Raw genomic sequence first — 72,089 nt, 5'->3', positions numbered from 1 at the left:
AGTCCTACAGGACAACTCATGAAAGGGGAAAACTGGCGCTTGTAGAAGAGTAATTTGATTTACAAATATTTTTACATAAAAAGCACCGACTCTGGTTTGCTGTAATGTGTGAGGTCATGTTCAGATAACTTCCAGGTATTAGTGAAAATGTAAAACAATTTGTTACTGATGCTCAGAACATGCCAGAACATTTGTGTTAGGTTAAAATTTTCCATGCTTGGTCTTGGTCCAAAAGTGAGACAGTGTTTGTAATGTTTGCTTGGAGGGGGAGAGTGTTTGGTTAGTTTTAAAAAAAAGTCAGGAAAATCCCAATTTTTGCATTTTGAGTTCTGCAAGGACAAAAATGTTTTTCTTGGCCTTTGTGAAATGAACTGAGGCAGTCAAAGTGAATCACAAAGCACACAATACCATATGGCAAAGTTTGCTGAAAACCCTTTATAACTGAAATTGGCAAGTTGGCACAGCTCCTTCAACCAATCCTCTCCCTTCTGGCTTACCCAGTGGAGTGATATGAGTAGATATGACTGGGACAGGTGGCAATCTTCTGCAAGCTCCTGGACAAATCTTACTGAATTAAGTTAAACCTTATTGAATTAAGTGTAAGTATTTTAGGAGCCCACTGTGTTAAAAATGCAAATGCTTATGTCCTATTGTGGGATTGTATGGGACTTTAGGAGGAAGACAGGATTAATGTAACACCTGGAAAGTACTGAGAACTTCAAGAGACTGTTGAACAATGTAACAGACATGATGGCTCTTTTAGGGCAATGTGTATGAAGTGGAATTCCTAGGAAGTCCTGGGCAGGAGGGGATTGCAACCCCACCTATGGACTCCACCTTTGAAGCTTCACCCTGAGGGTGGACCATTTGTCGGGGATCACCCTGTTCGGTGAGATCAGTTCAAAGACCCCAAACTGAGTTCCCCGGGAACCAAACAGACAAAGAAAGGACTTCTGAATACAAAGCCGGAGTTTAAACTGACTCAGGGCCTTCATTCCGATCCATCAAACAAACAGGACCACCGCCCCAAGGGAGGGCCCCACTCCTTCCTGGGAACGGGTTGCAAGGACTGACACCACGAGAGCCCTTGAGGAGACTTAGGGCAGGGAGGGAGTATCTCTGTTAAGGTTATTAGCATGGGGCTCTTTTATATTTTTTCTCGGATGGCTTTTACCTTACGAGTAAAATTTGTTTGCTTAGAAAGGAGCTTATAACGACTGTGGCCATTGTGTACCATCTGAGGAGTGAAGCAAAGCAGGTCTGCTTAAACAAACTGACTTTTGCTGGAAGATAACACAGTGAAGGCAGGGAACTGGTCAGCCTGGAAATACCCGGCTCAGGAGGGAGAGAGATGGGGGTGAGGCTGGGGAGCCAGAAGCCTGGGTATCCTTGCTGGACCACAGATGAGAAATATAGGTGCAGTTCCCTGAATTTTGACAATGACCAGCATTGAAATTTATGTTCCCTAGGCTATGAGCAATTTTAGCTTTAGATTTCATGGGGACTTATTTTGAGAGTGACTTGTAATCTGACTGGGGGAAGCGGCATCAGTCTGACTCCTCGCAAGGACGTAATGCAGATATGCAATAGCTTACCCTGGAAGTTGAAACCGGTCTCCATAAATCAAGGGCTCCGTATTTTTTTCTGGCTAGGGTACCAGAAGTCCGATTTTATAGGGACAGTCCCGATTTTGGGAGGCTTTTTCTTATATAGGCACCTATTACCCCCCCACCCCCCATCCTGATTTTTACACTTGCTATCTGGTCCCCCTATTTCTGGCATTGACTTTGAAAGAGTTAATGATGCTGGATCGTCTTTTGTAACCCCTCCGTGGCCAGAGGTTCTGGTATGCTTTTCCAAATATAATCTCTTTTTCAGCAATCCATCCCTGTTTCAAGGAAAACCTTATGCAATGCTAAAAGTTATTCACATATTTAAATGTTTTGCTAAATGGGGTCCGGAAGGAACACATTCAAAAGTTCTTCAATGGTTATTTCAGATTAAGAAAACAATACAACAGAATAAAAATCAATTCTATGTGAGCACAGCGTGTCTGAGAGGTTGCCCTGAACTGAATGCAAAATCAATATCTCTGCAAACACAGACTGAAAGGTGTGAAGGCAGTGTAAGCACGGAGCTCTCCTCACCAGCCCGTGCACCACAGAACAGCCTCCAGCCACAGGCTTCCAGTCCCTTTCTTCTAACATACTTCAGCATATCAACCTGTCCTTTTCTCCTCTGACCCAGGGTCTTCTGCAGGAGCCTAGCTACTCCCCTACAGCTCCTACATTCTGCAGGCTGTCTGCCTGGGAGTCAAGGAGAGCCTCTGTGCTCTCTTCTTTGTAGCCTAGAGGATGTGCTCAGTGACACAGTCCTGCTTTGCTCTCTGTAGTAAAGATGAGGCCTCGAACATAAACCCTTTCATCAGAGGCCCGATATGAGGCCTAAGGCCTGAATTAAAGTAATGGTCAAGACTTGCAAATATAAAGCAAAAGTTAGGTTGTGAGCAAAAGGCAAGTCCTGTTCACAGAAGCTGGCAAGAAGAGGGCTGATGTGCAAAAATACATATACCTAAAAGGTACTAGAACACTCTGATACTTGTACATTCCACACAGATAACAAGGAACAGCCTGACCCATCCTAAAGACAGACAAAAGGGCAATATGATGGATAGAGTTGTTTTGTTCAAACCAATATGTACAAGGTGAGAGGCAGCACTTTACTATGTAGAAGGGTTGCACCTCAGTATGTCAGGAGTGATATTTACTTGTTACCTGTGCATAAGAATTTACTCCTGAGGAGTTGTCTTGGTCTGGCCTAGGGGGGCAGTGGTAAATCCTGCCACTGACTGAGCCGGCCAATTTGTCAGGGAGCACATATGTACTAGCAGAACTATAGACATCTGATCCGGGGAGCTAGAGACTGTGTTTCGTTTGGCATAAACCTGGCCAGGTGCCTTCATACCTTATCAGAGTCTGTAGTCATTGAGCAGTTCGCTCGAGATCTGCTGTGCCAGCTATCTGTGCAGAGCAGGGACAGCACACAGGGAGAATACACATGCACGCAACCAACTATTATCAACATTGGATAGAGCAGAGCACCACAACTGGTGCGTCTGACACACTCTCTATACCTGTCCTGAAAGGGAGTAATAGGCCGATAGAATCCCACTTTGAAGGTTTTTGTGCTCGCCCTTCTCCTCACTTTCTGGCAAAAGGAAAGCTGTGCATACTTTTGTTCCTCTTGCTGTCTCAAGATGGAGGCCAGGTCCAGCTCTGGTTCAGAAGACTCTGCTGCAGATTAATATGGATCTGCGGCTTATTCTTATTTTGAATAGTTGAATACGTGTGGCATGCATTGACATTGTTGGTTGTAGGCAAAGGAGAGCTAGTCTGACACAACATCCTGTTCCAAATATAGGTCCTGAATTGGGAGCACGCCAAACTGGAGGGCCCAATGCAATCAGAATGTAGGTGCCCAATGCCCATGTTAGACATCTCACTGCCAATAAAGCTCCCAGCTATGGAAAGGACATTCTAACAGACAGTCTGGCATGAAACCTGGCCAATTGTATCTACTTATAGTTTGTTTAAGCAAACAATTGTGACTTTTTTGTTGATGCAAAAGGGAATGAAGAGAGAGGGGTTTAGCTGGTTTTAATCTCCTTTCACACTACATGTCAAATGTAAGTAATTTCCAAATAAAACTGTAGTAAAAGTTTCTTGTTTACCATAGATGGATGGAATGGTATTGGACGTTAATGCTTGGTCCCAACCATTGTATCGTCCAATTAATCTAGTAGGCTGTTACCCAGATGAGTATGTTGGCATGGAAATGATGGTTAGAAGCACATCATAGTTCATCTATTACTTATAGACTTCTCCGTGACACTCATGACTCTAGTATCTGAGTATACTGCATACATTAATGAATTTGTCCTTTGAACACCCATAGGAGGTAGGGATAAGGCATAAAGAAATTAAGTGACCTCCCCTGGTCACAGAAAATCAACAAAGAGAATCCATACTTCCTGAGTGCTAGTGACTACAAACCCAGCCTTCCTCTCAAGGGAGTAATGTGTTACAAGAACCTAAGGATGCAGAATGGAGTGCAATGTGAGTCAAACCAAGAGTCAGATCTTTTCTGGAAGAAGTACTATCTTGCTGGAGAAGTAAAGGTTTTGTGGTTAGGACAGTGAACCTTAGCTCATGCTGGGCCTTCTACATTCCCATATTTGGCAATAAAAGTGGAAACACTTTTTGCCCATACTACTTGTTGGAAAGAAAGGATTTAGTATAAAAAATGAGAGAGGAAGGAGAGGATTTGGCATCAAGTTCCCCTTTCAATGTGTTTTGTGTTTATGTACACGTTGGCAGCAATCAGCAAGATTCACGTCCCGTAAAAGGAAGTCATCTGAGAGAGGGGAATGCAGGCAGAATTTGTCACTTTAATTACCCTCTGTTTGCAGCCCCTTATTTTCATAATTTGGCCTAAATTGTGCCATTTTCAGTGATGTTTTCTGTGTTACTATCTAGATTGCAGCTGGATCTGGAGCTGGAGCAGGTGCACTGTGTATGCTGCACCTTCTCAGAGGTTTACACTCGCCATAAGTGACAAGTCCTGCGAGAAGGTGAAATTCCTCCAGGGCCAGATGTGGCAGCATGTGATGAGTTGGGAATACGTCTGTACAGTTTATGAATTGTGTGAGCCCTGGGTGTCTGTGTCAGTCTGCAAACTCCATTTTGAATGTCCAGCCTTTTGCCTTCTCTCTAGTCTGTTTGTCTCCACATTAGGTTGAGTTTCCAGAGTCTGGTGGCAAGAGAACAACAATATAGGGTACTTGACTAAGTACCCAATCACTGGAGAGCTAGTCACTGTAGACAGAAGACTAGTCCCTGCCCAGAAAAACTGGTTTAGCAGGAGGGCACGTCACCTGGCAGGAGTTTGTGCTCATGTGGGGCAGCTGGCAAGGGCATTGCCTGACATGGGCTAAACATTTTAAAATGGGCAGAAGCTTTACTACTCAGGAGCCCATTTTCTCCAGTCAATGAGAGTGATGATCACGTTGACCCCTTGAGAGAGAGAGGCCACTCACCATCTGACAGCCTGCATGAGGTAGGGGACACCCTGCCTGCCTGCCTTTCTGGACACTGATGGTCCTTCAGGGCTCCCTAGGGAAGGGTGAGATAGAAAGGGATGTACATGCCATGTTTATTGCTTTGTATAATGTGTATGCACTTATGCTTTATATGATTAACTATAATGGAGCATAGATGTTGTTAGACTCTGGGACAGGGATGTGTCTGTGTGTATGTGTTGGCTGCTTCCCAACTACTGTGAGCCCCTGGGTGAGTTCAGCTAAACCAGAAGCTTCATATTTTTGGGGTAGAGTTCTGGGAGAGGGATGTGTTTAAGTACCAGGGAGTCTGAAAGGTCCATGCTGCATCCAAAGGAGCTAGGCAGCTGGATGGCAGCTTCCAGCTCTCAGAAGGGGGTGCCAGGTAGAAGGTGTGTACCCTGAGGTACAAGGACTGAGACAATGGCAGGACTCAGAATACATGGGTGTTTTAGCCTCTGGAGCCTGAACTGAGCTGCAGAGGCTTGGATTCCCAGCACAGTAGCCCTAATGGGGGATGTTCAGTATGATCTGTGACCGAGCAAAACCCCAAATTGCTCCCCACCCAAATCAGCCAGTAACCTAAAGCCCCATCTGGCCTGATACATTTCTAAATGTTACACACAGATTAATTAAATCCTACCACCACCAAAGGAGATTAATAAAAAACTTTTAAAAAATCAAAAATTAAAACCTGACCCCAAGCAGTTGTGACCCCAAAATGGGAGAAGAGGTGGGTCTCCATGAAGTCTGCTAGAGATGTCACTGTTGCCAATGATTTTACATAGGAAGGTACTCAGATACTACAGTGGTGGGTGGCATTATAAAACCCACAGAAAAATGTGTTAGCAGCACTGGCAGTTAGTCTAACTGCCTTGATGGTCTGTAGTTTGCAGGCAATACATGTAAATTTTCCATCCCTCCAGAAATGAAGATGAAATATAAATTACAACAGTCATTAACATATAACTTGGTGTCACCAACATTAAAATATTTACCCGTTTCAAGCTTTCATGCATAGTGTAGATATTATCTCCTCCAAATGATTACCATTGAGGATAACGTATTCTGTGCTGGTGAAAGGAGTTGCTTTTTCCTGATGCATCTTTGTTTCATGTTTAATGTCCAGTGTAGCTAGGGGGAAGTTGAGGAGTTTCCCCATGAGCACACAGCCCAGTGTGAAAAACCTCAAATCACTCAGACCAGGTTTAGTTCTGTGCACATAGAGGGGAAGAAGAGTCTGGTGGCTAAAGCACAAGACTGGGAGTCTTATGTCTGGGGTCTATTCCTAGCTCTGATGCAGACTACCTGTCTCGTGGGCAAGTCACCACACTTCTGTGCCTCCGTTTCCCCATGGGGACAACAATACTACTACTTGCCTTGTGAGGCCTAAATCTTTAATTCTTAGATGGAATGTATTGTAGAAAGACCGCATGTGACCTCAATTCAAGAAAGGATTCCTCAACAGGAATCCTTTCTAACATAGTCAAGGATGCAACCCCATACTCTGAAAGTCCCTAAGCCTCTGATTTGCAGATGCTGGGACTGAATGACAGGAGATGGATCACTCGATAATTGCCCTGCTCTGTTCATTCCTCTGAAACATCTGGCATTGGCCACTGTCAGAAGACAGGATACCGGGCTATATGGACCATTGGTCTGACCCAGTATGGCCATTCTTATGTTCAGGCCTGCATTTAAGTCAATGGGACTTTAGCAGACACTTAAGTGCTTTTCTGAATCAGGGCCTATATTAATAATTTGTCAGTTTTATTTATCTAACAATTATTATGCAGTTATCCTGGTTCATAATGGTCTGTGTCACCATGGCAATTTTAGGGAAATTGCTCATTCTTGCAGCTCTCCACCCATGGACAAACTAATGTAGGCAGGCTCAGGTGCACCCAGCTTAATTGTGCTCAGTTCAGGCCTAGAGTATAAAATGGTCAGAACTACTGCACATGACTGTGGAATGGCACATGACTGGTGGAGCAGCACTGGTGGTACTGCAACAGTTAGAGAATTCCCCAAAGTAACTAGGGTTGGGAAGGCCAAAGAGTCAGGGTAAATGCTCCTGCAGTGTTGCAGAGCTGCCACGACACCGTGAATTCATAAACGAGAGGCTGGTATGAAAGATCATTTATCTGCCCTTTCTCAGCCCTTCCCAGTGGAACAACTCTTTTAACCATAAACACCCTAATAGAAGATGGATGGGAGTTTAAAATCTTTTCTTAAGGCTCCTATTGATTTACAGACATGGGAAAACAATTCCTAGTGAAAAACGTGATCAATGATTTCAGCCATCCTTCTGTTTGTGAAGAGACTTAGATCATGTGACCGGACAGTGCTCCTTCCCAGCTTCCAAGCATACACTGCTACGCCCAGTCTCCTTTAAGCCCGTTTATTGTCCAAACAACCAAATAAAACAAACAAAACAGTCCCGCAGCTCACCCGGGTCCTAGGATTTCACTGCCTCCCCTCCCAGGGGGTCTGTTGTAATCATATGTCTTGCAGCTTCCAAGTTTCAGCCAATTAGCATCACTCTTCTGTGGTTTCTCTCCCTAGGTACAACCTATCCCAATCACTCTTCCTTTCCTGTCCTCAGACAGCCCTTTATAGACTCAGGTATAGCTCTGCCCCCTTTAAGTGGCTCAATGGGGCTCACCTCCTTTGACATGGGTGTGCTGGGCCTGATACTATTTGCAGACGACACACAAATTTGGGGAGTGGTAAATAAGGAAGAGGACAGGTCACTGATACAGGACAATCTGAATTGCTTGGTAAACTGAGCATAAGCAAACAATATGTGCTTTAATACAGATACATGTAAATGCATACATCTAGAAACAAATAATGTAGGACATCGTTACGGGATGGAGATCTCTATCCTGGGAAGCAGTGACTCTGAAAGAGATTTGGAGGTTGTGGTGGACAATAACAATCTCACAGAGCAATGCTGTGGCTAAAGGGCTAATGTGATCTTTGGATACATAAACAGAGGAATCTCAATTAGGATTGGAGATGTCATTTTACCTCAGCATTGGGCACTGGTGTGACCACTGCTGGAACACTGTGTCCAGTTGTGGTGTTCACAATTCAAGAAAGAGGTTGATAAATTGGAGAGGGTCCAGAGAAGAGCCATGAGAATGATGAAAGGATTAGAAAAACCTGCCTTATAGTGATAGCTTTCTTCTTTGTTAAGCAAAATAGATTGAATTCCTTGAGTCTAAGGAGTGGCTTGATGACAGTCTATAAATATCTACATGGGGACAAATATTTGATAGTGGGCTCGTCAGTCTAGCAGAGAAAGGTGAAACATGATCCAGTGTCTGGAAGCTGAAGTTACACAAATTCAGACTGGAAATAAGGTGCAAATTTTTGACAGTGAGAGTAATTAGCCATGGGAACAACTTACCAAGGATGTTGTGGATTCTCCATCATTGGCAATTTTTAAATCAAGATGGGATGTTTTCTAAAAGATCTGCTCTACTAATTTCTTTGGGAAAGTTCTCTGGCCTGTATTATACATGAGGTCAGGCTAGATTATCACAGTGGTCCCTTCTGACCTGGGAATCTATGAATCCTTTGAAGAAAGAAGGTAGTGATGACAACACTACCACAGTGCCCATTACTATTAAGGGAAGAAGGAGCAGAAGATCTTGACAGGGAAGAACCGATGTGGAGAAAGAGAGTGACAGAGGGAGCTGAGCACTAACTTGCGAGGGCTTGCCCTCTCTACAAGGAAACCACATGCCACCCTTTATTGTTATATTATTTAGATCATGTAACTTCAGTTTGTTAAGGGGGGAGGAAATGTCACAGACACAAGGGGTGGTGCCGTGAGACTGAGAGTCCTAGCCTCAGTTCTCTAGAGTTGGTATGTAGCCAACAGCCCATGAAGAAGACAGCAGGTCAGGACTGCTTCAAAGTTGTGGCAAATTCCATTGGTACCTCACCAAATCACCTTTCCTGCTGTTCACCCTTTGCTTTGTTTCACAGCCAGAAGCTGTTGTTGACAAGCAGATAAGAAGGGGCAGTAGCTAAGGATTATTCAGTGAAACATTTTTTCTCCATTTATCAGTTACTCACTTCAAAACCTTCACTGCTCCCACCCCCAGACTCTGCTGCCATGCTAGCTCTAGAGCAGCCATTGCAAAAGACTCTCCTTGCTTTGTTCTTTCAGCTTCCTAGGAATTCATACCCTGCTGCAGTGCACTGCTCCACATGAGGTATGAGCCATGGCTCTCCCTACAACCACCATCTCAGTACATACTACTTCTACTGGAGTAGAGAGGTAGATGCAGAGGCGTGTTTTTCCCCAGGAATTGAAATTACAGGGGGTGTTCAAATTTACAGGGTCGGGGCGGGTCAGGGCTGATGAGGGGTGAGACCGTGAGGGTGAAGGTGGCTCTATGGCACCATAGTAAAAACTGAAAATGTTTCATGACCATTTAATTAGATTAACTCATGTTTTAAAATCATCACAAAAATTAAAGTTGGCTACTCAAGCCTTCTATGAAGCACTACATCTTCATCCTTCTTGGTTTCTTGTTATAATTTTGCACAACTCTGTTAATGAACTTCTTGAATGCAATGCGTTCATCTTTGGTGGCCTCTCGTGTGTCCAATACTTCCATTCCTTCAATTGATATGCTCATTAGATCATTCACATGATCAGGCAGAAGGCGACTTCCTTCAGAACACAAAATTCTATTCAGTGATGAAAAAGAACGCTCAGCTGTTGTGACTGGCAGTAACAAGAGATGAATTCCTACTTCTTTCATCCCAGGAAACATAGCACAAAGATTGGGTCAAGCTACTAGTGATGATAAAAAGAAGTTGAAGTCAAATCTTCATTCATTCGTCGTATGATATTCCACTGTGTGTTCAAATTCTCTATTCTGTCCTGAGCATATGGCAGCCCCATTGCTGGTAGTGCCTCACTCCACTCAACTGTCAGTGTTTTATAAGACAGGGATCTGTAAAAGCTACATAGAGGTTGAGTAGAATCTAGAAGTTGCTGTTGTAGATTTTAAGAATCAAGTCGGTGTACTTTTCAGGTGTTGTAACAAACACTTCTTATCCTCTTCACTTAAGGGATTCAATATAAATGCCTTCATTACTCAACTTCTGGACTGTAACTCACGAAAGCTTATGCTCAAATAAATTTGTTAGTCTCTAAGGTGCCACAAGTACTCCTTTTCTTTTTGCGAATACAGACTAACATGGTTGCTACTCCGAAACTTCTGGACTGAAATCTTGCTTCTTCCAGTACTTTTTCAATGGATAGCTCTCTGATTGATCCAAATGTAGCTTCTATTGCTGGACAAAGATCTACTACTGTTGTAGCAGATGCCTGGATGGCATTGTTTAATGACCCAAGTGGTTTCAACAGTAGACTTACAAGGGAGAGAATGTCAATAGTCTTCTCTGAACGTAGTAGCAAAAGTAATCCACCAGCCTCACTACTTAGATCCATCCCATGTTGGTAGATACTTCCAAAGCCAGTAATAATGGCTGGAGTAATTTTAAGACAACAGCCAAGGATCACTCATGAGAAAGCCAGAGAGTTTTCCCAGGTTGACTAATTTGAACTTCAGTCCCAGTGTATCTTCTATATTTTCCAAGATATTCAGTCTTTTGGACTCCTGCTAAAAAAAGAATATAATGAAGACATTAATGTATAGCTTTTAAAATGTCTTTTGAAGAGTCTGCAGCTCATACTAGCGCTAGTTGGAGTAGATGGCCTCTGCAGTGTGTATAGGAGAGTTAGGATTACACTTTTCTCTGAGCAAAGCTCGTACTCCACCATGTCTTCTAGAGAATTTTGCAGCTCCATCAAATCCACAAGCAGCCATCTCTTTGGGGTCCAATTGACAAGCATTTAACTCTTCTAAGATGTGGGTTGTCACAGATGCAGCCACGGTGTCTTCTATAACTTGAACATCCAGAAATGCATCTACTGGCCTACCACTGACATCAAGATAACGTACACAATGACTTAATACTTGATGCCCATTTGCATCGGTGCATTCATCAGTCATGTATGCACATTTTTTTTTGTGGTGAGAGAGTTCTTCATTTTTTCAGCTGTTGAGTCTTTCACTGTTGCACCACATGCTTCTAGCCAGTCAGCTGAGTTTCTTGCAGAAAGATAGTGAGCATTTGCTGGTCTTGTTCAGAATCAGTGTTCAACTTCAGGATGAACAAGTGACAATGCACTTAACATTGGCCTCCAGTTTGTAGTATGTGGTATCTCTTGCTTAAATAGAAAGTATGATACCACAGCCATGTTTGTTCGCATGAACTGTGTTGTGTCTCCAGCATTCTTAACAGCTTCATTAACACTCACCTTGTTGTCCTTGGTCAATGGAGACTCAGAGTTCAGAGGTGCTTTCCAATGAGTTCACCTCCCAGGGGCGGGCAAGAAGGCACCTTGCTCATTCCTCCAGCTGCTCACTGTTCGCTCTGGCCACTGCTGTTCGTTGTGCCACTGTTCACTCCATTGCTCTGTTGCCAATGGCGCTGCACTGTCACCTTCTGCTGCTACCTGCAACTGTGACCTCTGCTAGTTGGTCTTTTGAGGTTCCACCCAGCTCTCAGAGATTTCAGCTGAGCTCTCAGAGTGGGAACCTCGCTGCTAATGCAGGCTGGGCTGTCTCTTCCACAGAAACACTGTCCCACAGCAGGTCTAAGCACTTAGATCTGATTTCAGCTGTAGTAGTCACTTAACAAAACAAAAGACTATCTATGGAGCCTAATCAGCTCTGTCTTTAAGCAGTGGAGAGGGGCAGGTCAAATAGTACTCGTGACTCAGGCAGACCATCAAGCAAAACACCTGTCCCCACCCTCTCTCTTGATGCCCTCAGTCAGCACAGACTAAGTACAGTTCTACTGCCCTCTACTCATACAATAAGAACAACAACATTTCATTACCCGCCCTCCCCCCACATTCAAGTGATTTGTAACCCAACCCCAACCAAAATCTATCACTTGGGCAATGCAGCTCTGTTTGCTGGATACCTAGGTAGATTAGGTGTGAATGTAAATACAATCTGGTCCTGAAGCCTTTCCCCACAGCCCCTAGCTCATCACTACAGATGTCAGGGAAAGCTCATTTAGACTTTTTTTACAAATCATAATTTGAAATTATTAGGTTGGCCAACATCACCGAAATGAATGCACTGACATTGTCATAAAAAACAACATCTGTATAAGAAAGCTAGTCTATGTTTATATTTTCAAATCTATTATACTTTTTCAGATACACATAGTTTATCATACACTGTATTGCTTTATTAATGTTTAATTTCAATTCAAATTTCCAAACAGTCACTAAACAAGCAACACTGCATGTAACTATTCACAAAACTGGGTGGGGTGTTGGGGAAATTTGGGGGGGGTGGGGAAATCCCTGCCTGATAATCCCCCTCTTTCACCTTCTGCTCCCAAAGCCTAATACTAACACCATCCTTCTGGCAGAGGAACAGACGCAGTTAACCCAATCATGGCCAAGTCATGCAAGGTACTCCTTCCCTCTACCCCTGAGGCTGAACTCTCTGCTTCTGCAGAGTTGCCACCCACAGCCATGCCAAGGGAGTCCAAAAACAGGGCAGATCCCCTAGCAATGCAGAGTGCTAGCCAGTGGATCAGCAGCCTGTTCCCAGAAAAAAAGAATGAATGGCATATAACTTACATTCAGAGGGACAAAAAGAGTGTAGGATTAAACTAAGAGAGGAGAAAAACCAAAGAGATTTGGGGCTGGGCTCATGTTCAGGTGCTGGGCAGAAAGGCTGGCAAACGCTGAACAAGCCATGATAACGTTTGTATTGCAGTGTTGCCATCAGAGTCACAAAGCAAGCCCAGAAGAGGCAGGGTAGCCAGATCATTCACCAGCATGTGGACTCCTCTGAGCCAGCTCTGAGGAAGCAGCCCACCCTCTCTTCTTTCCTCAGTGCTGCCAGCTTTCATGATTTCATAGCAAGTCTTGCATTTTTGGTGTTTTTTCTTAAAGCCCCAGCTCCTGGAGGCATGTGATTATGTGAAAATTTCAGCTTTCATTTGAAAAAATAAGTAAAGCCTACCCCAGATGCTCAAAGGCATTGAGGCTCAATTTCAATGGAAGTTTAGAGCCTAGATACCTTTGAGGACTGGGGCCCTCACGGTTATAGAGAAAGGTTTAAAATGTGAACCCTACAGGCTCAAAAACTAGCCAGCAAATAATAAGAACCCCAACATTTATTGTTTTTTAAAAAATTCATGATCTCTAAGCAAATCTCATGATTTTAGGAGCCTGACTCTTTTTTTTTTTTTAAATCACTTGGCAATACTGCTTCCTGCATCCTGTGGATGAGCTCCTGATGCGGCACAAAACGGGGTGTTTGCAGGATGATGTGATGTCATGACAGGGCAGTGACACAGACGCCTGTCAAGCCAAGCCCACTGTGCTTTGGGATCAGGTTGTAAGCTTGGAACTAGCGAGCCACCTTCCTTCCTGGGGAAGTCCAGTGGGGTCAGTGAATGAGCTGACTGGGATGAATCTGCTCCAGTGTGTTTAGTGTTTGTCTCCAAGGAGCACGCTGCCCGGCATCCTGACTTCTGCAGCAGTGCTTCTTAAGGAACTGCAGCCACCAAATTGCAGTATAACCAACAGACACCACAATGAATCATCTCAACTGCTCTAGATGAATCACGATTAACCTAGTTTTACAACATAGGATTGTAAAACCCAGGGCCGGCTCTAGGCACCAGCAAACCAAGCACAAGCTTGGAGTGGCACTTTTCAAGGGGCGGCACTCTGGCCCCCCCCCCCGGTTTTTTTTTTTTTTTGCACTTGAGGTGGCAAAAAACCTAGAGCTGGCCCTGGTAAAACCAGCCTCCTTGCCCCAATCTCCTCCACTGCACACAGAGGGGATTAAGCCCTGAGTGGGAGCTCTTGGTAGCTCCACAGCTGCCCTATCCCAGGAGGTTTCTCCAGGTGCTGGAAGTAAGTTTTTGCCAGGGACTCCATATGAATCCTGCTAGGAGTGGCTGCCAGCAGGATACGCTCAATAAATAAATGCATCCCAGGCTGCCCTGGTCATTCCTCATCTTCAGTGCTATCCACAGTTCCTCAGTGCATGGGTAGCTATAGATGTAGACACTGGGAACCATCTAGCAGGTTCTGTCTTGGCTTCTGATATCATAGACCCCAGAGTGAATCTGCCCCACCTTATTGCTGATATACTACAGTGTGCATTGCTTTTCCTAGTACGACAGGTTGGGGGCAGCTTTCTAAGCCCAGCTATTTCCATGGTAGGTTTTGCATAGAAGATAAACACCCTGCTTCTGTCTGTCTCCTCCGCCGCCTCTGTTGAGTCTCTTGTCTGATATCCATGTTTAAAACAATACACCAATTTTTCCTCTCAGTTAAAGTGGTGTAAATATGGAGTCACTTGCTGTACGCTGAGAGGATGTTTTGACTCATTCTTGTACCTCCTATTGATGCTCCCACAAAGCTGGCAAATTAACAATTCTTAGCTCACAGTTGCAGCTAAAAGACCTCATTAATTCGTACAAACTCCATGAAAATTACTGTTATTATTACTGAATTGTGTGTAGCTGCCATCTTGTAGGGAAAAGGCCCACCTGCCAAGTCACAAGAAACACTGCGAGGAAGAAGTTGGATGGTAGAAGGAATCTGCTTAGTTGGAAACAGGAGAAGAGCAATTGTTACAACAGGGTGCCCATTCACACCCTAACCACTCACAGCTTGGCCACCAAATTGCTAGCCAACAAAACAACTGAAATCCACTGAATCATGCAGATTGGAACAATCAGATATCATAAAAACTTACTCCAACCGCACAGAAATGAAAACAGAAAATGGAGGGGAAATATTCTTCAATACTAATGCAACATCATCTTTAGATGGAATAATCCCATGACAATATTGTTCTGGTTTAGAGGAGATTAAAGATTTCAACATAAAATAATAGAATTGTCATGCCTGGGCCAAACGATGCTCTGATGCATTAGTGCCACTCCACCAAACTGCTACAGTGATTGATCCGGTCTAACTCAGAGGGGAATACCCTAGTGAATAAGTAGCTTGTGGAAGATTTTTGTGCATGTGTGAAAGGAGACCTGTTGTCAGACATCTCTGTATACTATATGGAATCCTGATAAAATATTGAAATTAAGGTATTTAAGAGGGAGTCCCATGAAGTTTACCATGTGTAAACTCTTTTGTCTTCGGTTACCGGCCTGACTTAACATCATTGCTTAATGAACTGCCCTCTATGTAAACAATCCCATCTGACTTACTTTAGCCTGGCTTTTAAAGCTGAAATTTTCAAAGGTGTCTAAGGGAGTTAGATGAAACTCAGTGGGGTTTGGGCAACTATTTCCCTTAGGTGCTTGTGGAAATCCCAACCTAAATTCATACATGCCTTGTGCACTACATCAAATCACATGTAGTGGCTCATTTCTGTATTCTGATTCTAACGTCTCTTCATGGGAGGCTGCTAAACCTGATGAAAGCCAGATTTCTGCATGCTAGGGTGGGTAGCAGTGCTTTGTCAGTGTTGGGTTTTGGGTCATACTATCCTTTAAGGTAGGAGCCAAGAATCATTGCTTTTGATAGCAAGATAACCAGCTATTATACAGTGGCCCGTATAAACTGTATCACCAAGTTCTGAGTGCTTCCAATTGAGGAGCAAATTCTCCTCTCAGAGACACCATGTAAAACTGGGGTAACTTCATTACGTTAAGTGGAGTTACTCTGGATTTACATAATATAAATGAGAGCATAATTTGGCCCAAAGCTGCATTTGGCAGTGCCCATTAGAGAGTTCTGTTCCTCTGTCTGGAGGGAATTACTGTCATGTCTAAGATTACTATTGTGATACAGCATGGCCAGAGGGCAGCAGGAGAGTGCTAGAAGGGAGCCTTATTCCCTGTAGAGGGAAGAAAGTTTGCTAAGATTAATTAAAGCATCTGAAGCCAATTAAAACACCTGAAGCCAATTAGAGCACCTGAAGCCAGTCACTTTATAAAAAAAACCCTGCTTTAATCAGAGAGGAGGAGGAGTTGAAGCAGAAGGGTTTGGTGTTAGAGCAAAGAGCAGTTTAGAGAAGTACTGTAGTGGGCTAAGAAGACCAAGACCCTAGGTAAAGGGACACCCGGTTTGTGCAGAGGGAGGGCAGGAAGCCTGCAAGCTGAAGGGCAGGAGAGGGAAGTAGCCCAGGGGAAGGAACTGCTAGTTCAAATGGTTTACTGCTATCCCTAGGGCCCTTGGGCTAGGATCTGGAGTTGAGGGTTGGCCTGGGTCCTTCCCTCTCTACTCTCCTCCTCTAGGACACTAGTGGGACAGTTAATACCCCAGTTCAGGGGCAAGAAATAGTGCTCTGAACACCACCACCCCCACCACCAAGAAGAGCAAGTGTGAGACCTATCATAGTAGTGCTGGCAATTTGCCACATTATGTAATGGATTTTCAGATAGTATCCGTAGTTGTGCCTTAGAAATATGTAGGATGCATAATTGTTATGCAGACCTCACCCTATTATGCTGGCCAGCAGTTTAAATGAAAAATTCCATTATCTTGTCCTAATTTCCTTTGTTCCCTGTTGGTGGGGATGGGGTGGGGGGGGAAATGATGACAGTTATTATACTTCAAACAAAAAAATGTAGCCACAAGCCCTCATGTGGTGTGATGTGGGGTGGGTGGAATGAAACAACAAGTGAGTCAGGAAAATGCTAGTGTTGTGTAGGCAGCCACATATACATAGTATGTGTTAGTAGCTAGAGGTTAGAGGTTAGTAGTTAGAGGCCTACATAAATGCCTTTATGGCCTGAGTTTGAGAGATGCTGAGCACTTGTGGGTCCCATTGCTTTTAACTGGATTTGTGGATGCTGAGCACTTCTGAAAACGAAGCCCCGAAGGTGAAATCCTGCCTCCATTGTCAATGGGAGTTTTGCCCAAGGAAATCTGTATATCAAGTGATTAATGTGACACTGTTAAACCAACCAGCACCAAATTTAAACTACTGTAATTTTCTTTATTACAAAGTTCACACATTTCTTCTAGATGTGTAATTTTTAATTAAAAATATCACTTTATCCATTACAGTAAACAATAAAAATCTGATCTCCATTTAGGAGTGTTCATACAGCAACAAACCAGTGCATCTGCATAGATCAGCATTTACAAACAACCCTATCATAACAAACCTATGCAAACGCCCAGATGTTCTGAGAAACTCTGCTGTAAAAGTCATTGGGGAAAGCCCAACAGTTTAGGACAGTCACACATTGACAGAACAGAGTGTGCAACTCAGCACAGACACACTACACTACAATAACAAAGCAGTATGAATGTGTGATGGAAGGAAAAACATTCTGGGAAGTAAACAGATTTCATATTCAAATGTATAAAGAATTAATGAAAATGAGGGTTTAAAAAAAATAAAATAACATTTAAAAGACTGTACCGGTATCCTGTTGAAATGCTGTAATGTTTGTGTTTGAGACTAGGATACTAGGATTGTTTCTCCATTGTATTTCTTTGTTAGAACCATAAGCCCACACTAACTAAGGATGGGAGTAGCAGGCTAGGATAGTTTGGACAGGAGTGGCAAGTGCTGCTTAAGAAGTTGCTCTTTCAGACAAAAATTCTATGGGCTTGGTTCTCCAGTGCACCCAAGCTCTGCTTTCAAGGAGCTTGTCCCAGCTCCTTGATTGTCAACTGCCTAGCATGGGTGTAAATTAAAGCTGAAAGGAGGCAGCTTTAACTTGCACCACTGATATAAGTCAGATATAGATGAACCTACATTACTATGGCTCTTCCATTCTACTCTCCTGCCGCAGAACATCTTTCCCTTTCCCTCCCCAACATGCTCTCTCTTGCTGCCCCGACACAGCGCCTTCCTCCTCTTATGCAAAGAAGAGGAAGGGTTCCCGTGCCGGAGGTCTGAGGCTGAGCAGTGCAGCTGGCACAGGAGATGTCAGAGCTGCCTCTGGTAGCTTTGCAGTATTGAAGAGTCCCTTGCAAAGGGCAACTTTGGAGGGGCACTCTCCAGCTGCTTTACATTCACTTCATGCCTTGTGAACCTGGTGGACCAGAGAATCCACCCCTGCCTCCTCCTGGTGGATTTTTTTATTCTAATATTCTGCTGTTCCTGCATGTGCTGAGCTCCTCTTGATGTCCCTGGGAGGCCATGCATGGAGGGAGGGCAGATGATGGCGTTGAAATCTGCCATGTAACTCCAAGAAGAGTTTTATACTCAAACCTCACAGTCATAAAGCTATCATGTTACCTTGTCTTCTGTCACTTAGTTTTCCTTACTTCTCACCGCTAATGTGATCTTTGATTGTTTTATGCGCAGACAAACATGGATTTGTTACAGCTAAGATTTGAGGTAAAACTCCAATTACTGAATGCATTTAGTGCTGAGAATGGAGCGAGGAATCTATGCCAGGAGCTGGCTACACAATAAACCATCCCTGCCACAACCTATCAAGCATATTTTTCAGACTGTGTAGCCTGCAGAATATATAGCATTTATTAGAGTTTGGGCTTTAACCACAAGCAAAAGTGTGAGCAGGATGAGAATCCATGCGCAGCACAAACCTCCTTTGTTCTGCAAGTCTTTGGCATGTTTTTTTCAGAAAGTGTCTTCATTTTCTGGCTGAATTAAGCAGTGACAGCTAAACAAGAGTGATCATTCTGGGTTTGCCACACCTATGTGGAAATAGTTTCCTTTCACAGGTGCTTCCTATGCTGTTCCCTACTGTTGCAGCATGTCTAGGGAAGAGCAAAACTTCAAACTCTGGGATTGTATATAAAGTGTTTTTAATTGTGATACCCCATGGCCCATTTCTCTAGGGTGTAGAAGAGCTCTTTCTGACAACACTGGGTCTCACTATGACAGATATGAGCTCTTACTGCTGGTAAAGAAAATATACCACAACTTCTGGGGCTTCTCTCACTTCGTCACAACAACCTGAGATCAGTGACACTGATATTTCTCTCACTACCACAGCTGTGGGGGGGTTACACACAATAGTTACAGGTGCTGCTCTGCATGCCAGCCATAGGATCCACCACAGTCAGTGCTGCTCCTCTCACTTCTGGGAATGAATGCATCATGCATGGGGCAAAAAGTAGAATCCTTCAGAATTCAGTATCCCATATCACATTGTCCGGCCACCCAGTCCTGCTGTGTATATCCATTTACCCCATGACATTTCCCCAATATTTTGGTAATATTTCCAGTTAGCAGTACCGATGAGCCTAACTTGCAAAAGTTGATTCTGATGTGAATTTTTCCTAAGGGAAGGTGGTCAGCTCCGTGGTTTTGCTTTAGACTCCTGTTAGTTCTGATAATGGTTAGATGGTAGGACATGAGTATACCGAGTGGCTAATTCCCAGTGGTTACTTCTCTGCACCATGTAGTTTGAGGGATAAACTGTTACTTTTGTTCTTAAATCAGCAAGATCCAATATCCTGATTCATAGGGTGGAAAAAAGATAAAAGCTGAAGAATGTAAATAGGCAAGGAAACAAATTTTGAGATCAAGGGCCTACAATACCTTGAGTCAAGGACTGTTGGAGGAGGGAGAATCATACAGCTGTGTTGTAGGGAGTGACTCATGAATATATAGTATGCATCTCCAACTGTTCCATAATTGTAGTGTTGTGGTTTATGGCGCATAGAGATTAGGAGAATCTGTTAACAGTAGAAGCTACAAATTATGGTTTAGTCAATCATGTATAGACTATGATTCAATTCAAACACAGTGGATGGTACCAGCTAGATAGCCAAACTTTAGTTGTAGTCAGACAAAATCCAGCCTTTCTCAGGCAGAATGATCTATTTTTCTTTGCATCACCCCTGGAAGTTACATGTCTTGGAAATGGGAACATTTCTAGACCCGGAAGATAAAAATTGGCCCATCATAAGTTCTTCTCATTCCCATTTTTACACTCTCTCCATTCTCCCTTAGCACACTGCAGGCTCTAGTTTCCTCTCAGAAAACAGCTTTACCCTGTGGAGATGAAACTTGTCCAACATTCAGGAATTATACACCATAGTTACTATCCTCAAATTGTGACATGTCAGTGTTTGCCAAAGGCTCTTGGATTGCTCAAATAATAAAAGATTTGTGGTGAGTCAGCCATCTCGGTCATAATCCAAACTCTTCTCTGGGGCCAGTATTGCTGGAATGTTTCTGATGCAAATCTGTCTCCAGTTTTAGCAACCACCACCCCTTTTTACACAGGTTTTCCACCCAAATATCTATTGAGGGCTCCTTTTCTGCCTGCTTTGGTCACCCTTTAGCCTGCTCCCGGCCATAATGAATATCGTATCCAAATGGTGGGTGACCAGCAGGAGACATGGATAGCAAAAGTGAGAATTAGAATGGACTGACTTTGGCTGGGGGTGAACTGTGGGCCTTCCCCACCAGCCATCTTAGTCACCAGGCATTGTGGTCCTGCGTCTCCTCTCATTACTCTGCTTTTACATCAGCATAGATCTGTTCAGTTACTCCTAATTCTCACCAGTATAAGTGAGAAGCTCCCAGGCCTTGAGTTCAACCTGGCAGACTAAGTTAGGACATAGCAAATATCTCTCCATCATACCACCCCCCCAGAAGAAGTTGATGAAGAACAATCCTCTCTGGTGAGAAGCCATCCCCAGTGCTAGGAGACAGCTGGAGGCAGATGGCAGGAGAGGATCAGTTATTTCCCTCTGACACCCAAGGAAGAATACTGCACTCTGAGACTAGTAGTAATGATAAATAATAGCACCTTCTACTGAGGCTCCCAAAGTGCTTTGCAGTCTAATTAAACTCCACAACTCTCCATCATCATAGGCACTTGTTGTTCTTACCCTTTCACAGTTGGGGAAACTGAGATGCAGTGTCAGTGACTTCCCAGGTTACACGGCAAGTGAGTGGCAGAGCTGGGACCAGTTCCCACATCCTTGGACTCCCAGTACTATGCTTCAGTCAAGAAATCATGCTTCTGGTCCCCAAGACAGGAGCACAAGAAGCAATGGATGGCTGTATCCAAGGGCTGCCCAAGAAGATACCTCTACTCCAAGTCTGGGATTTTCAAAGATACCTGCTAAAGTATCTTGACACAGTAAGTGGCAGCCTGCAGCAGCAAGTCACAACCTGGACTCACTCTATGACATTAAAAATAGCTGTTTAGATGTTGCGGCTTGAACCGGAGCTCAGGCTCCGAAGCCAAGGGAGGAATGTGGACTTTTCACAGCCCCAGCTGCAATGTCTACACAACTATATTTAGCACCGTAGCGTGAGCCTAAGTCTGTTGACCCCAGCTCTGAGCCTTGCTGCCGCAGTCCATGAAGATATATCCCAAGAGTTTGGTACTCGATTTCCCATGAATTTGGATGAGACTTGGGTACCTATCTCTGTGTTAAGCTCCTTTGAAAATCACAGCCCAAAATCCCATCCTCAAAGGGAAGGTAGCAGGAGATGGCCAAGTGTTTTCCTGTAGCCAGCTAAGAAGAGCCCTGTGCTGTAGAAACTCAACCATGGATTGCAGGCAAGAGGAAGGAGCTGGGGTTTGGACGGATGAGTTTTGTGACTGATTGCCTGGTCAATGGCTTTCTATACTGGTTATGATCACTTGCAGTGACAATGTGATACAGAATGGAGTGGGTGGGACAGATTCACAACACAACAGTGAAAGCCAAAAACGTAGAAAATGTTTAGAATGAGCTGAAAACATTGAATTATTTAGGGTGTATTATTCTCAGGAGAGACAGATACTGGGGGCGATGCACTAGAAGCAGCATCTAAAAGGATTGTATAGGCAATTCAACACACGTTCTGTCTCCATAGATCTCACGAGCCACAAAATCATTCCCATGCTGCTTCCCTCAACAGGTGATGCTATGACCACCCCAGGCATCTTAATGACATGGGCCCACCCACCCCCACTTCTGGGATTTTAGAAAAGCCAGTTCCAGCAGGCAGCCCTGAGTGATGCACTGACTTGTCTAGTCTGGCACTGCAATGTATAAACAGTGAGTGTATTATGTAGCCCCATGCCCCAACCCACTTCCCCTGAGTTCTCTCTGCAGTGTCCTTGGCTTTGTGGCTCAGAAGTTGCAGAGTGGTATTCTGAGATGAGGGGCTAAGTCTCCTCCCTCTGGCATCCCCTCTCCTTTCGGGGAAGAGTTATGATGTTATAGCACTGTTAAATACACCAGAGAAGGTTGGAGAGCTAGTTTGCTCTAACAGAACCTTTTCACTCGCCATAATTAAGGAGTTTCTCAACCCTGCTGTCAATGAGCCAAAAGGGCTGTAAAAACCTGCTTGGGTCCCAGGAGGAGATTTTTTCCCAACTGAACATCACAGCGAAGACATCCCAGGTTATAAGAGACAGAATGGAGAGAAACCAAAGCACTGAAAGCCACCCTGAAAAGATTTGTGCAAAACGGGAAAGAATCAGAGAAGGGAATGAGAGAAAAGTAACATGCTACTTTGGGGATTCTCAACAGCAGCCTGGGCTTCAGGGCAGTGGGCGAGAGTTTAAGGATAAACGAGCTTGCGTTAGGAAGGGGTGTTAGGACTAACAAGGCTTGTGGGGCTGGAGACGACAGTAGTGGTTTTTAAAAAGGGAGGCTTCCTGAGACGTGAGTAGGTCACCTCTGTGGTAGTCAATGATCACTCGGTGCTTGCAAGAGATCTGCTTTATTCTGGCCTGGTTCCACCTGGCTGTGCATAATAACAAGAGCTTCACAGCATCCAGCCCAGAGTCTCTGTCTGAGATGCTGAGACCTTCTAGGCACAGTCCCTGTTTTCCCTTCCAAGCCAAAACTCAATAACACTAACACTTAAAAACCAGCATTGACATATCACACAATTACCAATACTTAAAACCCACCTAAAAACAAAGCCTCACTGAACATTGTTAGGTTTAGAAGTGCCCTGTGCTGTTGCTTGGCCCTCAGGACTCACCTGCCATAACAGCACCACTGCTGACAGGAAGTGGTATGTCCACTTGTTCTGCTTGTGCCAGGAGCCTGGGCTCTGTTATCTTAACCTGCTGTGGTTGTTGCCTGTCTGTGCTTGAGATGGTCTCAATGTCAGACTCAGTGCCCCTTATCTCCCTCCATTCTGGGATTTGGAGAAGGTGTGGCCTAGTCCACAGCAGTGTGTGTACGTCTCGGGTGACACCTCTTATGATCACAGGGCAACCTCATATGACACCACTATTGTTTGTAACCCTTGTCTCCCATTGCAGAGACACACAGCACTATTGTCATTAAGTGGTGGAAGCTCCCTGGACTCTAAATCGCAGTGACTTCTTTTTATTTTGCTTTATCTGATTCTTTATACATTAGCAAGTCTTCAGTGACTCTGACTTCAATTTCCTATTGTGCAGACGTTCTTCTTTTCAGTGTGCTGTTGAACAAAACGTCAGCAGATGACAACCTATGCGTCATTGGTGCTGTTCTGTAATTTAGCAGTGCTAGATATGGGTCAACATTGGACCCTCAGCCATTCTCCACCAAATCATTGGATTGGGGATAATGGGGACTAGCTGTTCCATGTCTTAACCCCAACTTCACTGCAAACTGCTTAAACTCATGCCCACTAGACTGTGGCCCATTGTTAGACATTACTATGTCAAGTATACCATGCCTAGCAAAAATAGATTTGATATGCATAGTCTTCTAGTAAGACTACCTCAGGTAAGGGAGAATAATAGCCTAGGTCAAATGCATAGTTTTTTCCAGACAACGTAAACAAATCTGTTTGTGTTGCTCCATGGGGCCATTTTTTCCTTTGCCACCAACAATAGGCTCTTTTTGCTTGACTTGGGCTGAATTTTTGGCCTATGACAAGCCTTAATTACTTCCTCAATGTCATTGTTCATTGGAAGCCAGAATAAAATGTCTCTGGCCCTTCTCTTAGATTTTTCCATCTCTAAATGTCCTGCTTTCCATGTTTCTCTCCCCCACTGAATGTCTGTTATTCTCCAGGTTCAGAAGCTCCCTAGCATAATCCCCAACCTCCCTGATTCCATGGAAACCCAAACACCTCAACCCATAGGGTTAAGGATGCTTGGGTCAGGGAGCAGATTGCTGAGAAGTGTCAAGGGGAGCAGTAACACTCCACAGCAATGTGGATCCACATGGGAGTTGTGATAAATGAAAGGGGAGGGAGGGCAGCTCCTTTTTATGGACACTCAGCCAGCCAGTTAGCTATGAAATCCCTGTTAGTAGCTGTTCTCTACTTGCTTTTCCTGTAAAGAGTTAAAAAAGCCCACAGGTAAAAGGAAGGGAGTGGACACCTGACCATAAGAGCCAATAGGAGGGTTAGAACTTTTTAAAATTGGGGAAAAAACTTTATCCTTTTCTGTCTGTCTGCTCTCTCTGGAGAGGAGACACAGAGCAGCAATGCGGTAAGAAACTTGTGCCAGGTATGAAAAATAATCAAATCATGCCTAGAAACTACTTATTTAAAACCCTAGATATGTAAGTAGATCAGAAAATGTCTAGGAAGACACAATTAGGTTTATCTCTTTTATTTCTGTAAGGCTTGTGGACTCCTCTTTGCTAACCCCAGGTGCTTTTGTTTGCTTGTGACATTTAATCTGGACCTCAAAGTTATTTTAATACTTAATCCTAAAAAGTGGTTCTTTTTAAAATCTATCAATAGTCTGAGTTTTTAGATGTATTTTCTTTTTTTGTTTTTAATAATATTTACCTTTTTTAAGAACAGGATTAGGTTTTTGTATCCTAAGAGGTTTGTGCATATGTTTAATTAGCTGGTGGCAACAGCTGATTTCCTTTGTTTTCTTTCTCAGCTCTTTCAAGGAGGGGGCGGTGAAAGGGCTTGAGGGTACCCCACAGGGAGGAATTCCCAAGTGTGCCTTCCTGGCTTCAAAGGGTTTTTTTGCATTTGAGCGGTGGCAGCATCAACCCATCCAAGGTCAGAGAGAAGCTGTAACCTTGGGAGTTTAATACAAGTTTGGAGTGGCCAGTATTAATTTTTAGAATCCTTGCAGACCCCCACCTTCTGCACTCGAAGTTCCAGAGTGGGGAATCATCCTTGACAGGAATCAATGCTGCTTGAAGTTGCATTAATTCCAAACCCTTGCCTATATCCCCACTAGATGAGGAGGGATGGGATGGCAGACCTGCAGGCTGAGGAACAGTAGCAGCTTGGCAGCAGACAGGATGGCCAGTCATCATCTGCACACCATGTAAATGCAGCTTTCTGGGGCTGGGGGAGGAGGGTATGCCCCTGGTCACCACATATCCTTCCCCTTTGTGGTGGGCATTCACAGGAAACCTGGCAAGATGAAGCTCAGGTTGTGTCCTAGGTTCTCTGTCCCACAACCTGGGCTTTGGGCCAGGAAGGTTGTGTATGTACATGGTATTGATTTCAGACCCATCTCTCTCCCATCCCTCCTTGCAGTGTTGAGTTGGACATATTACCACTTTACTCAGGAATACATAGTTTTTTCTTCCAATTAATGCAAGGCACAAACTGATTGTTTTATACATGATCAAACAAGCAGCTGTGTTGACATGGATGTAGCTGCCTCTTGTAATCCTCAGCAGCTCTATGTGCCTCTGCTCAGCAGTGCTATTCTGGGACTGAGCATCTTTCCACAACATGAGAGAACTGAAACTGTCTGATGTGACTCATGTAATGGGCTTGCCAGAGAAGGTCTGCTAGTAGAATTTACCTGAAGGCATTTCAAAACAGCTTGCTGTGGATGGATATAAGGCATGTCAGTAGATCAGAAGAATTAGTCAAGCTTGGGAAACAGACTTAATAGGTGGAGTGGCATAGAGACAGCAGAGCCTGCTGGAGTACACAGAGACTGGGCCACTGACTTCTTCCCAGGGGGTCAAAGCAGCAAGGCTCATTCACAGTTGTGGGGAGTGTATGGAGAGTGGGTCCCAGGCTTTGGGAGGGAAGATAGGGCCATAGAAACTTATCTGGAGGGAAGGGTAAGGGGGTGGTTTTAACCTGAAAGAACTGAACAGCTGGGACTTGCCTTCAAGGGTTGGGGATAATCTTTAACTATAAGACATCAGAGGAGAAAGAAAATAGACTCTAACTCTCCTTGCATCCTTTAGGACATCACTAGTATTGGCTTGACTAGCCAACCAACAGCAGTGATTCCACAGCAAGCAAGGCCGGACTTTACAAATGAAACCTGCTGGAATTCAAGGAGAGGCACTGAGCCTTCCTCTGCTAGGAACACAGTTTTGCTTTGTGGGGGTTGGATCTCGGTGTAGCAGGGGAGGAGCATCAGATGACATAAACCTGCATCAGTGCCAAGTGGATGCCTTGAAGATCAACTAGTGAATTAAGCTTGTGTATGTCCCTAATGCACCCCTGGGCATAAGAGGCCTGACCTGATTTTAACTTGCTTCAGATCCAGCCTCCAGTTACAGCTGTACATTGTTTGGGGCCTGATCTCCTCTGAGACTGATTTCACTTGGAGTTAGGAACCTAAATACCATTCAAAATCTCAGCCCTAACCTGCTTAGGTGCCTTTGAAAAATCCCATTAGGCATCCATCTGCATCTTTAGGCACCTAAATACTTTTGCAAATCTGACCCTTCATTTCTGTGGGCCTCAGTGTCTCATCTGTAAAGTGGGACTACTAATAATTCCTTTCTCCCACCCTTTGTCTGTTTAGACTGTAAGCTCTTTTGGGAAGGGTCTGTCTTTTACTCTGTATTTGTACAAGCACCTAGCACAATGGGGCTCCAATCTTAGTTGGGGCCCTTTCAGCATTACCACAATACAAATAGATAATAATAAAGTGGAATTAATCCACACATGGAAGGATAGTACTTCTTGGCATGCACTGAGGGTTTGATCAGTGAGACACACGCTACATGTAAAGTAGCATAGCATGCTACTACCTGTTAGAACAACTCCAGCAGGTCAAAGTCCCATTACCAGAAAGCCTGGCATCCTGTCTCCTCTTGCCACAGAGTGTGGGGAGATAAACACTAAAAATAAAACCCAGCTCAGCACCTGAGTAATGTGCTGCATTTATTGTGAGAGCTACCAGCAGGGAGTTTCCAGTTAGCACATACATTAAGATAATATTTTAAGGTAGCATCCTTAAAATAACTCACTGCAGAAAATGGTTTTTGCTATTGCAAGTAAGTTTTTTTTGCTTGGATCGTTAGCTGCTTTCAGGTGTACTCAAAGGGAGCACAGCATATCTTTGAAAAGTGAACTGCAAAGAGCAAAAAAAACCCTCCATTTACTTCATTGCACTTCCTAGCAAAGTGTCTCACCAGCCAGAGCACCCCATTATGCAGGGTTTCATCCTCTGTAGTCCTGCCAGATCTGCTGGTAGTCCCCTTTTGCCTTGTGACTCACCTCTGGCAGGGCCAAATTTGGTCTCACCCCTTTCAGGGTAAACCAGGGTTTTCACCCAACAGGTCTAATAGTCTTTCTGACCCCTTCTGTCTTGGGTGTTCTCTCTATTCCTTCCAGTGAGGCTATAAGGGAACTCTCCCTCTTCCTCTACCCTGGGTTCCAGACTAGGGACCCTGAAGCAAGTGATCAAGGTCTGTCTGGTCAGACCTCCTGATTCTTCCCTGGACTACTTCCTACAATATCTCCACCTTCTCCTCAAGGGGGCTCTTATTCTCAGCTGGTGTCTGCTCTGAGGCCCGGTCCCTAGTCTCAGCCCTTGAGGTAACAAAGGAAAAGAAGGTAACAAAAATAGATGGCTCCACCTTGTCTGTCTGTGCCCACAAGGGCTGGGGGGCGGGGAGATAACAGCGAAAGGAGGACACTCAGGCCTAAGAATAGTAAACTATGCTTTATTGAAGGATGGAAGAACTTGCACTTCAATCTGCACAGGGAGCCCCTAGGACGCGCGGAGGGGCTGCAGGGGACTCTGGCCATTCGGGACAGCTGACCAGGCAGGACTCCACCGGGGGGGAGTCCTCTGTGGCGCTATATTCTCCTTGCTTATATCAGGGTTACATGGGGTCAACAGCTGGCTATGTTCTTATATGTACGATTCATGCTTATTACATAAACTGACTTGTTTACAGGCAAAAATATGCTGAGCTAGGCTACAATGTCTTTTGGTAGGGTCTGTCAGACAAAGTTCATTGAAACTGCCTGCATCCTCCGCTTGCATCCAGTCACATACTCAGTCCACCACTTAGCTCCTCGCCAATCGTCCGCAACCTTGCCCCTATGCTGTCCTACCCGGATCTTCCAGCCATCTGTGCTGACGCTCTGTGCTCACAATCTACCTAAGGTACTTGGGTCTTTGCGGTGCTCCTCTCTGGGAGCCTAGAGTGAGATGTCTGTCCACTTCTCCAGGCTGGCCTCTTCTGAATGGAGCTTCTCCCTTTTTAAGCTTCTCCCTTTCTCCCTTCTCCCTTTTCTCCTCTTCTAAGATCCGCATGCCTTGCAGATGCAGTGGGACAGTGCTACCTGAGCTCAAAGCTGCTCTTTAACTCCTTCTTGCCTGGTGCTGGGTTTGTACATCCTGTCACAGGGTCTTATAATAATAGCTTACACTAACACAGTGCTTTCCCTCCCAAAGGGTCCTCCTGCATTTTACAAGCCATATGTACCAAGTATACACCAGAATTGCTCCATCAGTCCGTGAATTCCCTTCTCTCTGGAGTAGGAAGTGGCAACTCTTTAACAGCACACAACTATACTATACTAGTTTAGGATTGACAGTAAAGGCACATGTGCCATCACAGAGCGATCTATTCTAGGAGAGTTACGGTCCAGGACTAGCTGTACCTTTGACCTCTTTTTTTCTTTCCTTCTTGAGCCCAGTGACAGGCCCAGCACCTTTATTTCTTTCAGGGTAGAATCCTGCAATTCACAACACTTTTAGACCGGGTCTTATGACTACAACATGTCTGTTCACCAACTGTGACTCCTCAGGACTGATGTGTTCATCCATCTGCACAGACTCCCTTTGGGAGCTGAAGCAGAAGGTGACAGAGTGACTCAGAACAGCTTCTTTGGAACAAACTACAGTGAAGTCGCATCTTACATGGGGGTTAGGTTCTAAAGTCAGCACGTAAGGCTAAAATTGTGTATGTCAAAATTGCCCTTGAAAATCTCTTAAATTGCCCATAAAGTACAGTATACTGTACATGGTTTTGTGTATACAACCCATAGAGTACTTATGCAAAATATAATTTTACGGTACTGTATTTTTAATTACAGGGGGTAATTACAGGGCGTGGTCAGGGCTTGATGCCGATCCAGGAGACGGAGGTGATGGAGAGCTTGGGTGACGGAGAGTGAGTCATAAACAAAGTGGTTGGCTCTGGTTCAGCTCGAGAAGTTGATTGTATGGGCTCATCTGCAGCTGGCTGGTTTTTTTTGTTTTTTTTTTTTCCCCTTGAAAAACATGGTGGTCGGCAACTCTCGCTGTGGTCTCTTGAGCCACTCAAACATTTCTTGATAGTCTCAAATCATCCGTAATACTATGTGTGATTTTGAGGCTTCGTTCCATAGAGGAATCGTATTCAGAAATTAAATCATTCTTCATTGGCAGATGCAGCTTCACCAGTAGTCTGCATGTTTTTGAGGTTGAAGCGGTTCCTAAAACTTTTAAACCAACCTTGTCTGGCTTTGAAGTCCTTCTCAGCAGAAGGCTGTCCCTCTTCGGTGGGAAGTTTGAATAGCATGTAGAGGCTAAGAGCCTTTTCTCACAACGTGTTGCCATCAATAGGCACACGTTTACAGTTCAGGTCTTCCAGCCATAAGTTTAATGCCTTTTCAGTCTTCACTAAAATCTTATCACACACTTGGCTCGTCACCTTAGCAGTTATTGGAGCACTTGATGCAACAGCTTGATGAATTTCTCTCTCTCGAATCTTGATAGCATGGATGCTAGATTTGTTGCGGCCATATTTACATGCCACATTGGAGACAGACATACCATCTCTCAATAAGTCCAACACAGTCAGTTTTTCCTCCATTGTTGGAACAGATGGCTGTTTCTTCGATTGAGCACCAGATGAAGTAGTTAGCTTGCGTTTAGGGGCCATGTTGTATGAAAAATACATATCTTTAAACACTAGAATCACATTCAGCTCGGCGAGATGCTCACACTATGAGAGGCACGCGGGAACTGAGGGAACAGCAGATTCACATCTCCCATCTCACGCTCACTCCAGGGCATATGCTCATTGAGTGGAATGGTGGGTGGAATCGCCCGCACTATTTACAGGTATCTTGTTGTTGTTGTTTTTTTTTTTTTTTTTGCCGAGTGTGTATAGTTGAATTCGCATAAGTTAAATGCGCGTATGATGCGACTCACCTGTATGTTTGTTCCAGCAGCATAGCAATCGGAGAAAAGGGTTAAAGCCACCAAAGGCCTACACATGCTTAATATTTTCCTCAAGATTTAGGCAGGCCCAAATGATCCCAGGCACCCCTACTTCTGGGAGCCAGGGTACAATCTTACTTCCTGTACACCCTGCCTCTCTCCCTCTGATCATTAGGGATGCTCTGTTAACCATTCCCAAACTCTTTGTCTGAAGTTTCCTGGCCATGTCCCAGTTACTGGGTGGTGTTCGGAGACAAAACTTCAAAGGTCTTGACGCCTGATTGTCAGTTTAGTACTGGTGGTTGGGTTATCTAAAGACATTGACCCTGATTTCTGCAGAAGTCCCAAACCACCTAAGACTGACTTAACCATTAATTATTCTTTAGCAAGCAATACAATAACCATGAAACAGTCACGTAATAGTCATAAAAATACTATAGATATCCGCCATGATTTTCATCGGGACATGACAACAGCGTTTATTATTAATTGCCTTACATTTAGCACCTAGAGGTCAAAACTGAAATCAGTCTCCATGGTGCCATGGACTGTACAAACACTTAACAAGAGTCACCCCCTGCCTTGAAGAGCTTCCATTTGAAACAAAGAGTTTGCTCCTGTAGTCTTTGGATCAAACCTTAAATGATTTGTTAAATATCACATAGGGATTCTATGGGAAAGTCAGGAATCAAATCCAGATCTTGAGTTTTAACCCCATGCCTGCCTCTCAAGACCATCCTTTCTAGTTAAAGATTGATGAGCCAACCAACAACTTTAGTCTAGCTAATTTTTTTTTTTAAATAATACGTTTGTATCCTGGTGAGTGCAGGCATTCAGCACATGTTGAAGAAACAAATGGGTTTTTGTATTTCATATGCAGGGTTTTTTATTCTTTTGAAAGCACAGTGTAAAGGGGGAAATGCCCAGTTTTGCAGATGAAGTGGATATCCAAAATCCTGCCCAAAATGCTTTGCCTGCATAAACAGATTGGATGTAGGGACCTCACTTCAATTCCCATAAGGCTAAATCTGCAGCCTTCTCTGCTATGCCATGTTTTCAAAAGAGATCCAGATTGGTTTCTGCTTCTGTTTTGCATGGTTATTTACCTTCTAGTTTTTCGAATGGAGAGAGATAAATAGTGGTGTCCTCTAGGGATCTGTACTGGACCCAGTCCTATTTAACATTCATAAACAATCTGGAAAAAGGGGTAAACCAGTGAGGTGGCAAAATTTGCAGATGATACAAAACTACTCAAGATAGTTAAGTCCCAGGCAGACTGCGAAGAGCTACAAAAGGATCTCACAAAACTGGGTGCCTGGCCAACAAAATGACAAATAAAATTTAATGTTGATAAATTCAAAGTAATGCACATTGGAAAACATAATCCTAACTATACATATACAACGATGGGGTCTAAATTAGCTGTTACCACCCAAGAAAGAGATCTTGGAGTTATTGTGGATAGTTCTCTGAAATCATCCACTCAATGTGTAGTGCAGTCAAAAAAGCGAACTGAATGTTAGGAATCATCAAGAGAGGGATAGGTAATAAGACAGAAAATATCATTATTGCCTCTATATAAATCCATGGTATGCCCACACCTTGAATACTGGTCGCCCCATCTCAAAAAAAAAAAAAATATTGGAATTGGAAAAGGTTCAGAAAAGGGCAACAAAAATGATTAGGGGTATAGAACAGCTTCCATATGAGGAGAGATTAGTAAGACTGGGACTTTTCAGCTTGGAAAAGAGGTGAATAATGGGGGCTATGATAGAGGTCTATAAAATCATGAGTGGTATAGAGAAAGTAAATAAGGAAATGTTATTTACCCCTTCTCATAATACAAGAACAAGGGCCCACCAAATGAAATTAATATGTAGCAGGTTTAAAACAAACACAAAGTATTTTTTCATGCAACGTGCTGTCGACCTCTGGAACTTCTTGCCAGAGGGTGTTGTGAAGGCCAATACTATAACGGGATTCAAAAGGGAGCTAGATAGATTCATGGAAGATAAGTCAATCAGTGGCTATTAGCCAGGATGGGCAGGAATGGTGTCCCTAGTCTCTGTTTGCCAGAAGCTGGGATTGGGTGACAGGGCATGGATCACTTGATGATAACCTGTCTGTTCATTCTCTCTGGGGCACCTGCCATTGGCAACTGTCAGAGGACAGGATACTGGGCTTGGTGGACCTTTGGTCTGACCCAGTATGGCCGTTCTTATGTTCCTTTTTGAAAAAAACAAAAACAAAACCTTCTCATGGGAAAACATTGCAGTTTATTCCATCTGCATGAGAAAATGCAAAATGCTTTGCTGGCTAATTCATCATGTGTGCAAAAAAAAAAAAAATGTGGCCAAGACCCTCTTAAAATATACCTCCAAAGTAAAGCAGGCCAAATTACATTGAGCCTAAAAGAGCTTTAGTCAGTATAGAAAGCAAGTCAGCCGTTTTTACTGAACCAGCCAGTCTGTGATCCCCATACCTGGCCAGAATGTTGCGCCTGTATTATGTTGTATGAGGAGTAACATCTAATTTATTGCCTGATAACAAATTGCTTGTTTCCGTTATGAGCAAATATAGACGTTTGAAGAAAATCCATGCACAATCTTATTAGACATCCTCTACTGTCCTCCTTCATACGCTGAGACTCAGAATTCCATCTAGAAGAATTGCTTAAAAGTTCTGAGCCTGTTGCTACCTGTAGGTATAGGCAACTGATAATGATGAACTGGAAACTTGCAGATCAATTGTCTGTTACCAGATGAATCTCATCAATTTTTGTTGGAAAGGACATGAGATGTACAATAATGCTTATGAGGACTAGTTATGTGTCTGAAGATGACACATGACCTGAACTACACGTCTTGTTTAAAAACTGTACAGTTTTCCCTAATCCCCATTTTACTGATGTAACACCCAATCCTGCAGCCTTAATGCAAGCAAAACTCTCTGAGTGCTTTATTTGCATGGAATTGGATGAATTGGGTGTTTAAAGCCTGCTTCTGCAGACACTTACACAAGTCATCCCATTGATTTTAGCGAGATGCTGTATGAATAAGTAGCACTCACGTAACTTTGTAGGATCAAAGCTTAAGTTTGTGAATAAGTTTTAAAATTGCGTTGGGATCTTTCAGGATGAAAAGAGCTCTATAAAGATCTGTATATAAATAAGCCATTATCAATTAAATGTAGCTGTTGCAGTAGCAGATAAAACAATGTACATGTTTTAATCCCTGCTTTATTCCTTGAGAGATGGCTGCTCATTTCCCCATTGCATCAAGTGTAAAATTATTACTAGTCTGCACCAACCATTCAGCTTGTCAGCAGGAAGACAAGGAATCACACACCATGCAGGAGACACTTCAGTGTTTCTTTCCCAAGGGAATCCTTGACTTGAGGTTTGACTGAGGGGGGGGGAAAAAAAAGAAGAAATCAAAGGTGATATTGAAATAACTGGAAAGAATCATGAAGGCAGGCTTTTGAGACTCACACTCTCTTCATCAGGCAATGGGCATCAGAGCCAGAGATATCAGGCCAGATCTTTAGCTGACGTACATCCATGCAGCTCCACTGACTTCAAGGGAGTTCAGCTGATTTACACGAAGTGAGGATCTGCCCCATAATAGTGGCAGAGTGAGCTGTTGTATCTCCAAATTCACATGGAGAGGACTGGGCATATTACAACCAAATAAGACAGGGCTGGGGTGTGGACTGGAGCTCCTTGACGAATGAGACATTCTTAAGGAATCCACCCTTACAGATTAAAAAAAAGTTTTGCTAAAAATTAATAATTTCTCTGGGTGCATTAGTCTGACCTAAGACAAAAGGTGCAGCATTCCAAGTAGGTAAACACCTTGGTGGACTTCATAAAACCTTTAACTAAACAGTGTTTGGAACTTGGGGAATTTACAGCACAGCTATCAGTGTTAAGTATGCAGGAACATCCCACAGCAATCTGTAAACATCTTTCTGTCGGCGCCAAGTGGTTTATAGGGACATTAAAACAAGGAGTGAATTCTGGGCAGGAAATCAAGATGAGCTCCTGCACTTTTAAAAACAGTGGCAGTGTTTCTTGATTCCAGCTCTGTATTGTCCTGCAGGAGTTTGAGCTACAATTCATCAGCTGTCAGAGTAGCAGCCGTGTTAGTCTGTATCCACAAAAAGAAAAGGAGTACTTGTGGCAGCTTAGAGACTAACAAATCTATCTGAGCATAAGCTTTTGTGAGCTACAGCTCACTTCGTCGCATGCATGCAGTGGAAAATACAGTGGGGAAATTTATATACACAGAGAACATGAAACAATGGGTATTACTATACACACTGTAACGAGTGATTAGGTAAGGTAGCGAGCTGTAGTTCACGAAAACTTATGCTCACATAAATTTTTTAGTCTCTAAATTGCCATAAGTACTCCAATTCATCAGCTGCTAATCCACTCAGTCTGTGCAGCTCTCAGTGTTGTTTTGCAGGGTGGTCGCTCTAACTCAAACTAGACATGCTGGGGTTAGCACTCATATGTCACTCCACTAGAGCTAGCTGGGGTGGTGTAACTTGAGAGTACTAACCCAAGCCAACTTGCATTGAATGCCAAGACTCATCAAGCCCTTGGATCGCTACCCCTTCCTGCTTCTCCACGTGGGCACCAATGATACTGCCAAGAATGACCTTGAGCTGATCACTGCAGACTATGTGGCTCTGGGAAGAAGAATAAAGGAGTTTGAGGCACAAGTGGTGTTCTCGTCCATCCTCCCTGTGGAAGGAAAAGGCCCAGGTAGAGACCATCGAATCGTGGACGTCAACGAATGGCTATGCAGGTGGTGTCAGAGAGAAGGCTTTGGATTCTTTGACCATGGGATGGTGTTCCAAGAAGGAGGAGTGGTAGGCAGAGACGGGCTCCACCTAAAGAAGAGAGGGAAGAGCATCTTCGCAAGCAGGCTGGCTAACCTAGTGAGGAGGGCTTTAAACTAGGTTCACCGTGGGAAGGAGACCAAAGCCCTGAGGTAAGTAGGGAAGTGGGATACTGGAAGGAAGCACAAGCAGGAAAGCACAAGAAGGGAGGGCTCCTGCCTCATACTGGAAAAAAAGGGACGATCAGCAAGTTATCTTAAGTGCCAATACACAAATGGAAGAAGCCTGGGAAACAAGCAGGGAGAACTGGAAGTCCTGGCACAGTCAAGGAATTATGATGTGATTGGAATAACAGAGGCTTGGTGGGATAACTCACATGACTGGAGTACTGTCATGGATGGATATAAACAGTTCAGGAAGGACAGGCAGGGCAGAAAAGGTGGGGGAGTTGCAGTGTATGTAAGAGCATTATGACTGCTCAGAGCTCCGGTATGAAACTGCAGAAAAAACTGAGAGTCTCTGGATTAAGTTTAGAAGTGTGAGCAACAAGGGTGATGTCGTGGTGGGAGTCTGCTATAGACCATTGGACCAGGGGGATGAGGTGGACGCGGCTTTCTTCCAGCAACTAAGGGAAGTTACTAGATCGCAGGCCCTGGTTCTCATGGGAGACTTCAATCACCCTGATATCTGCTGGTAGAGCAATACAGCGGTGCACAGACAATCCAGGAAGTTTTTGGAAAGTGTAGGGGACAATTTCCTGGTGCAAGTGCTGGAGGAACCAACTAGAGGCAGAGGTCTTCTTGACCTTCTGCTCACAAACTGGAAGAAATTAGTAGGGGAAGCAAAAGGGGATGGGAACCTGGGAGGCAGTGACCATGAGATGGTCAAGGTCAGGATCCTGACACAAGGAAGAAAGGAGAGCAGCAGAATATGGACCCTGGACTTCAGAAAAGCAGACTTTGACTCCCTCATGAAACTGATGGGTAGGATCCCCTGGGAGAATAATATGAGGGGGAAAGGAGTCCAGGAGAGCTAGCTGTATTTTAAAGAATCCTTATTGAGGTTACAGGGACAAATCATCCCGATGTGTAGAAAGAATAGTAAATATGGCAGGTGACCAGCTTGGCTTAACAGTGAAATCCTTGCTGATCTTAAACACAAAAAAGAAGCTTACAAGAAGTGGAAGATTGGACAAATGACCAGGGAGGAATATAAAAATATTGCTCGGGCATGCAGGAGTGAAATCAGGATAGCCAAATCACACCTGGAGTTGCAGCTAGCAAGAGAAGTTAAGAGTAACAAGAAGGGTTTCTTCAGGTATGTTAGCAACAAGAAGAAAGTCAAGGAAAGTGTGGACCCCTTACTGAATGAGGGAGGCAACCTAGTGACAGAGGATGTGGAAAAAGCTAAGGTACTCAATGCTTTTTTTGCTTCTGTTTTCACGAACAAGGTCAGCTCCCAGACTACTGCACTGGTCAGCATATCATGGGGAGGAGATGACCAGCCCTCTGTGGAGAAAGAAGTGGTTTGGGACTATTTTAGAAAAGCTGGACGAACACAAATCCATGAGGCCGGATGCGCTGCATCCGAGAGTGCTAAAGGAAGTTCTGGATGTGATTGCAGAGCCATTGGCCATTATCTTTGAAAACTCATGGCGATTGGGGGAGGTCCCGGACAACTGGAAAAAGGCTAATGTAGTGCCCATCTTAAAAAAGGGAAGAAAGAGGATCCGGGGAACTACAGGCTAGTCAGGCTTACCTCAGCCCTTGGAAAAATCATGGAGCAGGTCCTCAAGGAATCAATTCTGAAGCACTTGGAGGAAAGGAAAGTGATCAGGAACAGTCAGCATGGATTCACCAAGGGCAAGTCATGCCTAATTGCCTTCTATGATGAGATAACTGGCTTCTGTGGATGAGGGGAAAGCAGTGGACATGTTATTCCTCGACTTAAGCAAAGCTTTTGACATGATCTCCCACAGTATTCTTGCCAGCAAGTTAAAGAAGTATGGGCTGGATGAATGGACTATAAGGTGGATAGAAAGCTGGCTAGATCATCGGGCTCAATGGGTAGTGATCAATGGCTCCATTTCTAGTTGGCAGCTGGTATCAAGCGGAGTGCCCCAAGGGTCGGTCCTGGGGCCGGTTTTGTTCACTATCTTTATTAATAATCTGGAGGATGGCGTGGATTGCACCCTCAGCAAGTTTGCAGATGACACTAAACTGGGAGGAGAGGTAGATACGCTGGAGGGTAGGGATAGGATACAGAGGGCCCTAGACAAATTAGAGGATTGGGTCAAAAGAAATCTGAGGAGGTTCAACAAGGACAAGTGCAGAGTCCTGCACTTAGGATGGAAGAATCCCATGCACTGCTACAGACTAGGGACTGAATGGCTAGGCGGCAGTTCTGCAGAAAAGGACCTAGGGGTTACGGTGGACAAGAAGCTGGATATGAGTCAACAGTGTGCCCTTGTTGCCAAGAAGGCCAATGGCATTTTGGGCTGTATAAGTAGGGTCATTGCCAGCAGATTGAGGAACGTGATTGTTCCCCTCTATTTGACATTGATGAGGCCTCATCTGGAGTACTGTGTCCAGTTTTGGGCCCCACACTACAAGAAGGATGTGGAAAAATTGGAAAACGTCCAGTGGAGGGCAACAAAAATGATTAGGGGACTGGAACACATGACTTATGAGGAGAGGCTGAGGGAACTGGGATTGTTTAGTCTGCAGAAGAGAAGAATGAGGGGGGATTTGATAGCTGCTTTCAACTACCTGAAAGGGGGTTCCAAAGAAGATGGATCTAGACTGTTCTCAGTGGTAGCAGATGACAGAACGAGGAGTAATGGTCTCAAGTTGCAGTGGGGGAGGTTTAGGTTGGATATTAGGGAAAAAAATTTTCCACTAGGAGGGTGATGGAACACTGGAATGTGTTACCTAGGGAGGTGGTGGAATCTCCTTCCTTCGAAGTTTTTAAGGTCAGGCTTGACAAAGCCCTGTCTGGGATGATTTAGTTGGGGCTTGGTCCTGCTTTGAGCAGGCGGTTGGACTAGATGACCTCCTGAGGTCCCTTCCAACCCTGATATTCCATGATTCTGTGAAAACAAGCCCAGAGTGTGAAATGGAATAGATAGTCATCTGATGATGAGAGAGCCTGTGATTTTTTTAATTTGTCCACTGTGGAATGGTGAGATGACTGGAGCCCATGCACACCCTGACCTGTATGGAATGCAGGGAACCATCTTTGGAGAGGAGACTCATGAGCTCTACTAGTTACTGAAAGGAATAACTTCACTAACTCAAATGAATTGGGAGAGCATTATCTACTGTATCAAACTCCGGGTTTCTCTTCCCCCTCCCCCGTCACTGTACTGATGTCTGACTTAAGGTAAGTCTCAACTCCTCCATGCCCCAGTGTACATGTTTGTTAAGTGGGGATTAAAAAAGCTTCCCTAGCTCCCAGGCACGCTGTGAGGTTTAAACAATGAGTGAATTGCCAGCCTGGGATGGGAAATGCTCCAGAAGTGTAATGTAAAAGGAGCTTCAAATCGAAGGGGTATAGTAGATTGACCATTGGACTGGGCTTTAGAAGATCTGAGTTCTCTTCCTACTTCTGCCGCTGGGTGACCTTGGATAAGTCATTTTGCTTCATTCTGCCTGAGTTTCCCCAGGTGTAAAATGGATGTCCCTTATGAAGTGCTTTGAAGTCTACTGATGATAAGAGCCAGGCATTTTTATTAATAGAGAGGACTGTGAACATCCATGCTAGGTATCACTTGTTTTTGTTCCCATGTTTAGTCCTCTTTGACAACCCACACTGGAACCAGCAATAATTCATAACCATTACAAGTTACACTCAGTAAATAAGGAATCAGATATTCCACTGGAGAAACTACTGAGATCAACAGCATTACACCAGAAGAGAATTTGGCCCATGAGCTTTCTTACAGGTAGGTTTCTGAAAGCTCAAGATGCCTAGTGCTGAGGAATGGCTCCTCTGGAAATGGTTGTACAGATGGACTGAGGTCCCTTATCCTGTAACAGATGTTCAGCCCCAGGGAGGGTAGGCAGTATTGTTTCCACCAGCTGGCACCCCCCCCCCCGCCAGGGTTCCTGCCACATGGAACAAGCTTACGCATGCATGCGCGTGCGCGGAGGGAATGGCTGCAGGGAGCTGTTAAATCAGCCTATCCCGTGTCCAATTCTGGCCCAGCCCAGCAGCCCCCTTTGGTCTAGTGCTAGCCCCCTACACTCCTCCTGGCACAGCAGCTGCCTTGTGCTACCACAACCTCACCTCTCTACCCTGGCAGGCTTTCTCTGCAGGTGCTTCCCAGTCCAACTGCATCCAAGCACGATAATGGCAGATTATCTGGGTAACTGCTCCTTGGCTAGGAGGAGCTGCTTTTAGGGCCTGATCCAATTCCCATTAAAGTGTACTGGAGTCTTTACATTGTTTTTAATGGGAGATAGATTGGACCCTTAATGAAAGTGCCATAAGCATGACAATACAATACGAACATCTCTTCATGAGTCAGGGTGATTTTTTTTCTGGCAGCCAGCAACATTTAGGAAGTGAACTTGTCCGATTCTTAAGTGACTCAGTGCTCTTCCTGCTCAGTGTTGTTTTAAAACTGTACTGCACTGGGCATAGGTGCAGACTCCGTGGGTGCTCCAGCTCTGGAGCACCCACAGGAAAAAAATTAGTACCACCAGCAGCCAGTTTTCCACCTTACACCCAGTGCCTTCCATCTGGCGCAATCAGCTGTTTTGCAGGAGGCACTGGAGGGGAGGGAAAGGAGGGGGAGAGGGGGTGCTCATGGGAGGGGGTAGAACAGGGCAGGAAGAGGCGGGGTGGGGGCTGAGCCTGGGTCAGAGCGGGGATAGGAAGAGGTGGAGCAGGGATGGGGGGGCGTGTAGCAGAGCAGGGGCGGGAAAAGGCTGGGCAGAGTTTAGGCTCTGGGCCTAAAAAAGGCTGGGCAGAGCTGGGAGTTTTGGGGGAAGGAGTTGGTTGGAGGTGGGGTCTGGGGTGGAGTGGGGGTTTGAACATACCCGTGTCAAGAGCAAATCATGTCAAACCAACCTAATTTCTTTCTTTGTCAGGTTACTGGCTTAGTGGATAAGGAAGAAGTAGATGTGATATATCTTGATTTTAGTAAAGCTTTTGATACGTCCCACATGACATTTTCATATGCAAACTAGGGAAATGCGGTCTAGATTACATTACTATAAAGTGGGTGCACAACTGGTTGAATGGTTCATTGTCAAACTGACAAGGTGTATCTAGTGGGGTCCCGCAGGGGTTAGTCCTGGATCTGGTGGTGTTCAATATTTTCATGAATAATTTGGACAATGAAGTGGAGAGTATGCTTCTAATATTTGTAGATGACATCAAGCTGGAGGAGGTTGCAGCACTTTGGAGGACAGGATTAGAATTGAAAATAATTATTTGACAAATTAGAGAATTAGTCTAAAATCAATAAAATGAAATTCAATAAAGACAAGTGCAAAGTACTTCAGTTCAGAAGGAAAAATCAAGTGCATAACTACAAAATGGGAGTAACTGGCTACATGGCAATACTCCTGAAAAGGATCTGGGGGCTATAGTGGATCACAAATTAAATATGAGTCAACAATGTGATGTAGTTGTCAAAAAGGCTAATATCATTCTGGGCTGTATTAACAGCAGTGTTGCCTCAGTGCAGGGAGCTAGTCTTGATGACTTCTTGAGGTCCTTTACAGTCCTATATTTTTATGATTCTATGCTAAAAACAGCAGCATCTTGTCTACTGTAGAACTTATACTGCTGGTGGCACCAGTACTGCTGTCAAGAAATCTCCGTGTGTAGGTGCATCCTTGGGGAGAGTCAACAAGGCACTGGCCCTCTAATCCCATTTCCATTAAAGTCAATTGAATAACTCCTGCTGATATCCGTGTGAGTTAGATCAAGTCCTTAGTGTGACTAAGTAACTTAGTCAACCTCATTGCCAGGGGATGTTGTGAAGGCAAAAATGAAAACCTGGGTTCAAAAAGAATTAGATAAATTCATGAGGGATCAGTCCATCAATGGTGATTAGCCAAGATGGTAAGGGACACATTCCCACACTCTAGGTGTCCCTAAACCACTGGCTACTGGACAACAAGGGATGGATCACTCGATAAGTTGCCCTCTCAAGCACTTGGCATGAGCCACTGTTGGACAACAGGATACTGGGCTAGATGAACAATTGGTCTGACCTAGTATGGCCATTCTCATGACTGAAAGCTTCATCTTACCACACAGCAGTGAAACCCTCTTTTACTCTTTCCTGTTTCTCACTCTCCAGGGTTAGTCAATGATCAGTCGCTAATGAGGGGGTAATAGGCCTGACTTTTCCTCTCAGAGTGGTTTGAAACTAGCATAACTTTATTTTACTTCAGTGCAGTTACTCCTGACTTACACCAGCATGAAAGGAGAATCAGGCTTAGTATATGTTTGGGTAGTTTTACCTTCACTCTCCTGCATGGTGCCATAAACTTCAGATAATGCATTTTCCAGACTGGAGGATATAGGTATATTGCAACCAAATTCTCCTGTTTGGGTCACCATGAATGTTGAGGGAAATCAAACCCCCCTGGAAACTGGGTAGCTTGCCAGTTGTACCCTGAGCTTGAAGCGAAGTGTTGTACCCTAGGTTGTGTAGCCTACAGTCCGGGGCCAGCCAGAGAATCAGAGAGCTGTAACTGGCTCCGTAATAGCCCTATCCTTGTGATAGTAAATTAAGATAAGCAGAGAATCTGGCCCCAAGTCTATTATGGAAGATTGTTATTGGGATTACTAGAGACGGGACCAAACATCCACAAATGTTGGTATGCCTGAAATCCAGATCTTGGTTTATACGCCATTGCTCGGGAATATCTTAAATCGTTGTTAATGCAGCTGATGACTGCAGAAGAATGAGAGGTGAACCTCTCCCTCTCCATGTGAAATTCTGCTGGCTGCATGGGGAGCTAATAAACACCTGTGAACCTTGCTATAAATGTACAGATGAATGTGTGCCCATTGCTGATTCATGCACAGTGCCTCCTGCATTCCAGGTTTCAGAGTAGCAGCCGTATTAGTCTGTATTCGCAAAAAGAAAAGGAGTACTTGTGGCACCTTAGAGACTAATAAATTTATTTGAGCATAAGCTTTCGTGAGCTACAGCTCACTTCGGTTTCATTACTGAGAGTGGGTTGGGTAAGGGACTCTGTAGAGAGATAATCTATGGCTGTGTTCCATTGAATAATGTTATGCACACTTAATTCTATCCACTTCACTGATTTATTCATATACCTGTTCTTAAACCATTCCCATGATTCCTGGTTGGGATTAGAATGCTCCTGAAGAGGGGTGGGCTGCTGAGACAAAAGGCATTAGTTGTATTTGGATCCCATCTTAGAAGGAAAGGAGATTTCTCACACCATATCAGCACTTGAAAAGGAACGCTTGTCAATCTTACTAATCATCTGTGGATCATACCCTGGGAACTAGTGAGTCACTAACACTCCTTAGCTTACAGTGGGGGAAGAGGCATGTTTTCAGTGATCTTACTTGACTCTGTTCACCATCGGTGAATGTTGGTGTAGAGGGAGGGCTTCTACATTCATAGGGGCCAGGATGGTATTTTCAGGAAGATCATCGATGGATTGTAGTTTCCCCAGGAAGTCAGTGGTGTCTCGAAGATAGCTGGGAGTGCTGGTAGCGTAGGGCCTGAGGAGGGAGTCTACATAGCCAGACAATCCTGCTGTCAGGGAGCCAATGCCTGAGATGATGGGGCGTCCAGGATTTCCAGGTTTATGGATCTTGGGTAGCAGATAGAATACCCCAGGTCGGGCTTCCAGGGGTGTGGCTGTGCAGAATCGGACGTCAAGAATTATAACATTCAAAAACTAGTCGGAGAACACTTCAATGTCTCTGGTCACTCGATTACAGACCTAAGAGTGGCTATTCTTCAACAAAAAAACTTCAGAAATGGACTCCAACGAGAGACTGCTGAATTGGAATTAATTTGCAAACTGGATACAATTAACTTAGGCTTGAATAGAGACTGGGAGTGGATGGGTCATTACACAAAGTAAAACTATTTCCCCATGGTATTTCTCCCCCCCACCCCCCCCCCCACTGTTCCTCTGATATTCTTGTTAACTGCTGGAATTAGCCTACCTTGCTTGTCACCATGAAAGGTTTTCCTCCTTTTCCCCCCCCCTGCTGCTGGTGATTGCTTATCTTAAGTGATCACTCTCCTTACAGTGTGTATGATAACACCCATTGTTTCATGTTCTCTGTGTATATAAATCTCCCCACTGTATTTTCCACTGAACGCATCCCATGAAGTGAACTGTAGCTCCCGAAAGCTTATGCTCAAATAAATTTGTTAGTCTCTAAGGTGCCACAAGTATTCCTTTTCTTTTTGCGAATACAGACTAACACGGCTGCTACTCTGAAACCTGTGATTTCAAGAGATTTCTCTGTATTAGGGCTGGTCTATGCACAGAAGCTTTAGTCAAAGAGATGGTGTTAAACTGATTTAGTTAAATGGATGCAGACTTGTACTTGAACATGTCTAAATTGATTTAAATCTGGTTTATACTGATTTACACCTGTAAATGATGACTGTGTAACTTTCTGTGTAAACCAGACCTCAGTGCATGGGCCTGACACCAACACAGTCAATGCATAACTTGGTCTGCTCCATGCTGGAATGTGCTCCTCAGTGACTTCCTGTACGACAGCTGAAAAACTGAAGTGGGCACCGTATCTCCAGACATGCTAGTGTAACAGCCCTATAAACACAGAGCAGCCAGTCATGGCATTCTATTCATCCTCCTCCTTTCCCAGCTCTATTAAGCAACAATGTGTTTTCTGTTCTGTTTTCCTGCTTTCTCATGTTTCAATGGGTTTTTCCTCTTCTTTCATGCTAGGACATGAACAGGGAATGCTGAGGAAATAACACTAGAAGCAACTTGCAATCACAACAGGTCAATTTTTTGATACCAAACACCAGACACACAGTTGTAGGGACAGCACCTAGTCAGGTTACCTAGCTAGCCTAATTTTGGTTTGTTGTGGAGCCAGCAGGTTGTGAGGGAGCGCAGGTCCCCAGGCAGTGACCAACATTCACCCAAACCAGTCGACAAGGAGGCTAGAGAGGCCTTGGTTCTCAAGGGCCACACCCACAAACTCATCCTGGGTAGAGATGTGCAGCCCCACTGATTGGCTGGAATGCACTGCTTACACCAGAAAGAGGCACAGGGAAGTTGTCTAAGCAACTAGGTGAATCTCTGGCTGGCTGCTACTGTGGACCCTGCCTACTTTCCTCGTTCCTGCCTCCCAGCCTGCTCCTGCCCTCCTTGTCCCAGGTCCCTGTTTGTTCCCAGTTCCTGATTTCCTGCCTCATTGCAGGTCCCTGCTCCTACACTGTACCCTCATGCCAACTCCAGCTTCGACCCTTGGCTTGACGTCTGACTTTGTCTCCAGCTCTGACCTTTGGCTCGGCACCTGACTCTGACCACAGCTCTCACCCCAGCTCTGGTTCTAGGTGCCTGACTCTAACCATGAGGCATGACCACCCACACAGGTTTAGGTAGGTTGGCTATTTCATAGGGTCATAAAATAAAAACGCTGGTCCATCAGGTTTGGTATCCTGTTTCTTTAACTGGTCTATACCTGAAAATTCAAAGGACAGCACCGCAGCTCTCTTCTTCCCTAGTCCTAGTAAAACCTAAACAACTGTGCAAGGTATAGCCAGCATGGTGCAGTGAAGAGGGGACTGATCTAGGATTGAGGAGAGCTAGGTTTTATTCCCAGATCTGTCACTGACTCACTGGGTAACCTTGAGTAAATTAATTAGGTCCAGGTTATAAAGAAAAGTCCACCCATTTTGGGTGTGTCCATCATTGGATGGCCAATTTAAGCCACCTGGGGCATGGTTTTCAGAGGTGCTGAATACCTACAACTCCCATTGGCCTTATTTCTTAACTCCTGTAGGTGACTAATCTATGCCCTGAATCATTAGATGTGAACACCCATATTTTAACATCCATAATTACACATGCTTTTAATAGTCAAAAATATATCCAGCTCTCTTGAAAACACCACCACAGTATCTGACTTAATGATTTCCTGTGTGTTCTAACTAGATGACCTCGTTAGCCCTATGTATGTGCCATCATTGTACACAGAATCATTTGGCTGAATATTTATCCTCCAATAAACTGAGATGATTCTTTTCCAAGGAGTCTCTTTGAACTTCCTAATAAATTTGCTTTTAAGCATCTATGCCTGGTTAGCTTCAACTTTGTATTTGTCTTAGTCTGTGTCAGTGGGTTTCTCTTGTAAAAGTAAAATACTTACAAGGAACAAAAATAACAGATGTTCAATAATCACATGATAAAAAGCAACTGGGGAAATATCCAAAGCCATGGTGGGCAGCTTTTCAAGAAGGTGCTTGTTTGTGGGGCACATCTCTGAGCTATTAACAGCCACAAAAAAAGATGTTTCCATTAAAATGGGTAACCTGAGAAAACACTGAAAAATATGATAAAATTGTTACTAAACAAAATGAGCTAGTTGGAGAGAAACAAATGATCGTCCAAATCTCAGTGATTAATCTTCACACAACAGCTGAGATGACTGCACAATGCTACAAGAATGCTTGGACTGGAAATAACATCAATGTTTCGTACTTCAGGATGCAAACAGCTTTTTCTTTTGGCTTTGCTTCTGAGCGATTTCACATCTATTGATTTTACCACCAGTGAAAGGTTCTGGACCAACTACTGGAAACTATAAACTTCTATTCACAGATCATTTGCAGTGTAGATGGAAACCCTGGCACCAAAGTGCCACAAACGTGACCTGGAGCGACCTCTCTCTGTAGTTTATTCTCTTTGGTCCATTCAATCCTTGGTCTCTGCTGAGACTGACAACAGTTATTGGTGATGGTGGATTTTGTTTTCACTAGGAAGTGAGAATACTGAGAATACTGGATCACTAGGAAATGAACTGAGAGAGAATAGATCACTTCACTAAAGCTGCTGAATAACCATCAGTCCCTTTCTGTCACTGCTTAGCTGAGCTGAAATCACAGCAGTGGCCTAGAGATGAAAGGTTTCAGAGTAGCAGCCGTGTTAGTCTGTATTCTCAAAAAGAAAAGGAGTACTTGTGGCACCTTAGAGACTAACAATTTATTTGAGCATAAGCTTTCGTGAGCTACAGCTCACTTCATCACGAAAGCTTATGCTCAAATAAATGTTAGTCTCTAAGGTGCCACAAGTACTCCTTTTCTTTCTAGAGATGAAAGGCTCCATACTATTAGCAACCCCTTAAGTTATACAGTCCTTTGGTTACACAGAAGAACCCTTGATCTCAAAAGTGAAAAAGAGAAAGAAAGAAAAGAGCATAAAAAATCTGGCGTTAAATTACCTGGTTCAGCTTTTCCTGAGAGGACAGGTTGTTTTATGGCTCCCTTGTAGCTGTGTTTTCATCATATTCTATCTCCACTTCGAAATGATTTTTTCAGACATTTGAAAAAATTGGAAAAATGATCCTCAGCTGGTGTAAATCTGTGCAGCATAGAAGTCAATGGCTCTAAATCAATTTACACTAGCTAAGACTCTGGCCTTTTCAAATGCCTTTGTAGATAGTAAGGGATCAATTGTGAGAAAGTAGTCTCTTCCCCTGTAGTATTGGATCGGAAACAGATATGCAGATTCAGGAATCGAGTAGATCTGGCTTTCTGTATTTGGACTTATCAGTAAAATATCAATCTGTATATTAATTATGCATTATTATTATTACTTTGTTTTATTTTAATTTATTTAGTGTGGTGGTAACAGCGAGGAGACCCAGTCATGGACCAGGTCCCCATTGTGCTAGGTGCTTTACAAACACAGAACAAACAAAAGATACCTGCCCCAAAGGACTTACAGTCTAAGTGAAATTAGATTTCTACATTTCTAAATCTAAATTAGACCTTATTACTTGGTACTAGATCCTGTATAAATCTTATCTTATTTATACAACTTAGAGCAAATAAATGACAATATTGAGCCAATGGATGGGGTCATTTGGTTTGGAATTTTTTTTCCATATTTGATGGAACTGCCCTAAAATAAAAAAAATTAAAATATGGAGGAATATATCATGCATTGTTCCACAATAGTGAGTCAACAGGTCAATTTACCTGCCCATATGTTTTTCTGGGGTTGGATGAAGACAAGATCCTTAGCTAGAGTAAATCAGCATTGCTCCATTGACTTCAACACAGCTAGGCCAATTGGCACAAACTGAGGGTCTGCCTCCAAATCTAGAAGGGTTATTGTTTATTACAGCATCAGGTTCTACTCTGATGCACTTCAGTACTGATGACCCACAAGTTCAGAGCTGCGGCTTTACTCCTGCTGTTCTGCCTGTATCTGTTGCTTGTTTCTGGTAAGTTGCTTAACTGGTCTGTTGTTCAGTTTTGGTTCTGTATTTCTGAGCATCTGTGGAATTAACTGGCTGTGGGGGCTACAAAGCAGAGCTCAGCTGCAGAAAGGCTGGCTCACCCTCACGCATGTCACATCAACTGGTGAGGAGTTTGCTCCTTGTTTAGGACAGCGACCCTGTACTAATCCCAGGGAAAAGCCTATGCATGCAGTCTCTGAAGGGCTGAAAGGAATGTATGTGTTGCATCATTTCCCACCACACAAGTGTAACCACTTGTGATTGGAGCTTCCATCTGAGCTGTCTCCCACTCACTGTCTGGGAGAGTCAGCAATCCCATTCTCCAGGGGATCAGCATACAGATCTCCCCATGAAAAGAAGTGAATTAGAAATATTCATGAAATACATTCATACATTTCCAACTTGGCCAAGGGTTTCTAGAAAAGAAAAGGAGTACTTGTGGCACCTTAGAGACTAACAAATTTATTTGAGCATAAGCTTTCGTGAACTACAGCTCACTTCATCGGATGCATCCGATGAAGTGAGCTGTAGTTCACGAAAGCTTATGCTCAAATAAATTTGTTAGTTTCTAAGGTGCCACAAGTACTCCTTTTCTTTTTGCGAATACAGACTAACATGGCTGCTACTCTGAAAAGAGTTTCTAGGAAACCCTGGGAAACTGATTAACTCTTAGCTGTACTTTAGTCTGGGACTGACTCATACACCAAGATATTGGGAAGGCTCTCTGGGTGCTTTGCCCAGAAGGAGCTCTGGCTACTGAATTCCATTCTAATAGAGAGCCATTGATTTCGAGGTGATTTCACAGTTTGGCCAAATAACTTTCCTGCATCCCTGCTACAACTGATGTTTGACTGTATCTCAGTTCAAAATAAGGGGTTACCACTGTATCTCAATAGCTAGCTGTCCTTAATATATGAGACTATGACAAAGAACCTAGGCTGCCTTTAATCCAGTTCCGATGTGAATTATTAATTAAAACTCCTTGGCTGTGTAAGGGACTCCAGGAACCTGTTCTTTCCCTCCCCTCTTTTTACTTACTGTTCGGACACAGCATAGCTCAGTGGCAATCTTGCGTGACACATTTGTACTATGCCAGTTCCAAAACAGAGCTGTTAGCTGCTTCTCCCCTCCCTTGTTATGAGTATTTGTAAGTAATTTTATTCCCAACTTTTTGAAAGTATTGAAAAACAACAACATGCATCTCATTCCAGATGCAGTAAATAGTTTCCCCACTCATGGCCAGACAACAGGCAAATTTTAGATACCAGCTACTCCCTTGTTTGCCAGAGGGCTGTGCATTCAAGGTCAACACAAACAAACCTGAGCATCTCTGCATTTTAATTTGTTTGTCTTGCACAGGACATTTATGAGGCCAAAAACCTGAAGAATTTGATCTCATTTTAAAACTGAAATAATTTGTGAAGAAAGGATCCTGTTATGCTGGGCCCCATCAAAAAAAAAAACACTAATCCTTGGTTTCAGAGTAGCAGCTGTGTTGTGCTCCTTTTCTTTTTTACTAATCCTTGGCACACCCATATTTATTGTTCATTCCCCACCAGCTATGGATTTCCCCAGTGTATCACATGCATTACTATTAATTGGTTCAATGGTGTTACATCAATAATAATTAGGACCCTACCAAATTCATGATCCATTTTGGTCAATTTTATGGTCATAGGATTTTTAAAATGGTAAATTTCATGATTTCAGCTATTTAAATCTGAAATTTCATGGTGGTGTAATTGTAGGGGTCCTGACCCAAAAAGTTGTGGGAAGGTCGCAAGCTTATTGTGCGGAGGGTTGCGGTACTGCTACCCTTACTTCTGCTCTGCTGCAGGCAGCAGTGCTGCCTTCAGAGCTGGGAAGCTGGATAGCTGCAGCCGGGAGCCCAGCTCTGAAGGCAGAGCTGCCATCAGCAGCAGTGCAGAAGTAAGGATGGCATGATATGGTATTGCCACCCTTACTTCTGCGCTGCTGCCTACGGAGCTGGGACCTCATTCAGCAGCCGCCACTCTCTGGCCACCCAGCTCTGAAGGCAGCAGTGCAGAATAAGGATGGCATGATACGGTATTGCCACCCTTACTTCTGTGCTGCTGCTGGCGGGGCACTGCCTTCAGAGCTGGGCACTGGCCAACAGCCACTGCTCTCACCTCCACCCAGCTCTAAGGGCAGCATCACCACCTGGCAGCAGCGCATAAGTAAGGGTGGCAATACTGCAACCCCCCTAAAATAACCTTGCAATCCCCCTGCAACTCCCTTTTGAGTCAAGCCCACCAACTTGAGAAACGCTGGTCTTCCACATGAAAGCTGTATAGTATAGGGTAAAAGCACACAAAAGGACCAGATTCACCAGGAGACCAGGTTTCATGGTCAGTGACGTGTTTTTCATGGCCTTGAATTTGGTAGGTCTCTATTTATGGGAGGTTAGGCACCTAAATATGTTTGAGGATATGGGTCAGGGTGTTTCGGACAGGGCCTTGATGTCAGCATGTCATGGCATGGTCATGCAACATAAAAATACAAAAATTGCATCAGACATGTGGTCTGTTTAGTCCAGAATCTTGTCTCCAACACTAGTCAGTACCTAATACTTCAAAGGAAGGTGGAAGAAACCCAGTAGCAGACTTGCACTTGGAAATAACCTGCCGACGGGGGGAGTTTGTTCCTAATGTTCATCAGATAGTGATTGATGCCCTGAGATCCCTTATAATATTTTTATCCTTTCCAGTGTAATTTTGGCCACTCTCATTAGCCATATTAATGTCTAGTCCTTTTATCTAAATCCTGCCAAGCTCTGAATATCACGCCGAATGACTTGACACCCAGGCTTGCATCAATCTGCTGGCTCTGTATTTCTAAAATGATGACAAGTATAGGAAGATTCTCACAAGCTGCTTTGGAGTGTTCAGATAGTATGGCATGTTTCAGAGTAGCAGCCGTGTTAGTCTGTATCCGCAAAAAGAAAAGGAGTACTTGTGGTACCTTCGAGACTAACAAATTTATTTGAGCATAAGCTTTCATGAGCTAAAGCTCACTTCATCGGATGCATTTGGTGGAAAATACAGTGGGGAGATTTATATACACACAGAGAACATGAAACAATGGGTTTTAACATACACGCTGTAATTTGCAAACTGGCCACCATTAAATTATTTTTGAATAAAGACTGGAGTGGATATGTCATTACACAAAGTAAAACTATTTCCCCATGTTTATTCCCCCTCCCCCACTGTTTCTCACATGTCTTGTCAACTGCTAGAAATGGCCCACCTTGATTATCACTACAAAGGTTTTTTTCTCTCCTGCTGATATAGCTCACCTTACCTGATCACTCTCGTTACAGTGTGTATGGTAACATGTATTGTTTCATGTTGTCTGTGTATATAAATCTCCCCACTGTATTTTCCACTGCATGCATCCGATGAAGTGAGCTGTAGCTCACGAAAGCTTATGCTCAAAGAAATTTGTTAGTCTCTAAGGTGCCACAGTACTCCTAAACTCTGTAAAGTTTACAATGGATAGTGCACTGGGAATGGAGGCAGGACATAAATCATTTCCCAGAGGGATGCTGTCATCAATTTGTCATTGAAAGAAGTTTCCTCTAAAGCATGTACTGTAGGAAACAATCCTGTGCTAGTCATAGGAGAGCTTGAGGACTAATTAATACGTCTCACCAGCCTCTTTAGATGCCTCCTGCACATTGGAATTGACCTGATGTACATGTGACATCTGGAGGATTTGAGCTGTAACTGCAGCAGCGGCACTATAGTCGAATTACTGAGAGTTTAGAAAACTTCCCTACCGCACAAACAATGCAAACTAAAAGTACATTCACTGGTGAGGACTGTTCTTGGAGTTCATTCCCCTAGTTGCTCTCTTCCAGACTAGCTGTAAATAAGGAAAAGTTTTCTTTTCTGTCTTGGCAGTCTGATGTACTCTATGCCACTTTCCAGTGCTTTTTGCAGCGCAGCCCTCCTAGATAAATAGACTCCAACAACAAGTGATTTCTGACTCCATGGGCCTCACTTTGGACATGCCCACATTTCTCTGGTTTTCTTATGTATTTACACCTTTAATATAAATCTCTTTAATGCTTGTGCTAGTCAGTTCAATGGACCATCCACTTACACAAAGCAGCTTGCAGGATTGGGGCCTAATAACAACACGGAATCTGTTGGCAAATGGGAAAAGGGATCTCTTTAGGGCCGAGCCATGCACCTTGAACAAGGGGGCTTGGGACTTAGGGAAGGACAGAATTTAAAATTCAGTTAGGCTCAAGTGGGAAATAAGTGAGAAAAGAAAGCATGCCAATAAATCTCTGCAGAAACAGCAGCCAATTTGCCATCTGAGTGAGGTTCTTTCCATTTTCCCAAAGGCCTCCTGTCTCTGGGGGAAGTTGTGATGAGTCTCAGGGCTTGGCTACGCTTGTGAGTTAGAGTGCATTAAAGCAGCCCCAGGCACCCTAACTCATGATGCATCCACCCTGGCAAGGCACGTGAGCACCCGGACTCCACAGCTGGAGTGCTCCTGGTAATCCACCTCCAAGAGAAGCATAACTCTTGCTGTGCCCTGGCTGGAGCGCTGCGGCACTAGTGTGGGACGCCCTGGTCTATTAATGCACTCTGATTGGCCTCCAGAAGTGTCCCACAATGCCTGTTCTAGCCACTCTGGTCATTAGTTCGAACTCTACTGCCCTGCCCTCAGGGGACCAACCATCAGACCCACCCTTTAAAATTCTCTGGGAATTTTGAAATCCGCTTCCTGTTTGCTCAGCAAGGTGTGGAGTGCTTTCAAGCGAAGCTTTCCAGGGGACCATGCCTCCATGCGCCAGACGATCCCCAGTATGGAGCAATGGCAAGGTACTGGACCTCATCAGTGTTTGGGAGGAGGAAGCTGTTCAGACCCAGCTGCGCTCCGGCCATAGGAATTACGATACCTTCGGCAGATATCGAGGGACATGATGGAAAGGGGCCATGACGGGACGCACTGCAGGGCAGGGTCAAAGTGAAGGAGCTGCAGAATGCCTACCACAAAGCGTGCAAGGCAAACCGCCACTCCGGTGCTACCCCCCGGGATCTGCTGTTTCTACAAAGATCTGAATGCAATACTTGGGGGCAACCCCACCTCCACCCAAAGATCACCATAGACACTTCAGAGCCCAGTTCACAAGGCAGGAGGAGAGGAGGAAAGAGGAGCAAGGCTGCTGAGGAGGGGGATAGCTGCACTTCACTCCTGTGCAGGGCACCAAACATTGCTGGTGGCTTTCAGCCTCAAATTTCTCTCTCAAGGCATCCCTAATCCTTGCACCCCTGTGCTGGGCCACTCTAAAATGCCTGAGTGAATCTTTCACCCTTCCTTCACAAATGTTATGGAGTGTACAGCAGGCGGATATAACCGTGCAGATATTGTCATCGGCCATGTCCAGCTTCCCTACAGATAGCACCAGAGGCCCTTTAAATGGCCAAAAGCACACTCCACAGTCATTCTGCACCGACTCAGTCTGTTGTTGAACTGTTCCTTACTGCTGTCAAGGCTCCTTGTGTAGTGTTTCATGAGCCACGGCATTAAAGGGTAAGCGGGGCCTCCAAGGATCCCAATGGGCATTTTGACTTCCCCTATGGCGATCTTCTGGTCTTGGAAGAAAGTCCCAGCTTGCAGCTTCCTGAACAGGCCTGGGTTCTGAAAGATGCATGTGTCATGCAGCATTCCGGACTAGCCTGCGTTAATGTCAGTGAAACGCCCACAGTGATCCACAAGCACCTGGAGACCCATAGAGAATACCCCTTCCAATTTATGTACTCGGAGGCTAGATGGGCTGGTGCCAGAATTGGAGCATGCGTCCCATCTATCACCCCTCCGCAGTTAGGAAAACCCATTTGTGCAAAGCCAGCCACAATATCATAAACGTTACCCAGAGTCACGGTTCTTCTGAGCAGATGCGATTAATGGCCCTGCAAACTTGCATCAACAGGATTCCAACGGTCGACTTTCCCACTCCAAACTGGTTAGCGACTGATCGGTAGCTGTCTGGAGTTGCCAGCTTCCCGACTGCAATGGCCACTCGCTTCTCCACTGGCAGGGCAGCTCTCAATCTCGTGTCCTTGCAGCGCAGGATGGGGGCAAGCTGGGCACACAGTCCCATGAAAGTGGCTTTTCTCATCCAAAGTTCTGCAGCCACTGGTCGTCATCCCAGACTTGCATGATGATGTGATCCCACGACTCGCTGCTGGTTTCCCGAGCCCAAAAGCGGCGTTCCACTGTGGTGAGCATGTCCGTAAATGCCACAAGCAATCTCACGTTGTATGCATTATGTGAGTCGACATCATCATCGGACTCCTCACTGTCACTTTGTAGCTTAAGGAGTAATTCGACTGCAATTCGTGACGTGCTGGCAAGACCCATCAGCATATTCCCTCAGCTGTTTGGGATCCATTTCCGCAGACTGAAGGGAAGACAGAGCGCGCAGTACAAAAAACATTGAAAGATGGTGTCAAATTTGGACGGAAGCACGGGGTTGCTGGGATGCGAAGCAATGCATCATGGGGCATTCGGACAGGACCCAGAATGCCGTGCACCCCACCACCCCCTTCCCTCAAGCCACAGCACCAGAATGGGAAGAGGTGCTCCCTGGGGTAGCTCCCCGTAATGCACCGCTCCCAATGCCACTGCAAGTGCCGCAAATGTGGCCTCGCCAGTGCGCTTGCAGCTGACAGTGTGAACACACTGCAGCGCTTTCCCTGCTGCGGTCTCCAAGGTCTGGTTTAACTCACAGCACTGTATATCTGCAAGTGTAGCCATGTCCTAAAAGATACAGCTGAAGATCCTGGGTGGGTGTTAATGGAGGGCGAGGGGCTATGGGCTCTCACCTGGCTCTGCAGGAATTGTAATGTGGAGGTTTGTCCAATCCCAGCTGCCTGCATCAGAAGCGTGGTCTGTTAGCTCTCAAACTTTTTTACTGGTGACCCCTTTCACATACCAAGCCTCTGAGTGCGACCTCCCCCTTATAAATTAAAAAACACTTATTTATATATTAACACCATTATAATGCTGGAGGCAAAGCAGGATATCGGGTGGAGGTTGACAGCTCGCGACCCCCCATGTAATAACCTCACGACCCCCTGAGGGGTCCCGACCCCCATTTGAGAACCCCTGGTATAAAGGGATCAGCATGAGAGTACATAGCTGCCTTATAGCTCACTGGATGGGTAGCATGGGGTGCAGTGTTGGTTTCCTTGGGACTTGTGTGCTTCTGGGTGTTTATTGCCCATTGCTCTGATTTTGAGGGTTCAGGGTGGTGGGAGGGATCAGGGGATGTTAGAGGATGCTAGCTTGCAGGTCTGTGGCCAGAGTATCATAGCATCATAGGACTGGAAGGGACCTTGAGAGATCATCTAGTCCAGTCCCCTGACTCCTGGCAGGACTAAAATTACTAGACCATCCCTAACAGGGGTTGTCTAACCTGCCCATAAAAAATCTCCAATGATGGAGATGCCTGCTTCTCACAAACCGGGAAGAATTAGTAGGGAAGCAAAAGTGGATGGGAACCTGGGAGGCAGTGACCATGAGATGATTGAGTTCAGGATCCTGAACAGGGAAGAAAGGAGAGCAGCAGAATATGGACCCCTGGACTTCAGAAAAGCAGACTTTGACTCCCTCTGGGAACTGATGGGTAGGATCCCCTGGGAGAATAATATGAGGGGGAAAGGAGTCCAGGAGAGCTAGCTGTATTTTAAAGAATCCTTATTGAGGTTACAGGGACAAATCATCCCGATGTGTAGAAAGAATAGTAAATATGGCAGGTGACCAGCTTGGCTTAACAGTGAAATCCTTGCTGATCTTAAACACAAAAAAGAAGCTTACAAGAAGTGGAAGATTGGACAAATGACCAGGGAAGAGTATAAAATATTGCTCGGGCATGCAGGAGTGAAATCAGGATGGCCAAATCACCACCTGGAGTTGCAGCTAGCAAGAGAAGTTAAGAGTAACAAAGAAGGGTTTCTTCAGGTATGTTAGCAACAAGAAGAAAAGTCAAGGAAAGTGTGGACCCCTTACTGAATGAGGGAGGCAACCTAGTGACAGAGGATGTGGAAAAAGCTAAGGTACTCAATGCTTTTTTTGCTTCTGTTTTCACGAACAAGGTCAGCTCCCAGACTACTGCACTGGTCAGCACAGCATGGGGAGGAGGTGACCAGCCCTCTGTGGAGAAAGAAGTGGTTTGGGACTATTTAGAAAAGCTGGATGAGTACAATTCCTTGGGGCCAGATGGGCCTGCATCCGAGAGTGCTAAAGGAGGTTTGGATGTGATTGCAGAGCCATTGGCCATTATCTTTGAAAACTCATGGCGATCAGGGGAGGTCTCAGACAACTGGAAAAAGGCTAATGTAGTGCCCATCTTTAAAAAAGGGAAGAAGAAGGATCTGGGGAACTACAGGCCAGTCAGCCTCACCTCAGTCCCTGGAAAAATCATGGAGCAGGTCCTCAAGGAATCAATTCTGAAGCACTTGGAGGAAAGGAAAGTGATCAGGAACAGTCAGCATGGATTCACCAAGGGCAAGTCATGCCGGCCGAATCTAATTGCCTTCTATGATGAGATAACTGGCTTCTGTGGATGAGGGGGAAAGCAGTGGACATATGTTCCTTGACTTAAGCAAAGCTTTTGACATGATCTCCCACAGTATTCTTGCCAGCAAATTAAAGAAGTATGGGCTGGATGAATGGACTATAAGGTGGATAGAAAGCTGGCTAGATCGTCGGGCTCAACGGGTAGTGATCAATGGCTCCATGTATAGTTGGCAGCCGGTATCAAGCGAGTGCCCCAAGGGTCAGTCCTGGGGGCGGTTTTGTTCAATATCTTCATTAATGATCTGGAGGATGGCGTGGATTGCACCCTCAGCAAGTTTGCAGATGACACCTAAACTGGGAGGAGAGGTAGATATGCTGGAGAGTAGGGATAGGATACAGAGGGCCCTAGACAAATTAGAGGATTGGGTCAAAAGAAATCTGAGGAGGTTCAACAAGGACAAGTGCAGAGTCCTCCACTTAGGATGGAAGAATCCCATGCACTGCTACAGACTAGGGACCGAATGGCTAGGCAGCAGTTCTGCAGAAAAGGACCTAGGGTTACAGTGGACAAGAAGCTGGATATGAGTCAACAGTGTGTCCTTGTTGCCAAGAAGGCCAATGGCATTTTGGGCTGTATAAGTAGGGTCATTGCCAGTAGATCGAGGAACGTGATTGTTCCCCTCTATTTGACATTGATGAGGCCTCATCTGGAGTGTCCAGTTTTGGGCTCCACACTACAAGATGGATATAGAAAGAATTGGAAACGTCCAGTGAGGGCAACAAAAGTGATTAGGGGACTGGAACACATGACTTATGAGGAGAGGCTGAGGGAACTGGGATTGTTTAGGTCTGCAGAAGAGAAGAATGAGGGGGGATTTGATAGCTGCTTTCAACTACCTGAAAGGGGGTTCCAAAGAAGATGGATTTAGACTGTTCTCAGTGCTAGCAGATGACAGAACAAGGAGTAATGGTCTCAAGTTGCAGTGGGGGAGGTTTAGGTTGGATATTAGGAAAAACTTTTTCACTAGGAGGGTGGTGAAACACTGGAATGAGTTACCTAGGGAGGTGGCAGAATCTCCCTCCTTCGAAGTTTTTAAGGTCAGGCTTGACAAAGCCCTGTCTGGGATGATTTAGTTGGGGATTGGTCCTGCTTTGAGCAGGGGATAGACTAGATGACCTTCTGAGGTCCCTTCCAACCCTGATATTCTATGATTCTATGCCACAATCTCCCTTGCCAATTTATTCCAGTGCTTAACCACGCTGACAGGAAGCTTTTCCTAATGTCCAAAGTTTTTCCTAATTTCCTTAGCCTCCCTTCCTGCAATTTAAGCCAATTGCTTCTTGTCCTATCTTCAGACGTTAAGAAAAACAACTTTTGTCCCTCCTCCTTGTAACAGCCGTTTACATACTTAAAAATTGTTATCATATCCATAGGTGCTGACTTCTAATGGCACCAGTGGGTGCTCGACTCTCCTCTGTCCCCGGCCCGACCCTGAATGCACCCCACCCCACCCCCATTCCATCTCCTTCTCCAAATCCCCGCCCCCAGCCCTGCCTCTTCCCCGCCTCCTCCCCTGAGTGCTCCATGTCCCTCGCTCCTCCCCAGTCCCTCCTGGAGCTTGCTACAGCTGTTTGGTGGCGGCAAGAGCTGGTAGGTAGGCGGAGGAGCAGGGATGTGGCGTGCTCAGGTTAGGAGTCAGAGGTGGGGCGGGGAGCTTGGCAGCCGGTGGGTGCAGAGCACCCACTAATTTTTCCCTGTGGGTGCTCCCAGCCCCGGAGCACCCACGGAGTCGGCGCCTATGATCATATCCCCCCTTAGTCTTCTTTTTCCAGACTAAACAAACCCTTTTCCTCATAGGTCACGTTTTCTAGACCTTTAATCATTTTTGTCACTCTTCTCTGGATTCTCTCCAATTTGTCCATATCCTTCCTGAAATGTGGTGCCCCGAACTGAACACAATATTCCAGTTGAGACCTAATCAGTGCGGAATAGAGCGGAAGAATTACTTCTTGTGTCACTGACAACACTCCTGCTAATACATCCCAGAATTATGTTTGCTTTTTTGCAACATTACACTTTCACTCATATTTAGCTTGTGGTTCACTATGACCCCCAGATTCTTTCCGCAATACTCCTTCCTAGGCAGTAATTTCCCATTTTGTATTTGTGCAACTGATTGTTCCTTCCTAAGTGGAGTACTTTGCATTTGTCCTTATTGAATTTCATCCTATTTACTTCAAAACCATTTCTCCAGTTGTCCAGATCATTTTGAATTTTATCCTATCCTCCAAAGCACTTGCAACCCCTCCCAGCTTGGTATTGTCCGCAAACTTTATAAGTGTACTCTCTCTGCCATTATCTAAATCATTGATGAAAATACAGTAACTCCTTGCTTAGCATTGTAGTTATGTTCCTGATAAATGCTACTTTAAGCAAAACGATGTTAAGCGAATCCAATTTCCCCATAAGATTAATGTAAATAGCTGGAGTTAGTTCCAGGGAATTTTTTTTCGCCAGACAAAGACTGTATTTTATATCTATATATACACACATATACACAGTATAAGTTTTAAACAATAATTTAATACTATACACAGCAATGATGATTGTGAAGCTTGGTTGAGGAGGTGACGTCAGAGGGTGGAAGAGGGTGGGATATTTCCTAGGAAATGTCTTACTGCTAAATGATGAACTAGCACTTGGCTGAGCCCTCAAGGGCTAACACGTTGTTGTTAATGTAGCCTCACACTCTACAAGGCAGCATGAATGGAGGGAAGGGAGACAGCATGGGAGAGAGATAGAGACCCACACCGTGAGTGTGAGAGAGAGATGCACATTGCTCCTTTAAATATGCTGACCCTACTCTAAGTACAATGCCTTTTTAAGTAGATCAGCAAGTTGAGACAGCAGCGGCTGCCAGCAAACTCCCTCTGTCCTGAGCTCTGTCCTGTTGCCCCCCCCCCGCTCTATAGAAATGGGGTAAAGGGGGGGAGGGGGACACCCTGACATAAGCACCCCTCAGCCCCCCCCTCCCATTGCACAGCAAGCAGGAGGCTCCGGGAGCAGCTCCAAGACAGAGGGCAGGAGCACAGGGCAGTGGGGGGAGGGACACTGAACTGCCCGGCAATCGATAGCCTGCTGGTGGCTGCCGTACAGGGAACTTAGGGGAGCGGGGAGCTGATAGGGGGGCCACCGGTCCACCCTGGTTCCAAGCCCCCACCAGCTAGCTCCAACGGGCTGCTCTTTCTGCAAGCAATGGACAAAACAGTCGGCTGCCAAATAATGTTATAAGGGAGCACTGTGCAGCTTTAAACGAGCATGTTCCCTAATTGATCAGCAAGGTAACAACGAAACAACATTAACCGGGACGACTTTAAGTGAGGCATTACTGTAGTGAACAGAACCAGACCCAGAACCAATCCCTGCAGGACCCCACTCATTACATCCTTCCTGTGAACCACTGATAAGTACTCTGGGAACGGTTTTCCAAACAGTTTTCCACCCACCTTACAGTAGCTCCATCTAGGTTGTATTTCCCTAGTTTGTGAGGAAGTCATGTGGACAGTATAAAAAGCTTTACTAAAGTAAAATATACCACGTCTACCACTTCCCCGCTATCTACAAGGCTTGTTACCCTGTCAAAGAAAGCTATCAGATTGGTTTGACACAATTTGTTTTTGACAAATCCGTGCTGACTATCACTTATCACTTTATTATTTCAAGATGTTTGCAAATTGATTGCTTAATTATATCTTCCATTATCTTTATGGTACAGAAGTTAAGCTGACTGGTCTGTAATTCCCCAGATTGGTCTGTATTTCCCTTTTATAGATGAACACTATATTTGCCCTTTTCCAGTCTTTTGGAATCTCTCCAGTCTTCCATGACTTTCCAGAGATAATCGCTAATGGCTCAGATATCTCCTCAATCAGCTCCTTGAGTATTCTAGGATGTATTTCATCAGGCCCCGTGACTTGAAGACATCTAATTTGTCTAAGTAATTTAACTTGTTCTTTCCTTATTTTAGCCTCTTTTGATCCTACCTCATTTTCACTGGTATTCACTATGTTAGATGTCCAATTACCATCAACCTTCTTGGTGAAAACCGAAACAAAATCATTAAACATCTCTGCCATTTCCACATTTTCTGTTATTATTTACCACCCCCCCTTCCCACCGACCCTGTCCGTGGTCTTCCTCTTGCTTCTAATGTATTTGTAGAATGTTTTCTTGTTACCCTTTATATCTCTAGTTAGTTCAATCTCGTTTGGTGTCTTGGCCTTTCTAATTTTGTGCCCACATACTTGTATTATTTGTTTATATTCATCTTTTGTAATTTGACCTAGTTTCCACTTTTTGTAGGACGCTTTTTTGATTTTTAGATCATTGAAGATCTCTTGGTTAAGCCAGGGTGGTCTCTTCCCATACTTCCTTTCTTTCACAGTGGGATAGTTGCTCTTGTGCCCTTAATAATGTCTCTTTGAAAAACTGCCAGCTGTCTTCAATTGTTTTTTCCCCTTAGTCTTGCTTCCCATGGGATCTTACCTACTAACTCCCTGAGTTTGCTAAAGTCTGCCTTCTTGAAATCCATTGTCTTTATTTTGCTGTTCTCCTTCCTGCCATTCCTTAGAATCATGAACTCTACCATTTCATGATCATTTTCACCCAAGCCTTCCATTTTCAAATTCTCAACCAGTTCCTCCCTATTTGTCAAAATCAAATCTATAACAGCCTCTCCCCTGATAGCTTTCTCCATCTTCTGAAATAAAAAAATTATCTTCATACATTCCAAGAACTTGTAGGATAATCTGTGCCCTGCTGTGTTATTTTCCCAACAGAAATCTGAATAGTTGAAGTCCCCCATCACCACCAAGTCCTGTGCTTTGGATGATTTTGTTAGTCATTTAAAAAAGCCTGTTGTTTACCCTACGTCAAAGCCATAGGGTTGCCAGGCATCAACTGGAAAGCCCGGTTGAAAAGGGTCCCTGGCAGCTCTGCTCGGAACTGCCGATCAGGCCGTTAAAAGTCCAGTCGGCAGTGCAGCGGGGGCCCAGGGCTAAGGCAGGCTCCCTGCCTACCCTGGCTCCGTGCTGCCCCCGGAAGCGGCCGCCAGGTCCCTGCGGCACCTTGGCGCTGGGGTAGCTGGGAGGCTCCGCACACACCCCTAGCGCTGGCTCCGCAGCTCCCATTGGCCAGGAATTGTGACCAATGGGAGGTGCAGAGAGTGGCACTTGCCGGCGCAAAGGCAGCGTGCACCGCACAGAGACGCCTGGCTTCCCAGGCGCCTATGGGCTGCAGGGACCTGGCAGCTGCTTCCTCGGAGCTGTGGTAAGTGTTGCCAGGATCCTGTACCCTCTCCTGCACCTCAACCCCCTGCTCCAGCCAGCCCTGTGTCCCCTCCTGTGCCCAAACCCATCATCCACCACCCTACCCCAGAGCCCACATCCCCAGTCAGAGCCCTCAGCGCCTTCCCCACACCCCAACCCCGAACCCTCTCCTTCACCCAAAACCCCTCATTCCCAGCCCCAGCTGGAGCCCTCACTCCCCTAACCCAACCCGGAGTCCCCTCCTGCACCCCAAACCTCTCATCCCTGGCCCCACTCCAGAGCCCACACCCCCAGCCGGAGCTCCGAACCTCTACCCTAGCCTGGAGCCCCCTCCTACACACAAACTCCTCATCCTTGTCCCAACCCCAGAGCCCACACCCCTTCCTGCACTCCATACCCCTTGGCCCCTGTCTGGAGCCCCCTCCTGTATCCCAACCCCTCATCCCCGACCCCACCCCAGAGCCTGCATCCCCAGCCCAGAGCCCATACTCCCTCCTGCACCGCAACCCCTGCCCCAGCTGGTGAAAGTGAGTGATGGAGGGAGGGGGGACGGAGCGAGTGGGTGCATGGTCTCGGAGAAGGGGCGGGGCAGGGCGTTCAGCTTAGTGTGATTAGAAAGTTGGCAACACTACTAAACTAGGATGAGCAGACTTCCTTCACTGACTGTTTGGCATAAGTGAAGTTAATAGACTGGCAATTGTCCTGTCTGGAAAACCTGAGAGATGCTTCAGGTTACTGATTCTGCTTATCTTGTTCCTCTAAATATCAAAGATGGCTCAGGACTGCTGAGTCTGTTTTGTTTTAGTCCCTTCCCGTGGGTTACTGGAATCTGGTGTAACTTAGCCTAGTTTCCTACATGGATTTCACTGTGACAGAGGTGGGCAAACTACAGCCCGCGGGCCACATTGGGCCCACGGAATCCTCCTGCCCGGCTCCTGAGCTCCTGGCCTGGGAGGCTCGCCCCCCCAGTCCCTCCCCCCGCTGTTCCCCCTTCCTGCAGCCTCAGTTCACTGCTCCACTGGAGCAATGCTCTGGGCGGTGGGGCTGCGAGCTCCTGGGGCAGCACAGCTGCAGAGCCCGGCCTGACCCGGTGCTCTGCGCTGTGTGGTGGCATGGGCTGGCTTCAGCCGGGCAGTGCGCTATAGCGCTACCAGCCACTGGTGCTCCGGCAGTGTGGTAAGGGGGCAGGGAGCATGGGGGGTTGAATAGAGGGCAGGGGAGTTTGGGGTGGTGGTTAGGGGGTGGGGGTATGGATATGGGTCAGGGCGATCAGAGGGTGGGGAACAGGAGGGTTGAATGTGCGCAGGGGCCCCAGGGAGGCAGACAGGAAGGAGGGGGGGTTGGATGGGGCAACACAGGGCAGTCAGGGGCCGGGGTTCTGGGGCCGTCAGGGGACAGTGAGCGGGGTAGGGTGGATGGGGCAGAGGACCCGGGGGGGCTGACAGGGAATGGGGGGGTTGGATGGGGCAGGAGTCCCGGTGGGGGGGGGGCGTCAGGGCAGGAAGCGGAGGGGATGGGGCCGAGGGCCGGGCCACGTCTGGCTGTTTAGGGAGGCACAGCCTCCCTTAACCGGCCCTCCATATAATTTCCGAAACCTGATGCAGCCCTCAGGCCAAAAAGTTTGCCCACCCCTGCACTACCTCATTATGAGTCCTCCCGATAGTTAGGGAGGCTGTCACCACCACCAGGTGGTGGCCCGAGAATGGAGCTGGCCTAATGCTAGTGGAGTCAGTGGAGTCAGCCCATGAGTTGTGGAAGTGAGAGATGAAAATGTGGTCTAACCATGAGTGGCACAACTGAGTGTCCTCCACCTGTTCACAGGTGAAGGTGGTGGAGTCGTCTGGGTGGTGGTCATGCCAGACATCCACCAGGGAGTGATGGGCGACAATCTCTCAGAAGACATCCTCAATGGCCTGGCTCTTCTCTGCCCCAAAGCAGTCTTGTGTATCCACGGTGGTGTTAAAATCCCCAGCCACAGCCAGTCATTCATGAGGGACAGCATAGCAGCTCACAGCAGGAGTTTGCCTGGGACTGGTAAGTATCCGAGTGGTGTGTGTTTGCTTGCTGAGGAAGTATCCGAGCGTGTGTTTGCTGGGAGGGCAGGGAGAGAGCCTGAGTGAGTGTCTGATTGGCTGCTAGCCTGCAGGGGGCGGGCATTAGGGTGTCCTGTGTGTTTGCGTCAGGGAAGCCTGGCTGTTTAAAAATAGCCAGAGCCTCGCGAACCAGCTGAGCAGCGGGGACAGCAGAGCAGCGGGGACAGCAGAGCAGCTCACAGCAGGAGTTTGCCTGGGAGTTCGCCTGGAGTGAGCCCAGTGAGGCTTACATCTTGCCAACGTCTCTGAGGAAGCTCATAGTAGGTAGGTGATATGGAAGGGGGGGGGTTCAGCTGTTGTGACCTGCACTGAATGTGCCATGTTTGTCTTTCTTCCACAGGACAGAAGCGACTTTGTCTGTACAAAGTGCAAGCTGGTCTCCATATTGGAAGAGAAGATTGAAGGTCTGGAGCAACAGGTAACGACCCTGCGTTATATACGAGAGACTGAGGATTTTCTGGACCAAACTCAGGATAGCCTTCTAGGGGCACAAAGCTCTAAAGATATAGAGCAGGTTGCACAGAGGAGCCAAGAGGCCAGTGAAGAAGCTTGGCAACATGTGACCTCCAGAAGAGGTAAGCGGAATGTCCGGGTTCCAGTAACACAGACACAGGTAACTACCGCTTTCATGTTCTCTCCACAGGTACCATTGCGGAGAGTGGACCAGATGATAGGTCTGGGGGGAGAAAGCAGAAGGAGACTCCGCTGGTTGGGAGGCATGAGATGCGATGTCCTGAGGTTGGGGGTTCCACGACCACCACTCCCAAGAGGAGAAGGCGGGTGGTGGTGGTCGGGACTCTCTCCTCCGGGGACTGAGTCATCTATCTGCCGCCCTGACCGGGAAAACCGAGAAGTCTGCTGCTTGCCAGGGGCTAAGATTCGTGATGTGACGGAGAGACTGCCGAGACTCATCAAGCCCTCGGATCGCTACCCCTTCCTGCTTCTCCACGTGGGCACCAATGATACTGCCAAGAATGACCTTGAGCGGATCACTGCGGACTACGTGGCTCTGGGAAGAAGGATAAAGGAGTTGGAGGCGCAAGTGGTGTTCTCGTCCATCCTCCCCGTGGAAGGAAAAGGCCTGGCTAGGGACCGTCGAATCGTGGAGGTCAACGAATGGCTACGCAGGTGGTGTCGGAGAGAAGGCTTTGGATTCTTTGACCATGGGATGGTGTTCCATGAAGGAGGAGTGCTGGGCAGAGACGGGCTCCATCTTACGAAGAGAGGGAAGAACATCTTTGCCAGCAGGCTGGCTAACCTAGTGAGGAGGGCTTTAAACTAGGTTCACCGGGGGAAGGAGACCAAAGCCCTGAGGTAAGTGGGAAAAGCGGGATACCGGGAGGAAGCACAGGCAGGAATGTCTGTGAGGGGAGGGCTCCTGCCTCATACTGGGAATGAGGGGCGATCAACAGGTTATCTCAAGTGCTTATATACAAATGCACAAAGCCTTGGAAACAAGCAGGGAGAACTGGAGGTCCTGGTGATGTCAAGGAATTATGACGTGATTGGAATAACAGAGACTTGGTGGGATAACTCACATGACTGGAGTACAGTCATGGATGGTTATAAACTGTTCAGGAAGGACAGGCAGGGCAGAAAAGGTGGGGGAGTAGCACTGTATGTAAGGGAGCAGTATGACTGCTCAGAGCTCCGGTACGAAACTGTGGAAAAAACCTGAGTGTCTCTGGATTAAGTTTAGAAGTGTGTGCAACAAGAGTGATGTCATGGTGGGAGTCTGCTATAGACCACCGGACCAGGGGGATGAGGTGGATGAGGCTTTCTTCCGGCAACTCACGGAAGCTACTAGATCGCATGCCCTGATTCTCATGGGTGACTTTAATTTTCCTGATATCTGCTGGGAGAGCAATACAGCGGTGCATAGACAATCCAGGAAGTTTTTGGAAAGCGTAGGGGACAATTTCCTGGTGCAAGTGCTAGGGGAGCCAACTAGGGGGAGCGCTTTTCTTGACCTGCTGCTCACAAACCGGGTAGAATTAGTGGGGGAAGCAAAAGTGGATGGGAATCTGGGAGGCAGTGACCATGAGTTGGTTGAGTTCAGGATCCTGACGCAGGGAAGAAAGGTAAGCAGCAGGATACGGACCCTGGACTTCAGGAAAGCAGACTTTGACTCCCTCAGGGAACAGATGGCCAGGATCCCCTGGGGGACTAACATGAAAGGGAAGGGAGTCCAGGAGAGCTGGCTGTATTTCAAGGAATCCCTGTTGAGGTTACAGGGACAAACCATCCCGATGAGTCGAAAGAATAGTAAATATGGCAGGCGACCAGCTGGCTTAATGGTGAAATCCTAGCGGATCTTAAACATAAAAAAGAAGCTTACAAGAAGTGGAAGGTTGGACATATGACCAGGGAAGAGTATAAAAATATTGCTCGGGCATGTAGGAAAGATATCAGGAGGGCCAAATCGCACCTGGAGCTGCAGCTAGCAAGAGATGTCAAGAGTAACAAGAAGGGTTTCTTCAGGTATGTTGGCAACAAGAAGAAAGCCAAGGAAGTGTGGGCCCCTTACTGAATGAGGGAGGCAAGCTAGTGACAGAGGATGTGGAAAAAGCTAATGTACTCAATGCTTTTTTTGCCTCTGTTTTCACTAGCAGGTCAGCTCCCAGACTGCTGTGCTGGGCATCACAAAATGGGGAAGAGATGGCCAGCCCTCTGTAGAGATAGAGGTGGTTAGGGACTATTAGAAAAGCTGGACGTGCACAAGTCCATGGGGCCGGACGAATTGCATCCGAGAGTGCTGAGGGAATTGGCGGCTGTGATTGCAGAGCCCTTGGCCATTATCTTTGAAAACTCGTGGCGAACGGGGGAAGTCCCGGATGACTGGAAAAAAGGCTAATGTAGTGCCCATCTTTAAAAAGGGAAGAAGGAGGATCCTGGGAACTACAGGCTGGTCAGCCTCACCTCAGTCCCTGGAAAAATCATGGAGCAGGTCCTCAAAGAATCAATCCTGAAGCACTTAGAGGAGAGGAAAGTGATCAGGAACAGTCAGCATGGATTCACCAAGGGAAGGTCATGCCTGACTAATCTAATCGCCTTTTATGATGAGATTACTGGTTCTGTGGATGAAGGGAAAGCAGTGGATGTATTGTTTCTTGACTTTAGCAAAGCTTTTGACACGGTCTCCCACAGCATTCTTGTCAGCAAGTTAAGGAAGTATGGGCTGGATGAATGCACTATAAGGTGGGTAGAAAGCTGGCTAGATTGTCGGGCTCAACGGGTAGTGATCAATGGCTCCATGTCTAGTTGGCAGCCGGTGTCAAGTGGAGTGCCCCAGGGGTCGGTCCTGGGGCCCATTTTGTTCAATATCTTCATAAATGATCTGGAGGATGTGTGGATTGCACTCTCAGCAAATTTGCGGATGATACTAAACTGGGAGGAGTGGTAGATACGCTGGAGGGGAGGGATAGGATACAGAAGGACCTAGACAAATTGGAAGATTGGGCCAAAAGAAATCTAATGAGGTTCAATAAGGATAAGTGCAGGGTCCTGCACTTAGGATGGAAGATCCAATGCACCGCTACAGACTAGGGACCGAATGGCTCGCAGCAGTTCTGCGGAAAAGGACCTAGGGGTGACAGTGGACGAGAAGCTGGATATGAGTCAGCAGTGTGCCCTTGTTGCCAAGAAGGCCAATGGCATTTTGGGATGTATAAGTAGGGGCATAGCGAGCAGATCGAGGGACGTGATCGTTCCCCTCTATTCGACACTGGTGAGGCCTCATCTGGAGTACTGTGTCCAGTTTTGGGCCCCACACTACAAGAAGGATGTGGATAAATTGGAAAGAGTACAGCGAAGGGCAACAAAAATGATTAGGGGTCTAGAGCACATGACTTATGAGGAGAGGCTGAGGGAGCTGGGATTGTTTAGTCTGCAGAAGAGAAGAATGAGGGGGGAGTGATAGCTGCTTTCAACTACCTGAAAGGGGGTTTCAAAGAGGATGGCTCTAGACTGTTCTCAATGGTAGCAGATGACAGAACGAGGAGTAATGGTCTCAGTTGCAATGGGGGAGGTTTAGATTGGATATTAGGAAAAACTTTTTCACTAAGAGGGTGGTGAAACACTGGAATGCGTTACCTAGGGAGGTGGTAGAATCTCCTTCCTTAGAGGTTTTTAAGGTCAGGCTTGACAAAGCCCTGGCTAGGATGATTTAACTGGGACTTGGTCCTGCTTTGAGCAGGGGGTTGGACTAGATGACCTTCTGGGGTCCCTTCCAACCCTGATATTCTATGATTCTATGATCCAAAGCACTGGATGCCTGCCAATAGAAGCGCACCTGCTCCAGGCCCAGTATCAGGGCATAGATGTTGATCAGATTGAGAATCAGCCCCTCCACACACACCTGGAGGTGCAGCAGGCATCCTGGCATGACTTTGGTAACCCCCAGCACCTTGGAGCATAGACCTAGGAGAACAGGGTTGCCACTCTGCTTAAGAGCATGGTGGGGTGGCTGAAATATGCCCTGTCTACCCACTGCAGATGCCTGCTGGCTTTGGCAGCTAGATTGATGAGAGTCTCCTGCAGGAAGATCACAGAGTACCCCCTGCCTGAGGAAGGAGCGCACCTGGCACTTGCAGTCACCCTATATCCCCTGATATTCATGGAGGCAAAGGTGGTGTGGGCCTCATTGGGGAGGCAGAGGATCCTCAGGGCCAGGAGTGCCAGCTGCAATCTGTGTCCCAGCCTGAAAACATTCAGGGAATGGAGGAGCGGTAGGCTGCGGTGTCCTGCTTCAATGGTGCCCTTGCCAGTGCTTTTGTTTTCTTGCTGAGGGGAATGATATGTGTACGCCAGTGGTTACAAGTTACCACACAGCTTTCTCAGCAAGTATATTTATTATTAGTGCAAAAGTTTTAACGGAGAAGATATATAAAGAGCAATAAATGACAGCTGGAGCGGCACAGGAGCTAGCAAACAGAGCTGTAAACAGGGGAGTTTGAGTGGGAGTTCTGTTGGAGGAGAAGGTAGTTGTACTTGGTTTTGTATTTTTAGTATTTGTGTGTGTGTGTGTGTGTAGGGGCTTTGTGCTGGGAGAGCAGCTGAGCCCTGCTTAGGGGGTGGGGCTTCTGACTAGAGGTCCTATAAAGGTAGCCAGCCAGTCAGGCAGTGGCACAGGAGCTAGCAAACAGAGCTGTAAACAGGGGAGTTTGTATTGTGGTGCTTGTTTGGGGTTTGCTTTTGCTGGGAGGGGGGGTGGTCTTTTGGTGTGACTTGTGTTTCCCAGATTAACAGGACTTAGGTGGGAAGGCGATGACAGATACAGAGGCAGCTGTGGGAGTGACTCCTGTAGTGAAAGACACATTGAGGATGACTGGATGTGGAAGCTGTGGTATGTACATAATCCTGGAGGGGGGACCTGGTAAGAGTTTTTTCTGCATGAAATGGCCGTCTGATAGAGCTGATGGAGGAAAAGATCTGAGGTTTGGAGATGCAGGTGGAAAGTCTCGTTGAGTTTAGGAAGGGGTTTGAGCAGATGATGGAGCAAAGATATGAGGTATCTGAAGGGAAAAGCTCAGACTCACAGATGGAAGCAGGGCTGGGGAATTTTGAGGGGCAACTGGGTGAGGAAAGTGGTCAGTGGAAGCATGTGACTAAAAGAACCAGGCAGAGGAAAAGATGGGCTAGTGAAGGAGAAATAGAGCTTAGGAACAGGCTTGCAGAGTTGGAAAATGAAGAAGGGGCTCAGCAGGTACTTGTTGAAGGTGGAAGGGTAAGGAAGAAGAGAAGAGAGGCAAGTCCTATAGGAAAAGCGAGAAGAGTCAAGGGAGACTACACCAAAGTAGGAGCCCCAGGAGGATACAGGATGGGTTGAAGAGGATTATAAGGGAAAATAGGAATGGAAAGAACTTGCAGCCAGAGGGAACAGGGCAGAGACTGGAGAATAGCACCGTCACCAGGAAAAGGCAGGTCTATGTGATCGGGACTCTTTATTGAGAAGAATAGACAGGCCTGTAACTAGAGCTGATCCAGAGAATAGAAGGGTGTGCTGTCTTCTGGGTGCTAAGATACGGGATGTAGACCTGAGGTTGAAAAGGATCCTAAAGGGAGCAGGAAAGAATCCCCTAATTATCCTTATGTGGGAACAAATGATACGGCTAGATTCTCGCTGGAAAGTATTAAGGGAGACTATGCTAGGCTGGGGAAGACACTTAAGGAAATTGAGACTCAGGTGATCTTTAGTGGGATCCTGCCTGTTCCTAGAGAAGGACAACAAAGGTGTGACAAGATTATGACTGTCAACAGATGGCTTAGGCAGTGGTGCTATAAGGAGGGCTTTGGGATGTATGGCCACTGGGAGGCATTCACAGACAGAGGACAGTTCTCTTGGGATGGACTTCATCTGAGTAGGGAAGGAAATAGACTTCTAGGATTGAGGCTGGCACAACTGATAAAGAGAGCTTTAAACTAGGAATTAGGGGGAGATGGTTGGGAGATGTCCAGGTAATCTCCACGCCAGATTTTAGCATTGAGAGGGAAGAAGACGAAGTAAGAAAGGATACAGCCATGGGTAGGAGAATGTATATAAGGAGCGAGGGCGGTGTGGATACTAGTCTAATAGGTTATACTGGCTGTAGGATGACTGTGCCTAATAGGGTACAAAATGTGAATGAGCCCAAACAGCAAAAATTAAGATATTTGTACACCAATGCGAGGAGCCTAGGTAACAAAATGGAGGAACTAGAGCTACTGGTGCAGGAAGTGAAACCAGATATTATAGGGATAACAGAGACATGGTGGAATAGTATCAGGACTGGACTACAGGTATTGAAGGGTATGTGCTGTTTAGGAAAGACAGAAACAAAGGTAAAGGTGGTGGAGTAGCATTGTATATCAATGATGAGGTAGAATGTAAAGAAATAAGAAGCGATACAATGGATAAGACGGAGTCTGTCTGGGCAAAAATTACATTGGGGAAGATAACTAGTAAAACCTCTCCTACGATGGTGCTTGGGGTGTGCTGTAGACCTCCGGGATCTAATCTGGATATGGATAGAGCCCTTTTAATGTTTTTAATAAAGTAAATACTAATGGAAACTGCGTGATCATGGGAGACTTTAACTTCCCAGATATAGACTGGAGGACCAATGCTAGTAATAATAATAGGGCTCAGATTTTCCTAGATGCGATAGCTGATGGATTCCTTCATCAAGTAGTTGCTGAACCGACTAGAGGGGATGCCATTTTAGATTTAATTTTGGTGAGTAGCGAGGACCTCATAGAAGAAATGGTTGTAGGGGACAATCTTGGCTCAAGTGATAATGAGCTAATTCAGTTCAAACTAAATGGAAGGATTAACAAAAATAAATCTGCAACTAGAGTTTTTGATTTCAAAAGGGCTGACTTTCAAAAATTAGGAAATTAGTTAGGGAAGTGGATTGGACTGAAGAACTTATGGATCTAAAGGTAGAGGAGGCCTGGGATTACTTTAAATCAAAGCTGCAGAAGCTATCGGAAGCCTGTATCCCAAGAAAGGGGGAAAAATTCATAGGAAGGCGTTGTAGACCAAGCTGGATGAGCAAGCATCTTAGAGAGGTGATTAAAAAGAAGCAGAAAGCATACAGGGAGTGGAAGATGGGAGAGATCAGCAAGGAAAGCTACCTAATTGAGGTCAGAACATGTAGGGATACAGTGAGACAGGCTAAAAGTCGAGTAGAGTGGACCTTGCAAAGGGAATTAAAACCAATAGTAAAAGGTTCTATAGCCATATAAATAAGAAGAAAACTAAGAAAGAAGAAGTGGGGCCGCTAAACACTGAGGATGGAGTGGAGGTTAAAGATAATCTAGGCATGGCCCAATATCTAAACAAATGCTTTGCCTCAGTCTTTAATAAGGCTAAAGAGGATCTTAGGGATAATGGTAGCTGACAAATGGGAATGAGGATATGGAGGTAGATATTACCATATGAGGTAGAAGCGAAACTGAAACAGCTTAATGGACTAAATCGGGGGGCCCAGATAATCTTCATCCAAGAATATTAAAGGAATCGGCACCTGAAATTGCAAGCCCATTAGCAAGAATTTTTAATGAATCTGTAAACTCAGGAGTAGTACCGAATGATTGGAGAATTGCTAATATAGTTCCTATTTTTAAGAAAGGAAAAAAAAGTGATCCGGGTAACTACAGGCCAGTTAGTTTGACATCTGCAGTATGCAAGGTCCTGGAAAAAATTTTGAAGGAGAAATTAGTTAAGGACATTGAAGTCAATGGTAAATGGGACAAAATACAACATGGTTTTACAAAAGGTAGATCGTGCCAAACCACCTAATCTCCTTTTTGAAAAAGTAACATATTTTTAGATAAAGGAAATGCCGTGGATCTAATTTACCTAGATTTCAGTAAGG

General features: G+C 45.5%; 2 long non-coding RNA genes across 2 annotated transcripts; one reads left to right on the top strand and one right to left on the bottom strand.

Moving 5' to 3' along the window:
* The first annotated feature begins 30,258 nt into the window (after positions 1-30,258).
* LOC122461203 lies at positions 30,259-50,671 on the top strand. The gene is made up of 3 exons (XR_006283018.1): positions 30,259-30,439; positions 36,575-36,578; positions 50,659-50,671. It is a non-coding gene; the product is annotated as an uncharacterized LOC122461203 (long non-coding RNA).
* On the bottom strand, positions 32,342-41,394 carry LOC122461204. The gene is made up of 3 exons (XR_006283019.1): positions 41,300-41,394; positions 36,648-36,653; positions 32,342-32,411 (listed from the first exon to the last, which is right to left on the bottom strand). It is a non-coding gene; the product is annotated as an uncharacterized LOC122461204 (long non-coding RNA).
* Positions 50,672-72,089: the final 21,418 nt, after the last annotated feature.

Source organism: Dermochelys coriacea, chromosome 7 (assembly GCF_009764565.3).
Source record: "Dermochelys coriacea isolate rDerCor1 chromosome 7, rDerCor1.pri.v4, whole genome shotgun sequence".
NCBI lineage: Eukaryota > Metazoa > Chordata > Testudines > Dermochelyidae > Dermochelys > Dermochelys coriacea.
This window is presented reverse-complemented; position numbering and strand designations above follow the sequence as displayed.